Source organism: Camelus bactrianus, chromosome 20 (genome assembly GCF_048773025.1).
Source record: "Camelus bactrianus isolate YW-2024 breed Bactrian camel chromosome 20, ASM4877302v1, whole genome shotgun sequence".
NCBI classification, from domain to species: domain Eukaryota; kingdom Metazoa; phylum Chordata; class Mammalia; order Artiodactyla; family Camelidae; genus Camelus; species Camelus bactrianus.
Window position 1 is genome coordinate 35,223,606 of NC_133558.1, and position 71,777 is coordinate 35,295,382.

Consider the following 71,777-nt stretch of genomic DNA (forward strand, 5'->3'; position numbering starts at 1 on the left):
CTTAACGACTTTCATATACCACACAGCAGGGTTAATTATGTTTACAGGCTGTACATGACATCCCCAGAGGTTATTTTAATCTTATGACTGGAAGTTTGTACTTTTTTGACCACTTTCCTCCAATTCCCCTCCCCCGCCCCCTGCCTCTGGTAACCACAAATCTGATCCCTTTTTCTATGATTTTGTTTGTTTTTGAAGTGTATGGACCTACAACACTACCTTGCTTCCTGATATACAACATCGTGATTTGATATTTCTATACATTTCAAAATGATCGCCAGAGTAAGTCTAGTTACCCATCTGTCACCATATAAAAATATTACATAGTTACTATGTTCTGCAAACTGTGTATTTCATACCTGTGACTCATTTATTTTGTAACTGGAAGTTTCTGCCTCTTAATCTCCCTCTACTATTTCTCTCCTCCTCCCCCACACCCCTACCCTCAGCAACCACTCGTTTGTTCTCTGCATCTATGATTCCGTTTCTGCTTTACTATGTTTGCTCATTTGTCTTGTTTTTAGATTCCACATATAAGTGAAACCATAGAGTGTTTTTCTTTTTCTGTCTGACTTATTTCTCTTAGCATAATACTCTCTAGGTGCTTCCATTTTGTTGCAAATGGCAAGAGTTTATTCTTTTTCATGACTGAGTAATATTCTGTTGTGTATATATACCATTTCTTCTTTATCCATTCATTTATTGATGGACACTTAAGTTGCTTCCATATCTTGGCTATTATGAATATGCAGCAATGAACATAAGGGTGCATGTATCTTTTCTAATTAGTATTTTTGTTTTCTTCAGATAAATATCCAGGAGCAGAATTGCTGGATCATATGGTAGTTCTCTTTTTAAGTTTTTGAGGAACCTCCATACCGTTTTCCATAGTGGTTGCATCAGTTTACTTTCCCACCACTGATGCGGGAGGGTTTCCTGTTCTCCACATCCTGGCCAGCACTTGTTATTTGCTGTCTTGATGATGGCCATTCTGACAGGTATGAGGGGATGTCTCATTGCGCTTTTGATTTGCATTTTCCTGATGATTAGTGATGTTGAGCATCTTTTCATGTTGGTTATCTGTATGTCTTTTCTTCTCTTTTTTTGGTGGGGGGAGTCTCTATTCAGATCCTCTGAATCTATTTTAATCAGGTTTCTTTTTTCTTTTTCTTTTTCTTTTCTTTTTTTTTTTGGTGTTGAATTGTATGAGGTTTGTGTGTGTGTGTGTGTGTGTTCTGGGTATTAACCCCTTACTGGATATATTGTTTGCAAATATCTTCTCCCATTCAGTAGGCAGCCTTGCGGTTTTGTTGATAGTTTGTTTCACTGTGCATAAGCTTTCTAGTTTGATGTAATCTCATTTGTTTATTTTTGCTTTTGTTTCTCTTGCCTGAGGATACATATGCAAAAAAATTTGGTAAAACCAGTGTTGTGGAGGCTACTGCCTATGTTTTCCTCCAGAAGTCTTATGGTTTCAGGTTTTCATTTTTATCTTTAATCCATGTTGAATTTATTTTTGTGCATAGTATGAGGAAGTTTCCTGTTTGATTCTTTTGCATGTAATGATCCAGTTTTCCCAGCACCATTTATTGAAGGGACTGACCGTCAACATCCATTTATGATAAAATTTCTCAACAAAGTAGGTGTGACGGAATGTACCTCAACCTAATAAAGGCCATGCATGACAGGTCCACAGCTAACATGCTCAAAGGTGAAAATCTGAAAGCATTTCCTGCAAGATCAGGAACAAGACAAGTGTGCCCACACTCATCACTTTTATTTAACATAATATTGTCAGTCCTAGCCACAGCAATCAGACAAGAAAAGAAATGAGGAATTCAGATTGGAAAGGAAGAAGTAAAACTGTCGCTGTTTGCAGATGACATGATACTATACATAGACAATTGTAAGGATGCAACCAAAAACTTACTAAAACTCATCAATGAATTTGGTAAAATTGCCAAGTACAAAATTAATATACAGAAATCTCTTGTTTCTATACACTCACAATGAACTATCAAAATGAAATTAAGAAAACAATCTCATTATAATCATATCAAAATACTTAGGAATAAATCTAAGGAAGTAAAAGACCTATACTTGGAAAACTATGACATTGATGGAAGAAATTGAAGACAACAGAAACAGATGGAAAGATATACCATGTTCTGGGATTAGAAGAATTAACATTAAAATGTGCATACTCTCCAAGGCAGTCTACAGATTCAGGGCAACCCCTATCTACATACCAATGGCATTTTTCACAGAACTGGAACAAATAATTCTAAAATTTGTATGGAAACACAAAAGACCCTGAATAACAAAAACAATCCTGGGAAAGAAAAACAAAGCTGGGGGAGCACATGCCCTGACTTCAAACTATATTACAAAGCTACAGTCATCAAAACAGTATGATATCGGCACAAAAACAGACCCATAGATCAATGGGACAGAATAGAGAGCCCAGAAATGAACCTACACTTATATGGGCAACGAAGCCCAATGACAAGGGAGTTTTTTTTTTTTTTTTTTTAAAGGAGTAGTAGATTCTGTTGCCCCACTTTTCTGAAGGGCTTTAAGGAAGCAGCTCTACTGTAGAACTCGGGCATGAATCCAGGGGACCTGGACTGTGAAAGACTCTGAGTCATAAGCCCTGTGTGCGACACTTCTGAGAATGTAGGGTTCTTGCCAGGAGGAGCTGTCTGTCTGGCTCGCTGTGCAGTCCCAGTTCCCCAGTCCCTGGCACTGAGTGGAAACTCAGTAGACATTTGCTGGCTACCAGATGCGCCTTCCCACCACATTGTCAAGGCTTTCTCAGTAACAGGCAGTGAGAACCGAAGTGCATTCCCAGCAGCCCCCAGGCCCGCCAATCTTTTCTGCGGACAGGGCAGGCAGTGCAATGGCCCATCCATAGCGAGGTGCTTTAAAGACACCGTAAAAGCCACTCTAAGAACAACAGTTCCCCCAGTGGTGCCTGGAATTCCATGAAGAGAGGTTTTCTGTTGGTGTATATCCTCATTAACTTCTTTGCAAATGCCATGGGAAGAGGTACCCATACTGGGCCCCTGAACCCTTCATGAAGACGAATTGATCATGTGAAAGTTTTCTATCCAAGACAGGCCACCAGCAGGAGGCGGCAGCTGCCTGGTTAGAAGGTTTAGCCTCATCCCAAGCCACTGTGGCCACGCACGTGGGCTCAAGGGTTCCTCTAGACTTTCCCACTCAATCTTCAATGTTGGCTTCAAATATGGGAGCTCCAGAAACAGGCCTCAGTCATACTGTCCTCAGGCCCATTTTTTTAGGATCCATGACAACCTCCCCACCCCAAGACTTCAAATAGAGAAATTCTACCCCTGGCCAAACAGCCTTTATTATGTATGCTTATATTGTTTTCTTTACAGAAATAACAGCCGTATTTTCTATTAAAAACTCCCAGGGTGGGAGAGGGTAGAGCGTGTGCTTAGCATGCACGAGGTCCTGGGTTCAATCCCCAGTCCCTCCATTAAACAAACAAACCCTAATTACCTCCCTCCTACCTGGAAAAAATAGTATTTTAAAAAGCAAAACAAAACTCCCATGGTGTTTGTGTGACTTGAAGTTGATACCAGCCCCAGGTCCTGCAGGCAAGGCAGGGCAGGGGCTGACGTTTACTGAGCAGCTGCTGTGTGCAGGCACCCAGCCAGATGGGTGCTTCCTGCTGGAAAAGACTTGGGGAGGGAGATATTTACTGAGAACAAAGCTGAGGCTCTTGGGAGAAACAGAGTTGCCACTCACAGGGCGATGAAGCTGAGCTGAATTCCACAGGCCCCGTTCTCCTCTCTAGAAGGAGGGTCACACATGCCTGCAGGGGCCAGGGAAGGAGCAGTACATTCTTCATAATATCCCCACTGGACATGGCGCAGGACCATCTTTCACAGCGGATGCGTGCAACAGAAACCCATTCAAAATAAGCTTAAACAAAAATGTGAGTTTGTTGGGAGGGATATTGGGCACCACCTAGGATCTGAAATAGGTTGAACAAGTGGGGTCTTACCAGTCACAGGCCTCAGGCTCTCACCGGATGCTTCGCCTGGGAGGGGGCTCGGTAACCTGCGTCTCTGTCTCTTGGTCAGAATCCTCAAGAGAGAGAACCTAATTGGCTCCTGACCAGCCAATGGATTGCCTCCTCCAGAGTCAGGTGTTCGCCTCTAGTCCAATCAGATCTTACCAAGAGTCATGATGTCAAGAGGTAGCCTCTGGGAGCGAATTCTGTGAATGAACGGGACAGTTTTTTAAAAAGTTGTCCTGTGCTGGGCAGACAGCCCAAAGGTGTCCATTATATTTGGCTAGAACCCAATAAATGTTTATTGCCCGGTTGTTTTGTTGTTTTTGTTGTTTGAGTTTTTTTGTTTGTTTGTTTGTTCCTGACCAAACACTTTGAGGACCTCAGCCGAATCATTCTTCTGTTTTTCATTTAAGAAAAGTATGTGGCGTTTCTATACATCAGTTGTCCCCTTGTTTACAACCATTGGAGCAAATCGAGAAAGGAGAAATGGGCTATTTATTCTCAGATGTTTGATTTGAAGGGGACAGAGGACATGGGAAAACATCTGTGGCTGACGCTCTTGTGTTTGCTGCTGGAGGCCGACCAGGGCCAGTTACAGAAGGAGTGGGTGGCAACAAGGAGGTGCTTTGTTTTTTCCCCACAGGAAGTTATTTTTCTCTGTTTTGCAAGTTTGTTGAATTTCTTTTGTTTCTGGGGTCAATAACCTGGATGCCTGAAACTTCTTTTTCCCCCTTCGGCTTGCCCTAATTTTGCATTTTACATAACTCCAGAGCTGACGAAAAGCTGACCTGTCACGATGCACTGCTTGTGTTTAGCTAGACACCGAAGGCTGCGCGCTTATGAATTAGTCTTATGATGCCCCCATGAGGGTGTTGCTGGAATCCCAAGGCACTTGGGGTTAAAAGGATTTGTTATCAAATGTCAAGCTTCAGAAAGGGAAAAAGAAGAAGTTTAGAAAAAAAAATCATAAGGGAACAATCCACCTCCAAAAAAAAAAAAAAAAAACAAAAAACTATCTTCTGCAAGGCTTAAAGTGACAGAGAGTGTTGCTAGGCATGACCGAGTTAGGTGGGCGAGAATTTGAGACCCGCCTCACGCCACCCCTGTTAGTGACTGTCCGTGTGTTTACTTTTCTAAGCCGCAAGTGTGAAGGAGCCGTGGACAACCTTTCCACTGGGTTTTGTGTTGCCTAAATGCTGTTGCCTGTGTGGATCTTTAGCACTTGGGTAACGCTCCATAGATGACAGCCACTGTCAGCTGGAATTGTCTGTGCCTGAAAGCAAGGGGAAGCCCTTCTGCAGGACGAGATGAGGAAGAGAGAGGACGGTGGGGGGCGGGCATCAGGAACCCAAATAAAACCGGGTACTCAGCATGCAGCCTGGAGCAAATGTTCAGTGAACACTTGAAGGTTCAGGAAAAGAGGGAAGGTGTGACATCCCTGGAGATGACTCCCACTGTCACAAAGCGGACAGAAAAACAGTCTTTTCTTCTATTCATTTTAGCATCAGGGAATCACACAAGTATAGAATGCTCATGTGGTAAGGATTCTAGAAAGGTACTCCAGTTTTGTTTTTTTTTTTATCCCAAATGGGATAACTTGAGTGGATGAATGACTTTTCCAGTTAAAATATGAATCGGTAGCAGGCTGAGATTAGAACCTGAGATGCAGAGCAAATAACCCAGTGCTCCTTATTTAATGCTGAAGTGTTACTCAAGATTGGCCAAATCAGGACTGCCCTAGATCAAAAAAAGAAAAATTAACTGGGCAAGTTATTTAACCTGACTCTGCTGTGGTTTCCTTTCCTGCAAAGCAGCAATAATACGACCACTGCCCTCCTCCAGAAGGCTGCAGTAAAGATGACATTCTACATAAAAACATCTAGAAATGTGCGGTAAGTGTTAACTGTATGATTACCTGCCACCAGAACTTACGTCTCACGATTCCCAGATGCGACGAATTGGCCTTCGCCGTCTCTACAATCACTGGCTTCCTACCTCGACGTCTGCACGATGATAAACTCTTTAATGGCCAAAGCATTTGTTACCTCTTTATACCTCCTGGTGCCTGGCATAGTCATCCTTTTTGTAATTAAACTTTTTATGTTGAAATGCTTATAGAGTCAGATCCAGTTGAAGGAGGTAATACGGAGAGATCCCCTCTACCTGTCACCTGTTTTCTCCAGTAGAAAGAGTTTGCAGAACTAAAGGACAGAATCGCAGCCAAGACAGATACTGCCCTCTAATTTTATTCACTTTGCCCCAGTTTGACTTGTACGCACGTGTGTATGTGTGTGTGTGTGTGTTTAGTCCTGTACGATTTTTTTTTTTTTTTTTTTACAATCCAGGTCTTTTCTTTACACCCTTTGTGCCATGAATTCATAGGGAACGGGTTCCAACAATTCAGGCTCCTTTCCGTTGGTTCTGACGAAGTGTGCTTCTCTGGGTGGCGCTCCAGCTGAACCCGAGTACCTTTCTCTTTGGCTTCCTTCTTTTTCTGATCCTTTTCCTTCACTTGTTTCTGGAAGCTGTCTTGGCTTTTAGAGGGCTTAATATGCTCAACACGCACCTTAATTCTCTTGGCAAGAATCCTTCCCTTAACTTGTTTGCTTATGACAATGCCAGCAGCGTGCTCAGTAACATTGTAGACTCGTCCGGTTTTGCCATGGTAACATTTGTGGGGCATTCCTTTTTGGACAGTACCCGTTCCCTTGATGTCTACAGTGTCAGCTTTCTTATAGATTCACACGTATGTGGCCAAAGGAACAACTCCATGTTTTCTAAAGGGCCTGGAGAACATATGGAGGGTGCCTCTCCTCTTTCCCTTTTCCTTGTGTTGGTCATTTTGGCGAATTACTGGAAGGTGGCAGTGCCGGCTGAAAGGAATGGTTCTGCACGATTTATCACATGTGCAGGTTCATTATGACAGTCCAGATACAGAACAGGCCCATCGGTCACAAAGACCCCTCGTGCTGGTCTTTCACAACCATACCCCCTTCTCTCCTGCACTCTCAACTCCTAATCTCTGGCCACCACTAATCGGTACTGAGGTTTGTTCACTCGGTATAGCTCACTGGAGATTCGTCCAGATTGTGGCTTGTATCAACAGTGTGTTCCTTTTTCTTGCTGAGTCGTATCTGATGATATAATTGTAGCACCGTTTCTTTAACCATTCACCCCCCTGAAGGACATCTGGGTTGTTCCCTGTGTTTGGCCACTAAGCATAAATAAAGCTGCTGTGAACCTGTAAGTACAGGTTTGGGGGTAAGTATAAGTTTTCACTTCTCTGGGATAAAAGTCCACGAATGCACCTGCTGGGTCGAATGACAATTACATATTTAGTTAAAATATAAAGTCATAGATGGATTGCAAGTAAAAGAAGGAAAATAAGCGGTCATCATAAGAAAGCTGGCTATATTAAAACCAGACAAAGTAAACGTCAAAACAAGGAGAGAAAGGGATCCACTATTACGATACAAAGGTGCATCCATCAAGAAGACACGTCAGTCCTAAATGTGCAAGTATCTACTAACAGACTTTTGAAGCGTATGGGACAAAACTTAGTAGAGAAAGAGACACATCCACAAATGTATTTTGAGATTTCAATGCTCTCCTCTAATGAAGCAGACAAAGGAAGGAGGCAGAAGATTTGAGCAGTGTCCTGAGGAATTCAGCCTAGGAGCGAACACCGCCCACCACGCATGTCAGCACACCTCTGTCCAAGAGCACATGAAACATTCATCAAGAATGACGATAGGCTGAGCTATAAAATGAGTCTCATGTTTAAAGCAGTGACTCGTACAGAATGTTCTTGGACTGCAGTGACATTATGTCAGACATCAATAATAGAAAAAAAAAATCTAGAAAAACCCCACAGGTTTTGAAATGAAGTTACACACTGTTAAATAACCCACGGGTCAAAGACGCTCTCACAAGGGACATTAGAAAACACAACTGGACAACGATGAAACACAACTTAAGAAAACATATAGGACGCAGCTAACACAGCAGTAATGCAGGTGAGACCCACAGCTTTTTTTCCTCCTAATGTCTACTTTTATTTTTAAAAAAACACTCAGTAGGAATAAATTCCAACATGTTTATGTGTTATGTATACATTCTGTCTGCTTTCTCGCAGCTTAGCGTTTGTGCAATAGTTAATCAGGGACGGAGTGGAATTCCAGAGTTTTATAGTGCCCTAAACTTTCAAAAACAATGTGAAAATATTTGCTAGAATAATAAACACAAAATGGAAAGATGTAATTACATATAATAATTTCCAACAATGCAAATATTTCAGCGATTCCCCTTAACCCTTAATTAAATAAGACAGCATCTTTTTCCAAGCATGGAATCCACAGCTGTAACTGGTCATGTTAGGCTGCAAGCTTATTTCCAAGCCTATTTTAAATGAGAGTAGAAATAAAATAGATTTCAATACAGAACTTCATTTTACAGTAACTTTGTTTGGGATTTTTCTCTCTGTGAATTAGGAAATACTTGTAAATCAGTAAAACAAAATAAGAAGGCAATTACAGAATTGAGCCATAGAGGGCACTGTTACTTAAGTCCAGAGGGAAAACCTTTGCTGTGGAAAAGGGAAAAAATACCAGCTCTGGAACAGACCTGAGACAGCATTGAGATTTTATCCCTGATTTTGCAAAGGAGACATTTGAGGTCCAGAGGGAGCAGGTGACTAATGCCACCTCTTGGTTTCGGTTATGCCAGTGGGTCATATCATTTTTTTATTGAAGCCTAGTCAGTTTACAATGTTGTGTCAATTTCTGGTGTACAGCATCATGTTTCAGTCATACATACACATACATAGATTCCTTTTCATATTCTTTTTCATTATAGGTTACTGCAAGATACTGAGTGTAATTCCCTGTGCTGTACAGAAGAAACTTGTTGTTTATTTATTTTATATACAGTAGTTAGCATCTGCAAATCTGGGTCTCCCAATTTATCTCTTCCCACCCCCTTTACCCCCTGGTGACCATAAGTTTTTTCTCTATGTCTGTGAGTCTGTTTGTTTTGTAAATAAGTTTATTTGTGTCTTTGTTTAGATTCCACATATAAGCGATATAATATGGTATTTTTCTTTCTCTTTCTGGCTTACTTCATTTAGAATGATGATCTCCAGGTCCATCCATGTTACTGTAAATTGCATTATTTTATTCTTTTTTATGGCTGAGTAGTACTCCATTGTGTGTGTGTGTGTGTGTGTGTGTGTGTGTGTGTGTGTGTGTGTGTCTTTTTTATCTAGTTATCTGTTGATGGACGTTTTAGGTTGTTTCCATGTCTTGGCTATTGTAAATAGTGCTGCTATGAACACTGGGGTGCATGTGTCTTTTCAAATTAGAATTTTCTGTGAATATATGCCCAGGAGTGGGATTGCTGGATCATAGGGTAAGTCTATTTTTAGTTTTTAAAGGAACCTCCATTCTGTCATCCATAGTGGCTGCATTACCACCGACAGTGTAGGAGGGTTCCTTTTTTCCACACTCTCTCCAGCATTTATTATTGGTAAACTTTTTTAAAAATGTTCTCAAGATTTTGCAATCTTCTAAGGATATAAAAACATAAATAACCACAGTGATTTCTGATTTTTAAATAGCCATTTACACAAAGCGATGTGCTGATAACATGTACCGGTGTTACTGTGCCCCTTAGTAAAATATTAGAATACTTAGCGTGCTCATTTATAGATCTGCTCTGAGCCCTGGCTGCCACAGCTTTGACCCTTCCCTGGAGCTCCCGATGATTCACCAATGAAGCGTTTAATTCCTTATGAAAAGAGGCCCTCAGCTTATTACCAAGCTCAGTGTCCTTTCTGACTGTTGGATGCCCATTTTATTTCAGAAGTTGTTAAATATTTTGGATTTTACTGCTGAACTTATAGTATCATCAATATAATGAAGGGGAAAGTGTATTAGAGCACATGCTTTGGGATCTCTAGACTTTTGAATGATGGCCATTCTAACTGGTATGAGGTGATACTTCATTGTAGTTTTGATTTGCATGTCTCTGATAATTGGTGATGTTGAGTGTCTTTCCATGTGCCTGTTGGCCATCTGGATGTCTTCTTTGGAGAGATGTCTGTTTTGGTCTTCTGCCTATTTTTTGATTAGGTTGCTTGTTTTATTGATATAAAGCTATATGAGCTGTTTGTCTATTTAGGAAATTAGTCCCTTGTCGATCACATCATTTGCAAATATGTAGATTGTCTTTTTGTCTTGTTGATGGTATCCTTAGCTGTGCAAAGGCTTTTAAGTTTAATTAAGTCTCATTTGTTTATTTTTGCTTTCATTTCCATTATTGTAGGAGCTGGTTTGAAAAAAATATTGGCTGTGATTTAGGGTTATTTACATTTTTGTTTTTAAGGCCAATTTCAGACGCTTGCCACCAAGAGTCTGGACTATGACAAACTTCTCTACTTTGCATTAAGGCCAATCATATTCAGAACTCACGGTTTTAGGTTGGAAAAATTTTTAAAAAAACGTTCTAGGGAACTCACCAGGACTGTGTTTTGGGAGGTGACAACTAAGGATAGACAAACATATGAGAACGTGTTCATGTTTCATTTTCTCTGCCCAGAAATTTTAGTTCCTAAGTCATCGATTACAATTGGTTTTTTTCTCTTGATGTCTCCATTGCACTCTCAGAGGGGTAAATTACTTCCAAGGGGACCATTAAGAAAATATAATAGTAGAAAGCAGATGCAGGCTGTGTCACATTTAATACAGTGGTGTCCTCTGACTCTCCAGGGCTGAAGGGCAGGGAGGGACACTGCCTGCCCGAACGGGTCAGCTACGTGCTTTTAAGTGTGCAGTCTCATTTCTGCCCCCAGGGCAGCTCTGCAGAGTAGTCCCACACCTGTCCCTTTCACAGATGAAATATCGAGACAAAGGAGTGATGTCACCCTCTGTCACCCAGCCAGCACGTAGAAATCGTAGGATTTGAACTCAAGTCCACGCTCTTGCTTTTATACTAGAAGTACTCGTATCCCATCCTGACAAATTGCCTAAGGACTTCAGAACACGATACTTTTGACTGAGATGTTAGCTCTTCCACTGCTTTCATGGATGCCATGATGGAAGTATGTTGTATTTGAAAGGTCTAAAAATGCAGTTCTTTCTTTTAGAAGTTTATGGTTTCAGGTCTTACCTTCAAGTCTTTAACCCATTTTGAGTTAATTTTTATGTATTAAGATAGCAGTCTAATTCCATTCTTTCTCACGTGGCTGTCCAGTTTTCCCAGCACCATTTGTGGAAGAGACTGTCCTTTCCCCATTGTATATTCTTGGCTCTTTTGTCGTAAATCAGTTGACCAACTGTGGGTTTATTTCTGGGCTCTCCAGTCTGTCTGCTTTGGTTACCAGTTTTGTAATGTGGCTTGAACACAGACAAAGCTGGAGACACCATTGCTCTCGATGTATCTTCCATATTTTATGTTTTGTTTCATAACACGTTAAGAGTGAAAGGGACCTGAGGGGTTATCCAGCCAATTTCAGCCTCTACTTAACAAGAAAATGCAAAGAGAGTGTATGTTTCTCAGTCAAGGTTGCCCATGCACCCGGGTCTCCTCCCTTCCTGTCCAGACCTCATCAGTTCCCTCCCAGTGCCCACTTTTCTAAGCATCACCTGGCATGTCTGTTCAGGAGTGTTGACAGGGAATGTTAAATATTTACACAAAAGCATAATGGAGAGGCGAGGGCAGCCGGTGGCTTATCTTCAGGGAATGTGGGAGAGACTTAACCTAAACGGATAGTTTATTAGCAATGTCTCTAAGAACTTTGAAGTGAAATAGCCTGTTTACAGTTTGGAAAAGGGCCCCTTCCCCAGCTGAGATCTGATGCCCTGGCATCACAGAGATGTCCCATGTCCTTCTCCCCACGTCAGGCCACCCGCTATTTGAAGGATACTGCCACATTTTCTCTGCAAGGTCCCCAAGAAACCTCCCGAGACACAACCTGCACATCTTAGTTAACGTTTGTGTGGATGGTGGCTTAGGAGGAGGTGGCCAAGGCCAGCTGCCTGCACTGAGGGACAGAAGGGCTGACCAACAACCTCAGGCAGGAGCCAGGTGTCAGGGGCAGAGGCATCCTGGGACCAGGAGGAAATGTCTTATTCATCCAGAACTGATGGGCAGGAAACAAAACTTTGGGTGAGAAGCGGCCACGTGAGGGTTGGAGTGCCTGGTCTCAGCACAGCGATTTCTGAGAAAAAGCCCTCTTTGCTTTATCTCCCTGTTTATATTGTTCTGGTCCCAAAGCCCTGACTCCTCAGCTGTGTTCAGGGGTAAAACTCACGAGAGGCAGTGCTTGCTTTCTGTCTTGGATACAGACTAGGTGCCACTGCCTGGTTTTCAGATCCACACATTAGACTCAAAGACAATTGTCATTTGAGACTTAAAATTGCTTTGTGCAAAACTGAGGTTCAGAAAGTGATCGAAGTCCTTGTTATTCAACGTGGCCCACAGATGGGCAGTGTCAGTATTAAGAGGGGGGCTTCTTAGAAATGCAGAAATGAGGGTCCCCTACCCCAGGCCCCCTGAGCCAGGACAGGCACTTTATAAGACATGTGTACGCTAAGCACTGCCCTAGGATCGTTCAGATAAAGTGGACGAATCAGATGAGTTCTGACAGAAGGGGATGGACCAGATGAACTGGGGATGGGGGCAGGACAGGGATGTTGACCCAACAACAGGGGCTGGAAACGGCTCTCGGCAGAACCTGCTGATTCAGTCTAAGTGCCATGACACTGGTGTGCACACAGCACCCCAGTACCTGGTGATTCACCGTGTGACCACTGACTCAGGGCGGTGACAGTTTAGAGTAAAAGAAACATTCACTTCCAGTGGTCCTTCCCCCCGCCCCGCCCCCCCACCACAGGAGCGGAGGGCTGGAGATGAGGCATCTGTTATCATCTGGGCTAATTAAAAAAAACAAACCCCACCGCCCTCTGTTTAGTTGTAGAATTCACACATTCGAGAGTTTTCACAATGCTAATTCCATTCTTTTATTTCCTCATACCACAAACATTTCACTCCCTTTTTACAACCTGAATTTACACAAGCAAATTGCGAATGGAAAACAGGCATTCGTTTATCTTCCAAAATGCATGTATGAAATTTAGCACAAATCCTAGTATTTATACATTAACAGGCTTAGCTGCAGCTTTATTGCAATTTCCTAAAATTAGCATTAGTTTAAATATTTATGTCTATAAAGTTTGTATAATCTACTATACATAGTTATTTCATAAGCAGTTAAGACTTTTCTTTAATTGGAAAGAAAAACTTCAACAAAAAGCTCTAACAATTGTGTGAAACTTAAGTTATTTACAATTAAACATTTAGGGCCCTGATTCACAAAATTTAGTGCAGATCATGATTTCTTGATGAGTTTTACAGAGAAGGTAAGGAGTATGTAGAATATCCCCCAGGTCAAATCTAGGATGAATGGCTTTTGGAAGAATGTCACGTGCCTACTGGAAATGAGAGCTAAAGTAACGAAAACTTTAGCAACCGCATTTGATTTGAAAATTTGTATGCAGGGGCCACGACAGAAGAGCTGGTGTCATTCTGGACATTCCTCTTGGTATGTACAAGATGAAAAACGATTCTCCTTTTTTCACACACAAAAAAAATAGTATTGCCTCCCATAATCACTAGTGAACTCAGTCTTTCTTCCTACAGAGTTGTCTTCTGACTTAATGCCCAAAGCAGCAAATTTAAACAAAGCAGGACTGTCAGCTCAGTGGGTTCTGTTTAGTGGTGAAGGCTTGAGGGACAGGGTTACCGAGTGGTTAGCTATTATCACAGGGAAGGTGCCCGAAATCCAAGATTTCCCTTGAAACACTTGAGTGGACTCCGTAGTGATTTAACGTGTACGCCAAAGGAAACGACTCAAAGAAAATGAACAGGATTCAAACTGGTTTTAAAGCGAAGTGACAGGTTTCAGTGAATCAGGTCCCAGGTAAAGTCTTTAAAAAAAACAAACAACCTAACAAAAACAAACCCCAAATGTACAGTAAACATTTTAAACTCTGGAATGCAAGTATAGTACAATTAATTACCAGTACATGACATTTACAAAACTGCTTACACAGTAGGCATTCCAGAGTAAGAAGTGAGAAATGTACAAGCCGTTCACGATGACTTTAGATACAGTGTTATTAAAATACATTGTTAATCATAAAAATACTTTACTCTGTACATGTACACTGTATAAACTCTAGGTTTGCCTAGCTGAAGGAAGCTTCTAGACCCATTTCTGGCGAGCGGCCCAGGTCAGCGCTGCACTCCGAGCCGATGTTCACACCAGCCCCGCAAGCAGGGACACGGTGACGCACTTTCCCTGCCGCGGGACGTCTAGTTGGAAGGGTCGGTTTTACTTCCACTATATTTTACTTTCCTAAATGCTGGTCCAAGTAACTCTGGGCATTCACATAATTCGTTTGCAATTTGGTTACACTTTAAAAGAAGGCTATAGTTTATTTTGTCAGTGATGACACTGTCTTGCTTGTAGTCAGGATGCTTTGCGATGAACTCCCTCATCCACCTGGCAACTGTCATTAATTCTCCTGAAAAAAATGTAACAACTTAATAGTACAGTGTTTTTTTTTTTCCTTTAATAAGGTGACATTTCGTGGCCAACATAACACCACCCTGAAGAAAAATCAACCTGGTGTCTTGGTGTCGCTGCCTGGCAGGGGCTGGGAACAAATGTCCTGGAATGCTGGGAGAGTTCCCCCCCTTCAGTGCTGTGGGCAGGCAGCTAGAACACACACCTCCCACTGCCATGGTACCTGTTAGATGCCACCCACCCAGTGACACTGCCAGCTCTTAAGGAACAGGAGCCAACATGCAGCTGAAGGTTCAGACTGGCTGTGCTGGCACCATGAGCCTGCCTCAGGACAGGAGGGTCCCGTGTGCCCAGAGCCATCTCTGATCAAAGAGGCGGAGGGTATATGCACGGAGAAACCAGCAGGTACAGCATCTGAGGTGTAGATCCTGGGTGACTCCAAAGAATTTTACAAAGCCTCGAGTGAAACCCAGATGCCATCACCATCAGGACTCTCCCCTCGGTCACAGCTGACAGCTCCCCGTGCCAGGCACGTGTGCGGCACCGCCACTGTGATTTCCTCCAAGCCAACAACGAAGCAGGTGCCTGGAGCTGGGCCGCGGGGCCCGGCGTCCTAGCCACGTGGCTTAGTTACCCTGCAGCCTGACTGAGACTCGCTGTAAAGAGAGCCCATGGTGACGTCCCCCACACACAACTGGGCACTGATGACAAACAGGCAATTGAGAGACTGGACTTCATTGCCTAAGATGCCATCGGCTAGAAGATGCAACGCTATGTCATGAACCAGTAAGAACAAAAGCACTGCTAATTCAACTGTGACTGTCAAGGATGTAAGGTGGATCCAGCTAACGGGATGTTACAGTGTGGGAACCGCACACTGTAAAAGACTACTTTAAAGACCCAATGTTGTGAGACTGTGAGGTTCTGCCTGTATTAAGAGATGTTTTAAAAATAAAGAAAAGCAAAAGACGCCATACCGGACGCTCTCTTCTTGATCAGCTTCAGGTAGTTGAGAATACTGCATCTGGTGTCCACATCCACCTCCATGTTCTCCAGGTAAGAGTTCAGGATGGGGATCAGCCCAGGGAACACGCCTTCCTATGGGAAGCAGGCTATGAGGTTGGCTGGGTCTTGAGCCCAGGGGTGCAGCGGTAGGGAGGGTGGGGAGGGCGTGGGTGCGGGATGGGGCGCCCGAGGGTGCAGCTGTGCGGGGCAAGGGGGGTGCCTGGCGCAGGAGCGGGGATGGGGGGCGGGGCGCGGCCCTACCTTGCCGTTGATGATGGTGTCGATGGTCATGAGCGCGTACTCCTCGGCCGCAGGCTCCGCGCCCGCCGCCTTGCCGCAGCCGTCCACCACAGCGCTGCCACCTGCCGGAGGGGCGCAGAGGGCGTGAGCGGCTGCCGCGGGCCCGGGTGCCCCCAGAAATGCAAGAGAGCGCAGTACCTTTGCAGATGTCTTTTCTGAAATAAAACCTGCCCCGCAGGACGGCGTCTCGCTTCTGTGCCACTTTCATGTTCTCGTCCACCTACGGGGGAAGGGCAGGCGCGGCCGCGTCAGCACGTCCCAGCCGCGCGGGAGGCCGGGGACTTGCGCCTGGCGAAGCCGACCTCCCCTCCAGGGCTGCGGGAGCCAAGGCCAGGCTTCTCACTTCAGTTCAATGTGGGGCAGGGGCCTCTGCCACAGACCGGGGTATGCTTTTTTAGTAACAAAGGGGGAATTCTAAGAGAAGGTCACCTTAAACATCAAAGAGAAAACGTACGCTCCCCAGGCTGTCCACACTCCGAGGCGCCTTCGGGATGGCCGGGGACGAACGTATGGTGTTGGGAGGGTGGGGGCTGGTTCCCATGGAAACAGCCCCTTATTTCTATCAGGAAATCTTTGGGGAAGCTCCACAGACAGAAACGAGTTGGAGGGTCATGTGGAAGTGGGGTGGACAGTACAAAGTCTTCAGTTACTTAGCTTCGCCCCTCATACTCATTAACTCCTGTTGTTTCAAAACTGGGGGGGGGGGGGGTGGTAAGTCGGTTACTTATTTTTTCAATGGAGGCACTGGGGATTGAACCCTGGACCTCGTGCATGCTAAGAGCGCGCTCTACCACTGAGCTATATACCCTCCCCCGCTGTTGTTCTTTAAAGACATATTAATCCAAAGCTCGTATCTAGATACTTCTAGAAACTTACTCAATAGTCTAAAATTTTATCATGGCTAGGAACAGCTGGTTTCATTTCTAATAGTATTTGCATTTTTCTTAGTCTTGACAAAAATTCATTAAAGTCAATGGTTTTGTTTTGATTTCTGCTTTTATGAATTCCTTTTCTGTTCTTTAGATTCTTAACTTAGCTGCTTAGGTTTATTTCTAATCTTTCTGCTAAAGCATTTAAAGCTACGATTTTCCCTTGGAAACTAGCTTTGCCGGCATCATTTCCCTATACAATCTATAATTCTATATAATCTGTAATCCTAGTTTGGACTTAATCTAAAACCTATCAGAAAAACTAAAAGCTGTTAGAAAAACGATTTAAAATTTCCAGTGGTTAACTGTTGTTGCATTTTGGTGGGGGATGTACCCTGTATGGTGTCTACTTTTGAGAAGTAAAAATCTTCCTTGATTAATTTGTTATTCTTCCTCAGGGCATTTAAAAAAGGTGTGCTGTGGTATGAGATCTCTGATACAGGTGACACAACCACGCTTATTAACCATGTCACTTAACTCTCCTGTGGCCCTTCTCATTCTCTGAGCGTCATGACCTGTCAGTCACGGAGTAACACAGGCAAGGGACTTTGCTAAGTGCTTCACCTCCACGAATCCCACCTGGCCTTGGAACAAATAGCCCCGTGTCTCCCTGTTTTACCTGCAAACTGAGCTGCACGGAGGGTAACTCACTCTGGTTAAAAAGCTGGTAAGTAGTGCAAGTGATTTATGAATTTAGTGCCCACCCCAAACCCATATGTTACCCACCATACTACAGTGTCTTTACATTCTCACCTGTCTGAGAAATGTTAACTATACTTTATGGTAAAACAAACAAATAAATAAATAAGAACCACAGCTTAATGTTATCTTGAAAGAGGATACAAAATTGCTTTCTGTATCTCACTGAAGACTTCCTCACATTTTGCCTGTTGTTACTTTCTTTCTTGCTACCTTCTGTCTTTTTAAAAGGTCATTATGTAGCTCTTTCCCTTGTTTTAGGTATAATCTCATGCAAACAGATCCCACTCCATTACTTTTTTATACCATCTGTTTTAGCTTTGGAAGAGAAGAATTTAGTCTGCTCAGGTTTCTTTTCATTTTATTTAACCACTGCATGTTCTCTGGGCTTTACTGTCTCAGCACGGCCGTAGCCCCAGAACCACTTTTGGGACACTGGTAAGTTTTCTTGGTTCTTTGCCCACCCCCTTTAGCTAGGAGATGAGAAGTGAACAAGTCCTATTTCTATACTATTAGTAGCTTTTCTTACTTTTGTGAAATTCTCTCTCTAGACGTCAAGCATGAAATCTACCGTCCACCTCCTTCCACTGTCCTCCTGCATTAGATAAGATTCCTGGCTTCCTTTCAGCCCTAATTTCATCTGTCATGTTAGAATCACTTGGAATTTAGACTAGTTTGGCTGGCTGCAGAGAAGCCCACAGTCCTAATTCCTTACCCTTCAGGATTCTGTATAGACACCGCTCCGTCTCTTTTAGCATTTAATGTTTCAGATGAGAAATGGTATCAGTCGATTTCTTCCCCCCTTCTTAGGAGAAAGTTAATTTCTTCTCCTGTCTGGATGGTTGATCTTCTCTTTGAGATTCAGAAATCCTTAGGTTTGGTTTCTTCTTTAAAGATTCCTGTCTTCTCCGTAGTGAATTCTTTGACTTAGGGAAAATTCTATTATTTATTTTCCTTGTTGTATCTCTTTTATACAGATCATTCTCTTCTTCTAAATAATTATACAAATGATGCACCTTCCAGAGAAGTTCTCTCATGCTTTTCCTGTAATATCCATTTCTTTGCCATCTTGCTGGGGTGAATCTCAGTTTAGTTCCCTAAATCGCTGACTCTGACCTTCAACAACACCTGCCTACTGGTGAGTGTGCAGTTTTAAAAGTGTGGCTACCATGTCCTTCATTTCTGGGAACTCCTCTTTTCCTTGTTTACTTTAGCTGTGACCCTTCTCTAGAATTTCTTCAAGGGCACTAATGAGAATTTCTTTCAAAATTCTTTCGAGTTTCTTAATTAACTGTGGTTCACTGAGGATAACATACTCCACAGGCTCATGGCCCTTCTCTTTAAGGCTATTAAAAGTTTTCAGTTTTCTACTGACTTTCAGACATCCACGGCTGACCCCTGAACAATGTGGATCCACTTACAATGCACGTGGATGTTTTCCGGTACTCAGTACTACAGTATTACATGATCTGCTGTGGGCTGAATTCCAGGATGTGGAGGATCCTGTGTAGGGAGGGCCAACTATCAGTTATATGCAGTTTTTTGACTGCATGAGGGTTGGGTCGGGTCGGAACCCCTAACCCCCTCATTTCCGAGGGTCACCCGTATTTAGTCATAAGCAAAGGCTTGGACTGGACGCTTAAATGGTCCACCTTACCCGGGCTGATCTCCCAGCGGGGGCACCACAGGGCTAGCCCGGGCCCACAGAATCCTGCAGGTCACCTGGGGCCTGGTGGTGGCGGGCAGGTGTGGTCCCTCCGGGTGTGCAGGGGCGGGGGGCACAGGTGCAGGGAGGAGGCAGTGAGGCACCTGGGGGGCAGTTTTATCCTTCCCTCCATCCTCGCTGAGACTGTGCTGCTCTCTCTCCTCTGCCCAAAAACCTCAGCAGACCCTCACCCTACCCGGCAGCCTGGCCCAGCCACTCTCTGTGCCAAGAGAGCCCACGGCCCAGGAACTACAGACCTCTACCTACTTGGCTACTGCCCCGCAGCCCACAAGCTTTGCTGCCCCGTGGCCTGGAACTGTTCCACGGCTCTGCCAGGAAACTGCTTCCAGAAAGCTCCTTGTTGGTCTCTGCTGGGCTGGGGCTGATTGACTCGGATTTGCTTTTCCGATGGCGGCAGGGCCACCTCCACCTGGGTTCCTCCGAGGTTCCCTGTGCCTTCACTACAGCAGTTACAGGTCCCTCCATCCCAAGTCTAACACCGTGTCCGGGATGGGATTAGAAAGGACGAAGTCCATTTGCGGGACTCCCTCCAGCCATCCTCTTGAATCAAACGCCTCTAGAAATGAGCAGTTATTCAAATGCAACCCTAAAGGTCTTTCAAATGGGCTGAGTAAGGGGGCTACTTGTTTTCCAGGAGTCTCCACCAAAACTACCAAAATCTATAGCATAAGCTTAGGTTTAAAAGGGGAAAGAAAATGTTGGTGGAAGGATGAACATTTCACTCTAAAGGGTGAACAATTCTAAGTGCGGTCGAATGTGAAACAAATCCTGTATAGCAGTGAGCAGCCGACGGTCATCTCCAGATACCCACCCCACCCACCCTATGCTGGAACTCGTCCTTACCTTCGACAGGGGAATGAGGAAGTCCAGTTTGTAGGACAGGATCACCCTGGTAAGCAGCACCACAAACACCACGTATGCAGAGTTCTCAAAGTCTGTCAACTGCACCTGGACGAGGAGCCGGGGGACGTCATGGACCAGCCGTGCAGACGCACTCCTGCCCGACGCGCCCCCTCGGGTCCCCTCACTCCCGGTATCTCCCACCCGACCTGGCCCCAGAAGCCCTCTGCCTACAACGGCTTCTCAGGAAGCAGCCCTCCTGAGCAGCCGGGCTGATCTGTGCTGCCTTCGGTTAAGCTAAGCCTGTGACAGGGCAGGTGGAGGGGGGCGGGCGGCTGGGAATGGACATCTGAGCTGGCTCCCGCCGACGGCCTCGTACCTCCATAGGCCGGAATTCCACTCTCCATCCAATGTCGGAGTTTGGGGGAGGAGGCTTAAATCTCATCGTCTGCCAATTTGTGGACTGAATATTCTGTAATCAAAAGCTGAGAATGAAGCCAATTTCCTGCATGTTCAGGAAGATATTAAGATGATTTGATATTGAATACGTAAAGCAGACATTTTACTGTCTGCACCAAAAGCTCGTCAATTTACAAATACAAAAAGGCACCATTTAAGATTTTCTCAGAGTGTGAGCTGCTAGGAAAACAAAACAGTGAGTGTGGCACATAAGTTAGGAGACACGTCAGCAGCCCTGAAAGAAGGGGTCGTGTTACTTTTTCGGGCAGCATGTTTGAGGAAACAAGAGGAAATATTGATATTAACAAAGAATTCAGAACCGGAGAGTAAGAATCCTAAAAGAAGGGTACTTTCATGGACTTAAAATCTGTCTTCATTCCCTGCTGCACTGGGTCACAAAAGTCACAGGAGGCCCTACTCTCACAGACTCCGCACAGGCCCAGAAGACGCCCCCACCCTGGTGAGCGACGTGAGATGCACTCAAAACAGAGCAGGTACCTCGAAATGGTCAGACTCATTGGCATCGTCCAGGTGTATTTTCTCCTCAAACAGAGTCAGCGGGTCTCTGATGAAGAGGTGAGCCACGTGCTGGGCCAGGAGGTGATCGATGCCTGCAAACAAAAGTCACTGTTCGCTTCCATGCCCGAGACCCCGGGACAGCTCAGGAAGCCTGCGGACGGGGTCTAGAAGCTCAGGAGGTGGCCGGTTTGTGCAGCGTTCTTGCGTTGCCCGAGACTTTATCCTGCGGACCCTGGGGGGGGGGGTGTCGGAGTTTTACTTGCTCCCTCCACCGTGCCTGTGGGGACACTGACGTGGACCCGGGAACAGACCCCCGAAGTAAGCTCCTTTCGCTAGAAGTCAAGAAGGTCTCACAAGTATTTGTAATGTGAAACGTTGGGAACAAGCAGCCTCATTAGAAAAGCTGAGAGACTTTATAATTAAAAATAGAAACCAGACCAGGAGTCAAGCAAAACTAAAGGCTTGCAACCAATCTAGAAGAACGGAGCGGAGGCCCACCTTCCTGCAGCAGATGGCCGTAGATCTCCCTGTCTATGGTCAGGTCGAGGTCATTGTACTTCTCCCCGCACTCGGACAAGTAACTGTCGATGGAGTCGTACCGGGATTTACTAATCCTATAGCTATTGTTCTTCAGCGGCTAATATGTGAAAAAAAAAAAAAAATGAGTGCCGTATAAAACTACCTAGAAGTAAACTAATGCCCCAAATAAGTATATTGAAATGTTATACATTTTACATATAACTACATAAACCTGTCCAACTTAAACACGAGATCCTGCAAAAAAGCTAGTTAACCCTGAAAAGTAAATTATTAAAAAAAAATCTGGAGGCAGTTTAGTCTGGTCTGTTATGATTTAAATATATATATTTTAAAGCAGACCACCTTCATTCTTATTAAGCTAGGAAAATGCCAATGTTAAGAACAAAAATATAAACCTATAATGAAAAACAAAGCTACTGAAGTGATTTCTCCTTTAATGTTTCTTTCTGCTTAGAAAGCACGTTCAACAATTGATGAACGATTACATAAAGACCAGAGCAGCAGTGGTGCAGCCCTGGTTGAGATCCTCAGAATCACCCGTGAGGGCTCGTCTACTAACACCTACGTCGAGGTCCCAGTTCTGGACGTACTTCCTGGGTCTCGGACGGGCCTGGGTGTCTACTGCTAAAGCTCTCTGTAGGTGGCTCTGATGCGCACTCGTGGTCGGAGAGATGTGGGGTCACAGTTCAACATGCAAACAAAAGGCACAAACCTACCCTTATTAGGCAAACCTAACCTTTTATAAGGGGCAAAAGGATCTTGGACAACACATTACACTTTCCACAGCAGAAAGCATCATATACAAAGCACTCACGTAGCGCCAAAAAGCCTTCTGGTAAAACCAGCCATCAGCGCTGACTTCCAAAATACAGTCACCCTGTACTACCGACTTTAGGTGGTGAAACAGATACAGGTTTTAACAGATGATGGAAATTAACTGTCCTCCCCCCAAGACCCAACCAACCACGTTTCCCACATTCTCACCCCAAACACATACTGTGAAGCCAAAGACAGGTTGATAACCTGTAAATTTTTTCCCACGTGTGACAAACCCACTCAAGGTAAAAATTTTAGGGGAGACTTCAAAACTGCGAGTCGTTACCATAACCCCATTTTACCTGTTGGAGTTTAAAAGGCTATTAAGGAAAGTTATTCCCACCTCCAGTCCTCTCTCCTCCCGAGTTCTATCATCTACAGACGCAGAAATCACTCCCCAGCGACAATCAATGTCTGACACATAGCCTCGGTAAAAAGGAGACGCAGCGCTCAAAGCCATCTAAAAACAAACAGAAGTCAGCACCTGCAAGTTCAAAGTGTCACTCACATGCTGAAAAAAGCTCCATGCAGTTACCCCTGGTCAAGAACCGGTTTATGCACCCTTACAGAGTTCCGCTGCAGCTGTCTCTGCCTGCCTTCTCCTTGTGAAATACACCAGAAGTGACTCAAATCCCTGCATCTGATGCATTTAAATCCTCCTCTCAAACTATCACGTAAGGGCTCGGGGGATGGGAGAGGGAAAACGGCTAAGCTCGAACTTGACACTTTGCACACAAACACCCTACTGCTTGGCAACACTAAACTCTACAGTTTAGACTCTCACCCATTAGTTGTAAATCTGCACGTTACTTTTGTTAGTTCAGTTCTAAATAAAGTTTTAACTGGACTTAAATAGCACACAGTCAGCAAATTTTGCACATGCAGTCTTTACTATATATAAAGGAGTATTTAAGATTAGATGTAATTTCTACTTACAACAATTGGGCAGATAGTGGCCAACTGATCATACAGGTAGCGGGCCTCAGATATGCTGCAGGCTTGGAACGTTACCTGTTTAAGAATCGCAAGTTACTCAACCACAACACAAAGTCATTACCATCCTCCCTGAGGAGTCAAGTCTGAAGGAAGGCAGCCGGAGGAGGGAGGGGGGCGGGGTATTGATGACAACCCTGAACACGGGAGTTTTGGTGTAAAAGCTGGCTCGGATGAATTCTGCTAGAAGACGGATTTCATCAGGTTCACATCTAATATGAATAACCGTGTTCCTACGTTAAATAAGATTAAGAAGTCAGGAAAGAAAAATAAGACCTAGATTAATGGTGAGGTTCAGCCTGGCATTTCCTCTCCTACTGGGTTACCTCCCTCTCTAGCTTCCCATCCACGGTGGTTAGCTGAGGGCTGTGTAAATTCTGGTGCAAGGGGGATTTGGAGATGCGAGCGATGGGCTTCAAAGTTCACCGGGAGCACAGCTGGGAAGAGCTTGGAAGGGGCCGTCCAGGAGGAGACTGAGGAGGGCAGGTGGGATGGGGCACACCAGAGCCAAAGCAGGCCTGGTGACCAGGGAACACAGACAGCGAGGAGGGACTTGGGTTTTGGCCTGGACGTTCCTAGGACAGACGGGAAGCAGCAAGGAACAGGACAACAGCCCTGTAAGTGGCTTGGTCTCCGGGGCTGGTGCCAGGAGGGAAAATGTGAACTGGAGGAACAGCTGGGGAGCAGACCCAGGTGATGTACCTGGGACAGATCGCCCAGGAAGCCCGGACAAGAGGGGTAGATAGGACATTTAAGAGCTGGGCAGAGAAAAAGATCACATAATTGATTCATGCAAATCCTCTAAGAACAATTACTCAAAGAAACCAAAAGACAAAAAAAAAAAAAAAAAAAAAAATCCTGCCCTCTGTGGGGTGCAGGGCAGTGGAAGGACAAGGAACACAAATTGTGGCTGTGTTGGCACATGTGTGATAACTGCAGACCGGGGACAGTTCTCACGTCCTGTTATTTGACCACGACAGTCTGAATTCAGTGTTGGCGCAGGAAGTAAGAAAAGTGCTTAATACTTGAAGTAGAAGCGGAGAGAATGTTCACTGTTCCAACCCCAACCTGTCAGGTCCTGCAGTTTTAGCCACGTTTCAGCTCTGCCTTTTCCATTCTGCTCTGACTTTTGTTTAGACAGCGGAGTGCTCCTGCGGGAGACTCGCTGGTCTACCTGCTGGATTTGGGGGGCGTTTCATGTCCGCCTGGTGACTGACGACAGACAACAACTGTTCAGACAACTTAGTGCCCTTAACTTTCCTGTCGTTCCTGTGTGAATTATGAAGTCAGGGCTACATGTTAATTAAAACTTGATGATAGTTAGCCAGCCGTTACAAATTAACTGAACATGGAGAAGGGCTGTGTCACTGACATTAAGGAGCAAGAGTGGCAAAGGTTAAAACAGAGACTGAGAAGGACTGGCCATTAGGTCACCGATAACCAAAACAAGGGTGGTGTCTACAAAGAGGTGGGACTTCAGAAGCAGCTTGTGCGACAGAGACGGGAGGCAAAGTATTAACATACTTACCTGCCGGGACCCCCGCCCTAAAATGTGAGCCCCAGGACGGCTCTGCCTTGTGGCTCTGTCCCCAGTGTGCAGGACAGGGCCTGACGCCCACTTGGTACTTGACATTTATTAAGTGAACAGAGTGTCCTGAAGGAAAGAGCGCTCAAGAGGAGAACCCAGGAGCGGAGACAAGTTTGATTGGTGTACAATGGTGAGTTACTTGAAAAAACTGACCCTACAGTCCAAACATTTATAGACTGAAATTAAAAATACGTAAAAGTTCCCCCAAGGGTTTTGACCACTGAATGCTTTTGAATACACATCTCTTCTTCATTTATTTAGGTCCTTTGTTTTGCATTCCTCTTAAGTATTCTAGAGTGTCTGTTATTTTTAATTTTAAGAAGATGCTGTGCTAAGCATGATTTTTTCTTTTCAGTTTCCTGATTGGCTTCTCTTAGATGGACTAGCATATACTTGACAATTCACAGGCAGATCCTGAAAAAGCCAACCCTAGAGAAATTCCATAGTTGAGTTACAACAGTGATAGGACTCAGTTATTCTAAACATACTGAGTAACTAGTTTCCCTACCCCAGGCCTGACACAGCTCTTGCCAAAGCAAACAGGACATCACTGCAGTAATGGCTTCTGTGGGGTAAGGAAAAGAGTTCTCAATACCTTAAAGAGATACGAATATATGAATGATTTTGGCTTCTGGTAACCTCCTAAAGTACCACATGAAGAGGAGAAGCAATGTCACTAGGAAATTGATGAGGGGAGAAAAAACAAAATATGAAAAATAGATGTTAGAAAACCTGAATACCTAAGATCTGTCTAGAGCCCAGTGTTGAAACCACAGGACTTTCTCAGGGGGGAAAACCTATCACGACATGCATGAGCTGACTAAATGGTTCCTGAGAAGTCCCCCAGAAGAGTCAGGAATTTGAGAATATGGTTAAAATGTGTTTTGTTCTGTACAGAAGTCTCTCATTAACCGTAAAAAAAAATCCTTTGAAGCCTTTTTTGCTGCTTTATTGTAATAAGCAGTTTCTAGTGTTCCATTTAAGAGAGAAAGCAGAAACTTCTGTGGCTAATTGTGGAATTTGTCTCATTTCCCATACATTTACATGCTCTCTACTAATAATTTTTAAGAAGAGTATTGAAAGTGGGGTGCTGGACATGCTACTAAGAAAAAGAAAATCTTCAGCCCACAACAAAACTTCACTTGGATGGAGACCTGTATCTACGGGCAGTAACAATGTTAACTACCTACCACTTGGACATATTTACTTGTATAAATACCCTGTTTCAAGGGAAAGAACATTCCCTTGGAATGAGGCAACTGTCCTGTCTGTGGCAAAACACTCTGGTGGTTTAATATTAAACCAAGGGAAAAAGGCAATCAGTACTCCAACAGCACTGATACAATTTTAAAGCCATGTGCTGTGAGTTCCAGAGCTGAACGGTTCCCTTTAGAAATATTTGTAATTAAGATAGGAAAGCAGATATGCAGTTAAAAGTCAAAAGGTCCCTTTTTTATGAAGTGTGACCATCTGTAAGGAAATTTACTGGCCTAAGTTTGTTTGGAAGACATGTGTTCCACCACCTATGTAAGTCAGGAAGAGCAGGAAAAAATGTTATCCTTGGCCATGGTTATTTAAACACGTTTAGCATGGACAAATCTGACTCTGGTGTTCACTTCTGATTATACATAGTTGTAAGAGTAAACGCATCTGAGACATACGAGCAAGAAGGTGTGTGTCTGGGCTGCAGCTGTTGGAACGCGGGGGTCGCTGGGTCCCTCGGCCGAGGGGAGAACACGGACTAAAGGCTGGGGTGGGGCCCTCGCGTGGGGCCGGCTCTGCGCCTCTAGGCCCCCAAGGACACCGTTTCTCATCAGACAAGTCATCAGAACTGGATAGAACCTCTCCCTGGATAAATAACAGGAGGCCCTCTTATTTAAAATTTGAAATCTTCAATTTGAAACTTTTAACTTGGTGCGACTCCTTCTTCTGTCCTAACATGATCTTAAATAAGTGAAACATTAAAACAATGAAATATTAGCTCAGAGTCAGACCTGGAAGGGGCCTTCGTATAAACACTTCTTTCAACTGATGAGAAAACCACGCCCATTTGGGAGTTGCCCAAATGCCTGACAAGAAACAACACCCGAACACAGGCTCGTGAGCCGGGCCACAACCACTGCCGCGTCGCCAGGAATCTGATCAGATCCAGGGAAAGTTTTAACCAAGGAATTAAGAGAAAGGCTATTCTTATTCTGCTTCCTGTGAAACATAGCCAGGGGCTGCTCAATGTTTATTCTTCTGGCACCACTAGATGCCTTGCAGGAAAATAAAAATTTAAAAGTCCAGGCAATCTCCCCCTTGGATCACAAAGTGCATCCGTTGGGGTTCATTTCAGAAATAAGATCAGAGGGATATTTACAATCTCAAAGCTGGACCATCACTAGATGGCAGCAAAAATCAGGCCCGTGGAAAACAGAGACTGGCCCCAGAATAGCTCACATTTTAAGTTAATCAACAACCACATCTTGGTAGCTCTGAACTGTAAAGTCTGTCAAGAGGTAACTTCCAATGAATTTATTAACATGACTTCATTGGTTTTCAGAAAGATGTACTATTGTCATTCCAATCTGGTTAAAAGGTGGCTTTTTAAAAGGCAACACGCACACAAGGAAGGAAGCCCATCAGTAGGAATGGGTGAGGGCGCCTCCCTCCCTGCATGTGGGAAACGGTACCTGGAGACAGCAATTGCCCATCCCGAAGCCCATGGCATCCATGTAAATGTGGTCCGGCTTAGCCGCCTTCGCTGCCTCGTCATCCTCGGGAAACGTCTCTATAAACGGAGACGGCGTGTTCTTGTCCTTAAATACTGTGTTATTAAAAAAAAAAGAAAAGAGCCGGAAGCAGGTGAGAGTCAAGGATGAACAATGATGGGGGGCGGGGGGCCCTCCCACCCACCACCTCGGCAGACTCACTCGGGACATTGATGACGACTTTCTCTCCCCTCCTGTGCCGGATGTTCCTTGTTAGGGTGCTGAAACAGACAACAGACGTGGTAAGTGCATCACCTAAGAACCACCGTGCAAAAGAATTTGATAATATTCAAGTACATGGACTGAAATCCTCCATCAAACTCATCCTCTAAGACAACCCTACAGAAAATGCACACAGACCAAGAGACTGAGGGAATTCCTTCAAAGAAGGCTTCGCATGGGTACCATGTCCTCTGGCTCTTGCTTGAGAACGTCATTCCCTCCCCTGCCCAAGCCCTGATTTCCGAGTCCGTGGAACTCACCAAAACCAAGTTCATGTGTTCAAGATCTGCCAGGGTCTGGTATCATCGTGTTTCTAACACTTCCCCAGGCATCTCTGGACCAGTACCTCATCACTCCCTCCACTCGGTCTGCAGCCTTAATACTTATCCTGCAGACCACAGCGTCTGATCCAGAAGCCACCAGGCACACGGGGGTGACTGAGCACTTGAAATGTGGCCGGTCCTAACTAAAGCGTGCTGTGAGGGTGCACGCACAGCAGACCATGAAGACCGGGTACAGAAATAGAGTAAAACTTCATATTAATAATTTAAAAATACTGATTACAAATTAAAAATAATATTTTGAACACATAGGGTTAAATAAAATGCTATAAGTTCACCTTTTTACCTTTTTAAATGTGGCTACTAAATTATTATTATTTAAATTATTATTAAAATGATGTTTGTGGCTCATGTTACGTTCCACCCGACAGGGCTGCTGTCAGCGAGGTTGGCCTTGACTCCCTCAGTGAGAAGCACCCTCCTTCCTCCAAGGACAGTCTCTGGTGTTACCAGCAGCTGAGTGTCTCTGTGTTCCCCGGGCACACTGTAACATTTGATGTTGGGGCCTGTGTTAACCTATCCTTCTCTCCCCCGGGAGACTGCAAATAGCAGGTGTGCAGACCTGTGAGAGGAATGAAGTCACAAGGTCCCTAACTCTAGGTCGGGAGCCCGGGTTCAGCATGATGGGTGAGACTCAGAGGTGCAGAGCTGAAATCAGACGGGTGTGGGCCCGAGACTTCAAACTACAGACTAGCAGACCTGGAAGTTAACAGAGCAGAAGGCGGAGCCCCAGTCACGTAACGGGTATTGTCCGTGTCAACCCCACTGTCGGGGCACACGGAGTGCGACAGCAGAACACAGGTGCTGGTGGTAACATGCACAGGGGAGAGGGTAAAAGTAACGACGGGAGAGCTTCCCCAAACAGGTGTGTGCAGAGAATCAGGGCTGGAAACATCCTGTGGCTGAGTTAACAACTTCAGGATGACTTGGAAAATGGGCAGATCCAGCCCGGATAGAGGTGGCACCGACCCAGCAGCCTTGGGGGTGCTGAGGGTGTGAGCAGGCGCAGCCGCGGGTCTGCCGGCTTAGTTACAGAAGGAGCCGGAACCCAGGAGCTGCTGGCTGGGGCTGGGGCTGGGGCTGGGGTGCAGGGGTCTGGTCCCTCGCCTTTCAGCACAAACACACTCACCTGAAGCGCGGGTGCTTGTTGATTGCTTCGTCGGGAAAGAAGAGGGACTTGGAAGCTCCTCCTTCGACCGGGCGGGGCCTGAACTCGGGCAGCGTGAACCCAGGGCAGCCTAATCTACAACAAATTGAAGAACTAAATAGATAGAATCTGTCTCCGGGGATTAGTTCTGTCTCGCTGCTGCTGAACACTGCCTGTGTGACGCTGCCCTTTGCAGAGAGTCTAGTGCGCAGGTGTTCTACAAACACTGTGCCCGCGGCAACCACCCCACTGTGCTCTGTCTTTGCTCACAAGCTCTTCTCTTGCGACTGCAGCCCTGTAGCAACTTCATCAGCGCCTGGGCCCCTCAGGGTCTGCAGGACGCATGCTCTGGCCTGGCCACCCCGGTGGTTCCCCACCGCAGCTTCAGAGGCGGCTGGCTGTCCTTCCCAGCTCTCGGCTCACCTGCTGATCCCTGCACCCCACCACCTCCTAATAAGCCTGCTTCGGATCTGGAGGGGCCTCCTGCTTGTTGCCTCCGCAGGTCACCCCATGGACCCTCCAGATCAGGCGGGCTGTCCGCAGGTGTCCCCATCCGCCCCCAGACCTCCCTCTGGAGTCTGAAACCCAGCTTGCTTACCTCACTTCACCCCAGAAGAGCTTTAATTCCAACACAGACACAAGCTCAGTCTCTAAAGCTCAAATTCCCCATTACCGGCAGTGACGTCACCGGCTCCCCCGAGTTAAGAAATTTAAGGTCACCGCTATGTGTGCCGTGGGGGAGACCCAGACTAACAGAAACCAGAGGAAACAAAACAAGAAAGGCTCTTGTCAGGGCTTAGATCTGTGGTGGGAAACTTCTGGCTGGAGGGCCAAGACTAATGAGCCCGGGCCTTATTTTCAACCCCACTTTTCATAAAGTTGGCTGCCCACGTTTGCCTTGTGAACCATCCAATTTGCCATCCAGTCTTTTCTGAAAAACAGTTCTCAGCTGTGGGGAGGGCTCCTGAGAACTCCTGCAGCTCCGTGCAGGCTTTGCCTCGGAAAGCCCTTGAGGAGAGTGAGGAACTGAGACCTGGGGGAGTCTTCACTAGCCAGAATCGGGCTGGAGGAAGAGAGGCGGCAGTGTCTGTTGGGCAGGAAGCAGGCTTTGGGCCTCAGGCCCTCACCGCCCACAGCACAGCCTCTCTCCTGGACCGGCACTGTCCATCGGACTCTCTGCAGTGATGGGAATGCTCACTGTCTGCACCCGCGGGACCCACAGGGCCGCCACCAGCCATGGGTGGGCACTGAGCACTTGGAATGAGGACAGTGAGCCTGAAGAACTGAGTCTCTCATTTTATGTAAGTCTGGTTAATTTAAATTTAAACACACAACCGCTTCCTGGATTACAGGTCCAAGCTACAATTCTGCCTGTTTACAGAAAGAAAATCACTTCCTTATCATTTAACTATGGATGTAAGGTGAGGCCTCCACAACTAAATAATTATTATTCCTGCTCTGTTTACAAGTCCAAAAAAGTGCCCTCCCCTCATAAAAGATTTGGTTAGACTTTTTAAAAATTAGATTTTTAGAATAAAACTTATTCCTAGCTCAACACTCCTCCCTTAATAACTTAAGACAAAGAAAAAGATACTTCTCTAAGTGTTGGATGAGTTGTTTAAATAAGGTTTCCACTATTCAGAAGTGACCATGGAGATTTAAAAAAAAAAAATTCCCTTTACGTGTCCTTCTCAGACCAGTGGTATGACTGACACTTGTCGGGAAAAAAAGAAGGTATGAGAATAGTTCAAAGTGTTCCAGGCCATGGACACCAACTGCCGAAGCGCCTCTGAACTTTGGGGAGGTCAGCATGCTTCACCCCAACCTGACAGAGATCCAGCACAGATAGGCAGATTGACGACTCGGTGGAGCTGCATTCTTGTGCACGGGCCCTGCGTGTAACTGTACAGGATTTCTCCACCGCATTCTAAGCGAAGGACGCAATTCCACTGTTCATGTTACATTATAGTTACTTTCATGAACTTTTAGCCGTGGCTAGGTTTAATGACAAATCCTAAATTTTCTTTCCAGTACAATATCCAAACCTGACCCAATGACTCCCTGGTTCTTAGTTAACACGTATGGACAGACCCTGGGAGCACTGACGCCAGCCCCGCATCAGGGCCCCCCCGACCTTATCTGGAGGGAGCCGTGGTTACAGCGAGCTAGGAGAAGACACGACCATCTCCTTCTTTCCGGGGTCAGGACTGCTTGGCAGACACTCGCTCCGTCCACTGGCCTGGGGACGCAGTCACGTCGCTAATCAGTCCCAGGGTCCTTCTCATCCAGCCCAGACACGTCCTCCCGGCCACCAGCACCGGCCGAGCCAGGCAGGTGACTCTGCCTGCAGCCCTGGTGTTATAGATTCTACTGGACGCAGCGTGGAAAGTGTGAACTGTCCGCAAAGCTCGACGGTCATCAGGGCCAGTGCCTGGGTCGTGATTTGCTCTCTTTATCACCTGCCGGGCACGCTGACACGGGAACTAACCTGGGAAATGAGGTTATCGTGCAGACAGCCTGGTTGTCTCCCAGCAGAGACGTCGCCTCCTGGCGGCGCTTCCTCATGTTGTCCTCCACGGTGTTGAACTCGGACATGGTCCCCCCGTACGGCTGGCCCGGTGTCCCTTCGATCATGTAGCTCCCGTACTCTGGTCTCCAAAGGGTAGGGTGGCTGTAGGGGAGAAAAAGTTTTGTTCCATCTGATTCTTGTGCCACAGTCTCCTCCATTTCTAGATCTTAAAAAGTTGCTTCAAAAAATTCAGAAACCACTGGGTATCAGTGATGCCAAGAACTCCGTTACAATTCCCAAAGGCTAATTTCCCAAAACTCTTCAGCTATGTAAGAGTTAAAAGTACTACGGGGTTCAAAATATTTATAAATAACTGGGGTGCACGCAGGGCACTCACTGTCCAAGACAAGCACGCCAGTCTACTTTTCAGGACAGGAGGCAGGGACTTACAGGCTCGTTCAGTTTGATGCTGGGCCCCAAACTCAAATGCAGCCCCCCTCGAAGTCTAGTGAGCAGGAAAACGAACCTGGGAGTGCATGCCCCCGTCACCTCTGTCTACTCAAAGAAGTATTTTTAAAAAACATTCTGCCAGCCAAACAAAACCCATCTGCAAGTTTTATCTGGCACCACAGTTTCATCTCGGTAACGCTCTGGCATTTTCTTTTTTTTTTTTTAATGTTTAAATAGTAAAGAGCTTTGTACTGAGTTCACCCTTCTAAGTGCTTACTTGTGTGTTTAAAATGTCAACACCCTAAGAGGTAGGTATCATTGTTATTACTCAGACTTTACAGATTTGGAAACTGAAGCACAGAGAAGTTAAGTAACCTGCCTAAGGTCAGCCAACTGTTAAGTAGAGGAAGCAGGATTGGAACCTAGGCAACTGGGAACCAGAGGCTGGGCTCTCAACGGCTGCACACTCCTGCTTCCTGTCCATTAGAAGAAAGATGCTATTTGAGTGGTTCTACCAGTTCAGAAACTCTAAAACAAGCCTTCAGTGCATCAGCTTACTTTGGGTTTGTCCTTTCCCCTTTTTCTTGCAGAGTTTCAAGAACCTCCTCTCCAGACAGGACCAATTGGACTTTTTTGTTTTCATGATCGAAAGACACCAACATGTACTCCACCTATTGAAAATAAAGGAGAGAAAGATTGAACCTCCTCTAGATGCATGCTTGGTGTGACCTTTAGGAAAAGAAGGAGGGAAGTGTAAAGGTTGGAGAGGTTCACAGTAACCTGAGAACTCACATTTGCTTACACCATGGTGCTTAGGGAGCGAGTGTTTGCATAACATGGAAACCTGTTAGAGAGAATGACCAACAGTGCCCTTGCTGAAAAGAACTTTCCTCAATTGCTTCTTTCCCCTCTTCTAGGGATCACCTTACGGCAAGGTCTGGGTGCCCACTTTAACAAACTGTACTTCAAAAGACAAGTATTTCAAAGCTAGGATTCTGTAAACTGCAGCTCCAAGAAGTAGTCGCATTTTGCAGTGCACTTCCTCCGTGGGCTTACTTTCCGTTTAGGAAAGTGGTCACCTGGGCATTCTAATCAAGGTATTTCACCCTCCCTCACTGGTAGGTTATTTAATCATCTCACTATTCAGTCCCACCATTGGACAGTTAAATCATAATCAAACACACCGATGTGGAGAAGTTAGTTTAGGAGTTTTAACAATTTCGTTTTGGTTGTGCAAGAATAATTTATGACAACATCCCCACCCTGAACTCATACAAAATTTAAAGTGCAAGGTGCACCAATTCTGCTAAAAATCACGAGTTATTAAAAAAAAATCACGAGTTAAATACCAAAGGAAGGCTTTGCTGGGCAGAGTACAAACAGAACCTGCTTTTGTTTTCCCTAAAACCGCATGCTTTAAAAACTCATGAGAGTTGGTGTAAACAGTGAAGACTGTGAATCATGGTTTACGGTAAAATAAGACACATTATCCGCATGTAAGGAAAAGGCTTGAACTGGACCATTCAGACAAACACTTGAGCACGCTTTGCATGAGACACCAAGATGGAGAAGGGACGGCAAACTGGTGCTACAAGGCAGACAGGTCCGGTCTGCACTGGTACTTTGCTTGGCTTGTAGTAATTTAAAAAGGCAAGCAACAATACCTCCACTATCTACCTTTTCTACCTGGCATTTCACATGTCAATCCGGATCCCCAGCCTGAAAAACAAAGCCAAGCAGGAGGTCCAGTGGCAGGCTGGGTCCAGAGGGGCAGGGGCTGGGCTGCCCTCCTCTGAGGGGGGCGCTGGTCCGCGGTGGACCGTCCCCTTATTTAAAGGTACCCACCCTCCCGGTCTCGGGACGGTGTTTGAGTCAGCCATCCCCATCAGAGAAAGGCTACTGTTAAGACTGCTCTGCCCTTCAGCCAAGAAATATAAAAGGAAAAAAGTGTTAGTAACCATAGGAAATAGCCTGGCAGGTTTAAAGGACAACAAACAACAAACTTTCTTTTTTTCTTTTTTAATTCTTATTTTTTATTGAAGTGTAGTCGATTTACAGTGTTAGTTTCAGGTGTACAGCAAAGTGATTCAGTTATAGTTACATACATACGAACCTTTATACTTTTTCAGTTTCTTTGCCATTACGGCTCATTACAAGAAATTGAATATAGTTCCCTGTGCTATACAGTAGGTCCTTGTTGCTTACCTAGTTCATATATAGTAATGTGTATCTGATAAAGTTTCGATTAACTTTTGTTAGTTGTTGCTGTGGACTGAATGCTATCCCTCCCACCCCATTAGAAGGGAGGCCTGGGCAGAGAGCGAGATGGCAATTAGGTCAGGAGAGATCTGTACCCTTTAAAGAAGAGAGGAAAAAGGTCTCTCTCCACCATGCAAGAACACAGGAGAAGGCAGTCATTTGTAAACCAGGAAGAGGGCCCTCACCTGGAACTGGATACACCAGCACCTTAGATCTTGAACTTCCCAGCCTCTGGAACTGTGAGAAATAATTGTCTGTTCTTCAAGCCACCCACCCTGTGGTATTTGTTACAGCAGCCTGAACTGACCAAGACATTGTCTTACTGATAAGTTCAAGTTCCCATTCATGCTTCTCTACTAGACTCTTTTAGTTCAAAAAATGGGTAGGGGCTTGATTTAGGTAACACAAACCAGAAATGTGGTATCTCTACCTGTACAATCACTCAATGTCAAATGCCTGAAAGCTGTGGGCTGCAGAATCTGGAACTGCTCCCAACGTTAGGTACAGGTGTTCAGGTAACATCTACAGATCCCGGACTCCGGGACAGCTAAACCTGATGGAACAGGAAACTTCGTTAAGCCTCTGGATGGATATCTGAAAACATCCAAAGTATGAGACGTGGGGTTTACCTTTAAATAAGCAGCATGAGGAGTGGTGTGCCATGAACTTGCCACTCACGCATCCTAATCTTCAAACTCATCATGCAAAGTCGGCTCGATCACCCATTTTACAGGTGGGCAGGGCTGCCCAAGGCCACAAGTGGCAGAGCAGGGATTTCAAGGCCCAGCACACCTTGCTGCTAGGACCACAGAGGATGCCAACCTTGGTTAGTGACAAGCTTTTTAAAAAGCTGTTGTAAGCTTTGAGGCAGGGATATGTTATAATACTGGCCGAAAATCTTTCAAACCGATTATGCCTCCGTTTTACACAGTGGGCCTGATAGTGAATGACAGCAGCTCAGCTGTAGCAGTTACAGATTTAAATGGATGGGTCACACTGTAAACCGACTAAACTTCAATTAAAAAAAAAAAGGCAATAAATAAATAAACCAATCGATGGATGAGCCTGTCTCCTGTCTGCTCTGTGTAGCACCTTACACCCTCCCAGGTAGGAAAAAAAACCTTCCTCCTTCATCACTGGCTCCAACACATCTGCCTGGTATCAACTGTCACGGGGTGACGCTATCTTTTTAGCTGGATGACATGCTTCCGGAAAGAAAGATGAAGAGATACTTCCTTGCTGACTGGGTTCCCACCACTTATCTATTATCAAAATGAACCAGAACTGTGGTACCAACTATATAACCTAGATTGCAATCACTTTTGTTAGTTTCCTAGTTTTGAAATGACTGAAATCCCCAGTTTTCAGAATCATGCTCAGCCCAGAGGCTGAAGGCCTTGGGTGGGACAAGAGAACAGAAAACCCAAACTCAGGTTGTAAATATCAGCCCAGTGGATGACATTTAAAATGCTAACAAACCAAACTCTCCTTAATTAAAAAAAGAATCACCCATGATCTCATTAAGCAGATGAAACAGAAAAACATCAGAATATTTACCTCATGAGAAAGAGAAACTCACTTCTGGATAACATCTGAGTTCAGAATTGCCCAAACACCTTCCAAACTCAATTTAAGGCTTTCTGAAATAATTGTCCCCTACAGCCGAAGCCTCGATCTTTTTGCATCAGGGTTCAAAAGGGCTCTCTGACCGCTCACCTTTTGGTTACCTTAACCCTCCCCCCACCTCAATATTTCACATTTATTTCCAATTCTAGTCCACGCAAGCACTCAAAGAGTTAACTCGATCCTTAGGAGCCAGACCGGAGCTGTAAAGGAGTTTGGTTCGGTAATTGGCTGTTCAGGAATAATAAAAACTGATACATTAAAACAACGTTTCCCCAAACACCTAAAGCCACCATGATTTATTTTATTATCTCTGGGTTTTTATTTCCATTCTACCCTTTCTGTTTGCGTAAAAAGGATGAGAGGAAAAGGCAAAATCAAAGAAAAAAAAAAAATAACGAAGCAGGACATAGAGGCCCTTTTGTATACAACACAGATTCTGAGGACTAGTTTCTGCTTCCGAACTTCAAACATCTGGGCTGCACACCCAGGTACAGTGACACCTCGCTGTGCATAACAAGACGCCGACAGCTGTACCCGAGGAGCGATAAAAATGGGTGCAGCGTGACTAATTCAAATTCGAGTAATTGGCCTACCATTTGGAAGCAGCAAAGATACCCACCCGGCTCCATTCTCCCCAGACGTAATTCAGAGAGGGCACTGCTATTTGGCACTGCTATTTTTAAACGGAAGAACAGGCCCGATAAAAAAGCCCCACCACTTTGAGACATATTTTAAGTGTGTGCTTTTTCTACAAATTAAAATTAAAATTCCTTAGCTGTCTATTGCTAAAAGGCTAAATGTTATCCCACTAGAATGAAAGTCTCTAATATCTCTGAGCTGTTGAATCAAAGACAAAGGCACATTCAAAAGATTATTACGTGGTTTACTTGTGATACGGGGTTGCTAGGAGGCAACAGCCCTCCAGCCTTTTAGCGCAGGTCCGCACAGGCGTGAGGTGCTGGGTGTTCATCTGAAATGAGGCCAATAAAAATAAAGAATTTTAATTGACAGAGATGTCAGTCAGTGGTGACCATATATAGTAGACAGTGAGATACCTGTGGCATTAAAGTTCGAGATAATAGTCCATATCAACTATGAACACAAATCTTAAAAATCTCAACATTTTAATATTAAGTCTTTAAATGGTATTTACCAGTAGTTTAAAGTAATTTTTAAAAAAAAAAAAAGCATTTGGATATTCTACTATGAGGGTAAGGGTTTCAGGAAGTTTAGTATTTGAACAAAGGCTAGACATTTAATAAAATACTCATTTTTAAATTTCTACTCCCTGGAGGTGAAAATCAATTACCTATTTAGGAAACAATCTAGTTCTACCAAGCCTCAGAAGCAGCTGGAGGCAGTTCCCTCTTCAGGGAGGTTAGACTTTGAGGAAGTTCTTCTGTCAATTTCTGTGTAAATTAGAACAAAGGAATTTTCCCAGAGAAACAATGTTATACAAAGGTAAGGTTGGGGGGTGTGCCTCTCAAAGGTATTTAACCCATCCTGTGCCTGACCTCTAGAGAGCAACCCCATCACCAAGGTCCCTGAGGGACAGTGAGCCTTGAGAGCTTACATTTCCTCCCAGGCAGTGGGATAAGGACGAGGACTCGGCCTCCTTGCACCCTGGAGAAGGGCTGTAGCCAGGGGGTCGGGTCCAGGAGGGCAAGGGGCTGATGGGGGAAGGGTCGGATCTTGGCCCAGGAAGAGGGGGCAGCAGGGCAGGGTCTGCAGCCACCCCACCGAAATTCAGCACTCCGGATTCAGGGCCAGCTCCCCCACTCCACTGGCCCACGCAGTAGTCTTGACGCCCGCTGGAACCACCTGTTGCTTCTAGGAGACCCAGTTTTCTCCGACACTAACCCCTACAGAAGCCCGCAGCCTTTCTGTGACAGGGCTCTAATTAGCTGGGGACCGTTACTGCCTAAACACACTGCTTGCTGCCCCTGCCCTCACTGTCCTTTCACCCACCCAAAGTCCTGTGCCGGGAAAGCCCTACAGAGCCAGGCGGATGTGGCTCCTGCTCTCATGGGGACATGTGGCTGGAATAACAGCCAGTAACTCAACAGAGCCACGTGATCTGGATATGAACTCCACATGACCATCTGAGCTGTGCATGTGGGACTCGAGGGTCTGGTCCCGTCCAAGGCTTCCTAGGGAAAGGGACTGGCCAGGCAAAGGAGGGGGTCCTCACAAATACGGTCCCCCCAGAGCCCTGATCTGACCGCAGCACAGTCACCTGTCTGGCTGGCCAGAGATGCAGGCAAACTGAGCCCGCCCCCAGGGACCTGGCCAGTCATCCCTCTCTGGGTTACAAACTGTTCCAAAGCTGGTACCTTCTGTCCAGAAGACTGTTTCCTCACACGGCAAAATATTAACGACCAGTATTTTTGAGCACTTTTCACCATCTAGTCAGATGGGACCCATTTCTGCATCTAGCATGAGACCCAGACTTGGAGCACCCAAATGGGTGCCTGCCACAGTGATGCTACCCCTTTAAATCACCCATGGTGAAACAGGGAGGACCTGCACACAAGACCAAAGGGCAGCAGGGCCTGAAACAAGGGATGAACTTGTGCTGACCACAAGTCCAGGGACCATCTGTACATATTGCCATTTTAGGCTGTAACTGTGGTATGTTCCCCAAAAGGAAAGGTTTTAGTAGCTTAAAGTTACATCAAATTCTTATAATACCTACTATATTTTGACCTTCCCCCCACTATGAAATGCCATTTCACAGCACAGACTTTACATGGGGTGCAATGCAGGGAAGTTTATACTTGTAACACAAAATAAATGTGGCCTCACTCTGCCCTGGTCCTCTGTTGGCATCCTAGATCAGGACTTTCCAGAGCAGGGGGCTTTTTATTTATGCTAATCTCAACTTTAACATAAACGATGCACAAATGCATACAATGCATGAAATGATGAATTTCCAACATGATTAGGTAAAGTAACTTCCTTGAATGATTATCAAAATAAATTCTTCATGTGCCAGATTAGTGATATGAGGCCTAAGTGGGGGGAAAAAAATCTTAAGATTTAAGAAAGAGAAAGAAAATCAAACCAGGGAAAATTGTGGTGAATCTCATATGGCGGACAATGACACAAAAAGAAAGGGAAAAAAAAAATCACACTCTCCATTACGGTACATGAGTGTGACTTTTTAAGAGTTAAAATAAAAAAACTCAGTTCCCAGGTTCCTAACTGGACATTGCAAACAATCCTATTGCTGTAGGAAGTTGTACTGGACAGCACTGGACTCGAACACAAGAGAAGCCACACCCTGGAACTGACCTGGACACAGGACTTCTGGTACAAGGGAAACCCTTAAACGTAGACCTGCTCTTTCACGCCCTACAAACGGTAGGGGACATTTATTTTCTGGGCCTCTGAAATTGACACTGGCTTTTTTTTTTTTTAACCATGCCACTATACTTCAGGAATATGTCAGTTTTAATTTTCTGATGGTTAAAAGACCAGGTTTAACTCACTCCTACCTTATTTCTGAACCAGACTAGCAGAACTCAAAGAGTCTTCTCAGAAAAGACAGCACATCAAGTTAAGTTACCCACAGGGAGGTTTGCTGCGGCCACCCACCCGGCACTCCACAATTTAGAAACCTAAACCAGAAGACACTTCCTCCTGAAACAAGTTGTCAATGTAAGTAGTTCTTGTTTCCCTCAGCACACCTGCAGGTTAGTGAGCATAAGTGAATTCCTTGGCTCTTTCCTGAGAGCAGAGTCCTGGTCACCACATGGCTGACCAGTGAGGGTGTCTTGGACCACGTGCTCTGCAGAGGGGGCGGGAGGGAGTGAGGGATCAGGGCCACCCAGGGCCCCTGAAAGGACTCTGACAAGGCACAAGAGAGCTCAGGGCTTCAGCAGGGGCCAGGCAGTCCTGGGGAGGACACCCTTCCTCCGTGGCGGGGCTGGCTCAGAGCAGGCAAGCCACAAAGCCAGCTTGGTCTTGGGTGAGTGTGTTTATGAAGTTGACCCAAATTCTGGGACCAACAAGACATGAGAAATTCAGGGCTTGAGTTCTTAGGAGTTGGTGGTCAATTAACTCACTCAACAAATGGGGGGCAGTGGGGGACTGCTTTCTAGAGAGACTGAGAGAGGTCTGGTGCTGAAATACAGGGATGCCAGTTAAATGCCTACAATCTCAAACCGATGAGTCGGGGCTCTGGCTTTGGCCCACTACCTGCTGCCCGGATGAGGGCCGCTGGGCTGGCGGCATAACTGTCAAGTGAGGTCAGCCGGATCCCCATAGAGGCTCATCCATTTCACAGGGCTGCTCTGCCAGCAGCAGATTAGCTGGGAAGGCAGCGGCCACGTCACTAAGCCTGTGGCATCTGTCCTGCAGACCCAGAAACTGACCACACATACTCAGTACTTTGGGTTTGAAAGCATGCTGGCCTTTAACTGGGCAGGAATCGGGGGCCTGCACTTGGGGCGCTAAGGCGTTCATCGCAGCAGCTGCCTTCGTTCCCACCACCCCTCACCCCACTCCCTTCTGGTCCACCGCCAGCCTCACGGCAGGATGGAGCCCCCAGACACCATCCCAGAGCTCTCAACCTCCTACCCGGGAGGGAGGTGGTCACGGGGAGCTCTGGAGTCGACCAGTTTGAATCTGAAACTTCTGTGTCTGTTCTTTTGTAAAATGGGAGTAATGCCTACCTCAGGGGGGCACTGGGGAGGATCACAAAAAATAATGCATGTAAGCGCCTAAAACAGTAGTGAGGACACGCATCAGTCCATGTCAATGGTGACTGCTTTCTAGCCCTTGGACAGCGACACACTCATTGAGGCAAAACAGGATCTTGTTAAGTGTTCTTCAAAATGCTGGTTATAACCCCTTCGGGGGCCGTGGTGCCTTATAATCAACACTACAAAATAAATCTTGAAGTAGAGTAGAATAAAATATCAGAATATGTCACTCGCGGGAAGCCTGTTACTGTTTCACCCAGAGTTTCACACGGGGTGTTTGTTTCAGGTACTCTTGGTTTCAGTAAAAGTGAAAGCCCCAGTGCAGAACACCCCAAGCTCTGCCGCAGCCAAACTGGTTCTTTCTCCGCCGCGGGTCAAGTCGCTTCCCTCCGCTCCTCGACATTTTCAAAGGGCTCACACGCGGCACAACGTCCAACATCCCCCTCCACCTCCCGGTGCACAGGCCCATCTCCGGCCCCGCCCCCCACGCCGGCGGCCCCGCCCCCCACGCCGGCGGCCCCGCCCCCCACGCCGGCCCCGCCCCCGGCCTTCTCTTTGCTGCTCCACCCGCCCACCACTTCGAGTCTGAGACAGCACTCCTCTACTTGGCAAGCTTTCAAGGCAGCCCTTCAAAGAGCTGGCTCTTGCAGGGATCAAGTCAAGTGCCCCCTCTTCACAGGAACCTTTGCAGGCCCCCGACACTAGGTAGGACCCCCTTCTTGTTCGCACCTACTCTAGTGCCTGCTGGAGTTGCGGGAAGTGGCTATCCTGGCCGGAGCAGTCTTAATTTTCCCTCCCTCCTCACACATATTACAATTATTTAGAGTGTTTTTTTTTTTTTCTCCCTTCTCCAGAGATGAAAACAGTGTTCCTTCCAATTCTAAACTATCATTTCTGTAAACTCTTCCAGAAATTCTCAGTACAGGACCATCCATTTTCCTTTCCTTCTCAAATACAAGACATGACACACACGACAATGCCAGGAAGGTAATTTTTTTTTCAAACGCACCGTCTCGTCACCCAAAGCTTTACCTTTTTTTTAGCATATGATCTCTTAAATTGTATGCACGTTACCAGTGGAAATCTAAAACTGATTACGTCCTCTTCTGCTACAACAGGAAGATAGTAAACACATTTCCATTTTTTATTAAGGCTTCAGACTTCGTGGGCAATTTCATTTCTTTCAACTAGAGTCATAACAGAGCGAGGCCCTGAGAGGCGCACGGGCTGCCGCGTCTAGACCTGCTTTTCCAAGCTGCTCTCTGACTTGGTCTCTCATTTCTGCCTCGACTGATTGTTCTACAGTTCATACTGAGCTGAGGAACAAGACTGCAGAAACTGTGTATAAACTGAGTGATCTCCGGGTAAGGGCTTGAGACACACTTCTAGGAGTAAAGTGCATGCACTCTGTACGCAGAGGACTTTTGCTTACTTCCTAGTTCTTGCTGTTTGTGCATTGGGGCCGGATCCTGACCCCTGGGTACCACTCCCACAGCAACGGCGGCTTTGGGGCGGAGGGGAGGACCATGGGCAGGGCTGCTGCAGCCTGTGAAGGACGACACGCCTTACAGGTACCCGACTTGCGTAAACACGTGAACGCTCCCAGCGGGAGATGAAGGGCACGCTCCCAGATAACCTCTGTAGGTTCCCGAGGCTTCCAGTTCTCAGCGCATCCTTCCAAACAACTTTCGTAATTAAAAAAAAAAAGTTCACTTTCCAGTGTTTAAGGTTACTAACATTCAGAGAAATGCCAGCAAGCTTTCACAGGTACTTGGAGATCTTCACTCTTTCTCTGGAGCATTAAAGTATGGGGAGCCCTGTGCACCCTGATCCTGGTGGGTAACCCGAATGGGGCACTCACGTCTCAGATCCTTACGAGCTTCCAGGAAAGGGGTCGTGGAGGCTCTCACCTTAAAGCTTTGCTTTAACTCTGTTAAATCAGCATCCAGTTCAAAAACAGAGGAGTTAACTGAATCCAAAGGACTGAAAAAGGACCTGGGGGATGGGAGACAAGACAGTGTGTTTGTGTGAACATTTACGTAATTAGGAACATCTGATCTGGGGGTTCTTTGCAATCTTGTTGTGGAAACAAGTTTAATTACTAAATCGTGAACATCTCAGAACACAGAAAGCTCTCCAAACAGCATCCCAGAGAACTGTAGCCCATATGAACTCTCTAAAAATACACCAACCTGTACACCTGAGTTTTCCAGATACCTATAAAAGATGTGCTCTTTTGGCGAGAAGTCTGAGGCTTATTTATGTTTCCCTACCTTTCTAAACAATGTTTGAGAAACCCAGCCTCTAAGTGGAGATTCAGGGTCAGCATTCTAAAATACTCAACAGGTTACCATCAGTTTCAATACACAATGGAGTTAAGTTGTATTTCCGTGGCTACTAACTTAAGTGACCCAAATGCATACACTTTCCCAGTTCAATTCTTTTTCTTTCTGAAAATCACAAGATTTCAAGGACCCTACAAGCTGTGAAAACATTCATGGGCTCTGTGCCGTTTATTTTGGCCAGTAACCCATTTTTGCTCCTTTCCCAAGTTCTTGATTCGTCACAGATAGGTTGCTGCCAAAGCCTTGGGTCCCTGCCTAACTGGCCAACCCCATGGCTTCCTTTCCATCCCCATCCTTGCACACCTCTCGAAAGCCTGCCGCCCTTGGTGCCCCCACGGCAGGCCCACTGCCCCACTGTTCCTTCTCAGCTTCTCACACTGCATCCCTGCCCTCAGTTCCTCACTGGCTTATCTTGCTCTCCACCTTGGTTTTAGGCCTGGGGCTGCCTAGCCACACACACAGTCTCAGGTGTCGCTCCGGCTCCTCTCCTCACTGTCTCCAGGCATCTCTACTGGATGAGCAGAGGGTTCCGAACCTGAACCTTGAAAGCATTTCCCCAGGAACTATCCCAGCAGGGACCCTTAGTCACTTGGTCATCAGAGTTAGGAACCTGGGAGAGATGCCACCACTAACGTGCGGGTCCCTCAGACGCCTCCTCCAGAGTATCTCTAACACTCACAAAGCTTTATCTCTAGAACCCCAGGCTAACTCTCTTCTGTCTCCCAGGAAGGACACGACCTCTGCAGTGTGAGCGCCCTGTCCCTAGTTACCCCTCCCAACCCATTTTTCACACTACCACCAGTGGGATCCAAGATCAGTCTCCCTGTACCATTCCTGGACTCAAGGCTCCTGCTGTGGCCCAGGACCAAGGACAGCCTCAGCCTCCAGCCACTCCCTGTGCCCTGCTCTGGTCTCACATCATGGCGGTAACCCTCAACTACAGGCATCTTCACAGTCGCACATCTGTACATCCCTTCTCCACCTCCCTCAGAGGTCCTTCTAGAAGGCCCCCTCCCCCATCTATACGACTCCCAGGATCTCCAGGTCTGGAGCAAACTCCTCTCCCTCCTGCCCGCCGCTACTGCCTGGCACTGGGGTTCTTCAAGGGCAGAGAGCTTCTCCCTTTTCTTGGTTTTTCTCTTCAACCCCACGACCTGCCTTGATAAGGGACTGCACAGGAAGGGCTTGATAAACAGGAGTCTCTCAGTGAGTACTTAAAAGTCATCTATTGTGGAAATAAAGCTTTTAGTGTTTGGCCACATGTAAGTGAAGCTCAAGTCTCAGCTTTTCTGAAGGAAACATTCTGGCTTTTCTACAGAGAAGCTGTGAAGCTCAAACAGGTTTACTCAGGAGTTAAAGAAAATGTTTCTAAAAATCTAATATCTATGGGTTTGTAATTAGATTCCTTTTTCAGTAGCCAGTAAAATACGTTCTCTTTGAAAAATGCTAAAACTCAAAAGGCGACAGGATAAGGAAATGGAGTCTACCTTTTCTTGTACACATTTCCTGATTTTCACAAGTTGTGTGGCGTGTAAAGCATTCTGAAACAGTTAAACTGTTAACAGATACAATTAGGAACTTCATCTACATATGGAAGCACATAATTCAAAACCAAATGATAGAATATTTTCTGATTAGGCTTACAGATGAGGAGACTGTGGCCCAAAGAATTTACGTTCTGTATCTAAGATCGCACAACTATTTCGGGGAAGACTTGGGGCCACATGCCCATCTTCAAATTAGTCCATTCATAAAATGTATGCAAATTTTTAAATAACTCTGTTTTCACCAAACACCCAGTCATAAGATGGTAACAGTGATACTCAGTGATGAAAATTATAGTGTAAAGACAAAGAAAATCCTGACTTGGCTAAAAATTTGTCTAAATCTTACTTGCCGGAGGTACCTTATAACCACAAGGGTAGCCAGCCTTTGGGCAAAGTCTATAGACAAAGGAGAGCAGAGATGGAAGAATAATAGAAAACAATAGATCCACTTCTGATCAAGATGGAGTAACGGTGATCAGCTTTGCCTTTCTATTGGAAACAAGTGAAAGAGAGAGAAAAAAATATGTGAAAGAATCTTCCAGACACTGTGCCCATCCCCATCCCCCCAACCCCGCCAAGACACTGAACATCACATAACAAAGGGCAGAGAGCCCTGTGATACGGGGGCAAACGTCTACCTAGGTCAGCCCCACAACTGCCCCAGCTGCCTGCCTGGAGACAGGCACCAGGTCACGGGCAGGGAGGCGAAGCGGAGTCCCGAGGACTCCCTGAATTGAAGACACGGAGCTGAAGGTCTGAGGAAACCAAGTCAATGGGAGTTCACAGGACCAAGTACCAATGAGAAGAGAGCTGCACAGACAACCCTGGGGACCTGCAGAGGCTCCCCGGGAAGGATTCGGCAGTGCATCGACCCACACGTGTGAGGTGAGGACCCAACGCTGGGACAAGGTGTGTTCCCACTGACCAGAACGGAGTGACTCCTAGTTCAGCGGCACTGGGGAAGTACTCCTGAAGGTCTTGCCTCAGAAGGGAGTAATTTGCCCAAAACTGAGACTTCTTGGATCTGCCAAACAAATTGCAAAAGCAAGACCTAAAAGGATCAAACTATTTCCAAATAACTACAGTCCAGAACAAAGCTTACGAACAGTTTCAGGAACATACAGTATCAAGCGCCCAGCGAGATAAAATTCGTAATGTCTGGCACCCAATCAGATTACCAGGCTTGCAAAGCAGCAGAGGAATATAGTCAAATGAAGAGGAAAAAACTCAATTAAACCTGACCTTAAATAGCAAAGATGACAGAATTAGCAAAGATATTAAAACAGAAAGAAAGAAAATACTACAAGAATTTTATAGGGAATTTTGTATTCCCTACGTTCAAAAACTGAGTTTAGTAAGGGTGCAGGATACAAGATAAATATACAAAAGCAATTTTAATATATCAGCAACGAACAATCAGAAATTGTAACTTAAAGAGTAAATACCACTTAAAATAAAATTAAAAAATTACAACACTCAATGATAAACCTGACAAAAGACATGAATGACTTAACCACTGAAAACTACAAAACACTGATAAGAGAAATTAAATGCAAGTGGACAGAGGTGCTTATTCATGTGTTGGGAGCATCTCCCCAAAACTGATCCATAGGTTCAATGCAATCCTAGCAGGGTTTATTTTGTTTGTTTTTGGTAGAAACTGCCAAGCTGTTCTGTGATTCATGTGGAAATTCAAAGGAACTAAAAGAGTCAAAATGAGTTGAAAAGAGCAAGGTTGGAGAGCTGACAGCACCTGATCTCACGACTTATTATAAACCACAGCAGTAAGCAGTAAGAAGAGCGTGGTATAGGCATAAAGGCAAAGAGATCAATGGAACAGTACAGAGTCCAGAAATGAAACCACACACACACAGACAACTGATACTAGATAAAAGTGCAAAGGCAGTGGAGAAAGGAGTCTTTTCAGCAAAGGGTGCCGGGGTACTGTGCAAAAGCAACCAAAACCAAAAAACCTTACATCATTGACAAAAATTAACTCAAAATGGATCATAGACCTAAATGTAAAACCTAAGACTATAAAACTTCTAGAAGAAAATACAGGAGAAAATCTTTGTGACCTCAGATTAAGGAAAGATTTCTTAAGATACCAGACCAAAAGCATGATCCATTTAAAAAAAAGGGGGGGGAACAAACTGAATTTCATCAAAATGAACAATTTCTGTTCTTCAAAAGAGTTGAGACAGTTCAAATTTCAAAAGAGGTGAAACAGAAAACATACTGGGAGCATATATGTGCAAAGCATGTATCTGGTAAGACTTAGGTCCAGAACACAAAGAACTCTCAAAACTCAATAAGAAAACAACTCAAACAATTTATTTCACCATAACGTCACAAAAAAGACATATGCGTGGCAAATTAGCACATGAAAAGAAACTCAACCTCAGTGGTCTTTAGGGGAAGTGCCAATTAAAAATACAATGAAATACCACCACACACCAATTAGAATGGCTAAAAATTAAAGAGACTGACTAATATCAAGTGCTGGCAACGCTGTGGATGAACCAGAACTAGACGGTGAGAATGCAGAATGGTATGATCACTTTGGAGATGTCTGGTAGTCTCCTTGAAGAGTTACAGCACAACACTCCCAGAATCAAGATAGATGAAACCCTAAGTCCACAGAGAGACATACTTTTCATAGTTTTGTCTGTAATAGCTAAAAATTGGATACGATTCAAATAGTGAATGAACAAACCGTAGTGAGATACACGCAATGGGATACAACTCAGTAATTAAAAGGCATGAGCCACTGATACATGCAATAACCTGAAGGGGGTCTCAAATTACATGTGCAGAGTTTAAAGAGCCAGACCAAAAAAGTACAAGCTGCAAGATTTCCTCGATATAGGAAATGCAAACTAAGCTGTAGAGACAGAAAGCAGATGGGTGGTCGCCGGAGGAAGTGGGAGGGAAGGGGAAATTACCAAGAGGCACAAGGACATTTTTGGAGATGATGAATGTACTCATTATTCTGATCGTGGTCACTGTTTCACAGATGTATCCATATATCAAAACTTATCAAACTGTACATTTTTAAATATGTGCAGTTTATTGTATGCCAATTATATCTAAATATAGCTGTGAAAATACACCCAAGTTGATTAAATGACAAGTGTATAAACAGAGAATATTAATTAGCAACCTCATTAGGAGACAGTCCACTCATTAATGCCAGCAACCTCAGTAATGGCCCACATATATAGTTTCCTACCTTTAACAAGACACTCAGATGCCCTGAGTATCTAAAAACGTCTAGAAATAAATTCTATGTTAGAGGCTCAGTAAGTATTCTGACATCTTTTCTCAGGATACAGGGTCTTACACTGAACTTTTACCCAGGTTTCTCTTTCAAAATCAAGCTACACACAGATTCTAGAGTAAGTACATTTGCTAATTCCAAATCAGCAATTAATTCTTCACAGAGGAATTCAGCAGTGATACAGTGGGGTCAGAGTAACTCATTCAGAAGTCCAGAAACATCTTCGAGGGGAGCCAGGTGCACACAAGTAATAAACCTTTTCCTTCCATTGTATTTTCCTCATGTCTTTATTTAAAGTACAGCAAAACCTCTACTAACCCAAAGGCCTCCACAAGCGAATCCTACCCGCTCACTGCACTTATAGCCCCCAAGTGCACAGAACCCGCACCTACCAGTGCTCTCTCTCACCTTTCTGCCTTTATCACTCTGTTCACCTCCCTTCTCTTCATCAGAATAATGGCCTGGAATTCTTCAGGGCGGCTTCCCAAAGATAGTGCCCCAAGCGATCAGAATCACCTGAAGTGTCATGTCTCTCTTACATGTCTACAAAGGGCACAAGGAAACTTCTAGAGGTGATGGAAGCGTTAGACACACACAAATGTTTTCTATGTTCTATTTTGACTGTGGTGGCAGATACCTGGTTGTAGAGACTTGTTAGAAGTCACTGTGCTGTATGTTTAAAATGAGTGAGTATTATTATAAGATATGTAAATTATAAATCAATGGAATTGGTTTAAAAAGAAAGCCGACATAAAACTATACAGCACAAAATGAACAGGAAAAAAAAAAAAAAAGAAACACCCAAACTGAGATGTACGCCAGAAGCAGTAGTCAAGCTCACATTTAAGCCAAGCTTAAATTTTTAGCCTCAATTCCTAACACACAGTTGACCCTTGAATAATGAGAGGGTTAGGGATGGCAAGTCTCCTCGCAGCAAAACATCTGCACGTCAACTTTATGGTCTGGCTCATGCAGTACGTGTTTACTGAAAAAAAAAATCCACATATAAGTGGACCAGTGCAGTTCAAACCCATCCTATTTACAGGTCTATTATACATAAAGCACGAGTTACCAGGTTCCCTAACCTTCAAAAATGAACCTCTTGGTTTAAAAAGGTAATTTTTGGGGGGGAGGGTGAAATCAACAGAAGGTTCCAACCATGTTTCACTTTTTCCTGGTTGTCACCCTTGTGCTTTAGGCATGTCAATAAATGCTGTTAAACTGACATCCACAGTGACAACAAGAGAGAGATCCAACACCTGTGTGTCACATGCCACAATGAGCTACGTAGGAAATCTGAATCCTCATGATTTGCAGAGTAATCTGTGCTCAATACCTTATTCTAAGAAATCAGTGTCAAATAATGCATTTTAAAAACACAGTTTAGATTTTGAAATGCAGTTTAGAAATACCATAAAAATTACCTAGCTAATGGAATATCATTGTATCTGAATGGGCAAATCTCAGTTAAAAACCCACAAAGATGGAATGTCTTATTCCCCAATGACCACGGCTATTTAAATGAGATGTTTTAAATGAGATACACTGGGTATTTTAAAATTTCCAAGTAAACATCTTAAGCTACTATTTGTGAGTCTTACTTAAAAGACTAGGCACTTACTTGTAAGCTATTTCACCAACATTATCTCACTCTTAATAACTCTATAAGGAATGTATTACTGTGCCCAATCTACAGATGGCAAAACTGAGGTTAAGAGAGATTACACAATTTGTCTGAAGCTACATGGAACCTTCAATTAGACTCAGATAACTGTGCTTTTGTCCAGTCTAGATTTATAGTTTGGGATGTCATTCTTGTTAAAAGATTATAAGCTTATTTATTAACAAGCTATGCATTCTCAAAATAGTTACTTAACCTACATTCTTACATTCTTAACCTACACAGGTAATGTGTAGTTCAAACAATGAAGGCTATACCAGCCCTTTAAAAATTCCATCTCAGTTTTATTGGTTTTATGTACGATAAGAACACACTCACAAATATTAAAGTATTCTATTTTCCTCTCAAAGTTCACATGGACTTATCTGCTAATTGGACAACTGACCTTCTTGTCTTTGAAAGCCACTATATACTGGGTTAAAAAATTAGAAAAAAATTGTTTCCTTTAAAATGTTTTCTGACACCCATGTAACTTGGAGAGTTTGAACTCTGTAAAAGGAGATTTGATGAAATCTCATACACTGTAAATAATCCAAAACCTGGTGTAATGTGTTTCAGAAACAGACTTGGAGTCAGACAGCTTTCAATTCTGATAATGCCTCTGCCACTAAGTAACCAAAAAGGCTGGCAGGTAGCTGACATTAGAGGCATTACTGGGAAGAGTCGTTATTTACTGCCACATTTGCAGCGTTTATAAACTTTCTGGTTGTGTCTTTTGATGTGCATGCTCCAAGTTAGAAACAAAATCTGTCCCTGAAAAGTTGTGTGAGCTGTGCTTACTTTTCTTGCATAAAAGAAGGCTTAGCAGGTGGCGGAGTCCCCAGGAACACCCACCTCCCCTCCCTCCAGCCCCCATCCTGGGGCCACTCCAAGGGTCTTCCCGGTACCTGGGAGTTAGAGCTCGGATCTCCCACAGAAACAGCCTGATCAACGGTGGCCAGGGTTGCGACCAGCCACACTATGGGTGGAACACGCATCTGTAAGCGGATCTGGAATCCGCTTCCTAAAGGTTCTCACAGGAAAACACTTCTGAGCTCCCCAAAGCCAGCATACACACACTTTTGTAACATAACCGTTTATCTCACGGTGATTGCTGGCAGCCTTCTCTTGACTCGGCAGTCTAAAGATGATCTGTCCCCAGGTGAGTTTCAAAGAGGAACCACCCTCTCATTTTCCAAAGGAGAAAACTGAGGCTCACAGCCACTAGGCAGTTTGGCAGACCCTGGAATACAACACAAGCGCAACCCCAAATCCAGGGTTCTCCCTGGTAAGTAAGTACCACCCGGGATAAATACAGTCCTTGTGACCAGCGCAGAGCTAAGGCAGCAGATCTCCTTCCAACCAGATCTACGACCATGGCTTTAGGCTCCTTTTTGCTTTTTCAATCCAAGTCCATGGTCCTAGAAACCCAACACCAAAACTTTCCACAAAGAGCGGTTTTGGCATCATGCTGACACAGCCCAATGTATCACATCCCAAACATCCCTCTGTACAGCGGGGCGTCCTTCATCTCAGGACTGCACCCCGCGCCACACCCTTCTCCACTTTTTATCCGCCCAGCCCGTTTCCCTCGGCCTCTGCACACAATCAAGCTAACTTCTGTCTGCTCCTCTGATCAAGGACGCCGCCACCATAAACGTGAAACTCTCACTTTTAAACTCCTTTAACTGCAACCATAGTAAGAAATAACTTACAAGCACCCAATATACCAACCCACAATACCCCCAAATAACTCAAAACTATGACACAGTATTCTCACTACGTATGATAAACTGATACTCTCCATTCATCCTACCCCACTTTTAAAGTCTTGGAGAGAAAAATATCTACGGGGAGAGGACAGACCATAAAATACAATACACAAATGAATACATAGCCATCCCTTGCTATTTGTGACAGACTGGTTCCAGGGCCCGCCAGAGACACCAGAATCCACAGATGCTCAGATCCCATAGGTGGCCTTCCTTTTGGTATCTGTGGATTCAACCAACCTCAGATTGGGTAGTACTGTATTTAGTATCAAGAAAAAATTGGTATAAGTAAATCCAAGCAGTTCAGACCCTCTTGTCTTTTCAGGGGTCAACTGTATAATATGTCAGGTGTTGTAAAGACACAATGAACTTTAGCCATCTAAAATCTACTCAGTTTACTTCTCAACCCACCAACAGATCATGACCTACAGTTTAACAAATAATGCTCCACAGAAAGAGTGATTACCTTTACAGGATGCTGGAGGAACAGAAGCATCAGCAAACACTTAGGTGCGAGATCCACGCCCTCCCTCTCATCACACCTCCTCTCTGCCCAGAGATGGAGCGATACCAAGCTGGAGAATTAGTACCTGCACGCCACAGGTCAAGGACAGGAGAGAGAACCCACCTGGGGTAGGGGTGGGGAGAACCAAGATTTCACTGAAATGTCAGCCCAGGAGTAAGAAAGAACAGTTTTGTGTGTGTGTGTGTATGTGTATGTGTGTGTGTTTTTTTTTGTTTTGTTTTGTTTTGTTTTTGCCTTAACCACCTGGGCAGTCTTCACAATCTCAATTCTTCCTCTTGGGTCAGGCTGCCTATTTCCAAGAGGACTGTCAATACTTGCAAACAGGAATTTTATTCTTTCTGAAAACCCTACACTCTACCCAGACATGACTGAAGCTAAATGTAAAATAATAATAAACGAGCAGCGGGTTACTTTTTAAATCTAAGATAAACTTTTCTACTTCATGGATTCTATTAAACAGTAAACTCCCCATTCCAATGGACCCTGGCTTGTTAGTAGAAAAAAAGGGAGTTGTGGGAGAGGGAAAAAAAATCTAGAAGGAATAGAAAATAGATCATGAAATAACACATATACACAAATGAATATATAAAATGTCAGATGCTGTAAAAAAAAATGAGCTTTAGACTAAAAACGATATACAAAATACATACTGTACCCCTTTTTCTGTCCAATAAAGTACAGCAAACCAGTTAAAATGTGAATTACTAGTCATTATACTTTTCTAGCTTAAAAACAGCACAATTCCTTCAACTGTAAGACGCAGAATCATTTTCCAATCCTAGAAAAACTAACTTTTTGCAAGGAGGTTCAGAACTGGTGTAGCAGCACTGACTAGAAGATAAATTATTGACACCCGGGCAAGCCATGGACAGCAAACAGTAAAAAGTATAGACAGGCTTTTTGAGAAGTCATTTAATTATCTGAACTGTATATACGTGTGGTTTTTAGAAACAGGAAGGGAAGGCACAAAAAGCTTTGACAGAAAAGGCTTGAAATCAAATAAGAGGCAATGCTTTCCAGATCATTCTAATAAACAATGGGTCAACATATTGAGAATTTAGAGACCCTTCACCTGGAAGCTGCATGCATGTTGAAGCACGGATTCGTAGTCTATGTGCTAGATCTAGGCCATGGAAAGGCACAAACAAATCCGAATTTTGAAGGTGTGAGAGTTCCCATTTAGAATTAAGGAGGACCAGGAAAGTTCTTCTCTTTTAGGAAAACTGAGCCATAATTAGCTTCAATTTATACTTATAAAGTGAGGCTGTGGGGTGTGATGAGAAGAAGAAGTTAGAGGTTTAAAAGATGCCTGGATGAGGTGGGGAGGAAGCGAAATCCTGAAACCTGATTCCTAACAGCACCGGCCTTCTAGGACAACTCAGCCCCTTTCATATTAATCACAAAGCACACACAGAGACGGGACGGAGGGCTGACAGGCGGCCGGCACACACCCCAGCCTGAAAACTCCAAGCACCCAGTGTCACACTTTTCCACACGCTCACATCCTCCCAGCGCCTACTCCGCCTTTGCTGAATGGGGAGGAAACCCTGGATGAATGAATGGGGGAGAGAGGTCCGGCCAGAAGGCTGGGAGCAGGGTCCCACTCCCAGACAGCCCCGGGCAGCGCCGGACGCTCGGGGGCGCAGCGGGGACCCCCGGGGGCCAGGGCCCGGCCTCCCCGAACAAAGGCGGCGCGGGGCGGCCGGGGCCGGGGCTCTCACCTCGTCGCCCCACTTAAGCACGTCCTTGTGCCGGTCCTTGACGGCGTGGTAGATGTGCAAGAACTGGAGGATCCCGTGCCGCCGCACGTGGTCGGCGTGGCGCTGGGTCTCCTCCCAGCTCAGCGGTGAGCCTTGGGACAGCAGCCCCATGGCCGCCCCCTCTCCTCGTCCTCGGGGCCGGCGGCGGCCGCTCGGGGCTCCAGGCGTGGGGCGCGGGGCCGGACACTCAGCGGCCCGCAGAAAGCGGCAGCGGCGGCGGCTCGGCCCTGGGGGGGCGCCCTCGGGCCGCAGCTAGCGGAGGTGGAGTTCGGTCCGCTCCGGCTCCCCGGCGCGGGGTCCTCGCCACCCAGGTGACCGACCCGGGGGTCGGCGCACCGCGCGGACAGAGGCGGCGGGAAGGTGGGCAGGCTGGGCGGCCCTCTGCCCGAAGGCTTGGCCCCTCGCCCGCTCCGGCTGCCGCCCCGCTCCTGCTCCGAGGCGGCGGCGGCGGCGGCCCCCACAGCCGCGGCGCGGCAGCGGCTCCCACTCCTCTTTGCCGGTGTCGTGCACTAGCTTCTTCCTACTTGTGACCAAAACCTGCGCCGCCGCCGAGCATGCCCAGTCACCTCAGCTCGCTCACCACTCCGGGACAAGATCCGCCGCTCCGGATTTTATAGACTACGGGCGGGGGCGTGGCCAGGAGGCGGTACAGGGGAGGAGGCGTGGCCGAGTGCCCCCGGAGACTCTGGAGGGCTCCGGGGGTGTGGAAAGTACGCAGGCGTGGCTAGGGCGGAGCCAAAGGGGAGGAGCTCGGCGCGGGTTACCGGGTAAGGTCGGCCTCGCTTTAAGCAAACGCGCTACGCAAAAGTCCGTTTTATCTAATGAAAGAAATCAGCTCTGGGTTGAGGAAGAAAGCTGATTATTTGAATTAATGAAGAATCCACCAGACTATCTTTTAGGTGAAAAGGGTCTCACACTTATAAAAACCAGGGTGATAGCAGCAGCATATGGCAAGAAAATCTGTCTACAACTTTTGAGATATGAACATATTACAAATATTTGTGTAGACTCTAAATGAACTATTTGATGACATGTGTTCTTTGGATGGCACAGACACCATTCATTGTAACAGAGGGGCTTTGTCAACATCCCCAGAAGGATCATTAGATTGAATCATCCCCCAAAGTATCTCACCTCCAAACCTAAGATTCGTCCACTAAGTGATTAAAATGATGCTCACATGAGCTTACCATGGGCGTAGAAGATATTAGAAATAACCGGGGTTGGCCTTGTCCTGGCAGGAAAGGGAAAGAAAGAGGTACCTCGCCCCTAAGTAATTGTTCGGTAAATGTGTCAACAGAGCGATGAAATAACAGGTCAGGGGGAAAGTGACAGCAACTAGATCATACATGTACTGAGGTCAGGAAGTGTGTATTTACTGTGCCCGAATCCCTCACCTGACAAAGTTAACATTTAGTAAGCACGTATTGACTGCCGAATGGATTATGATCGTAGGAGTCTCTTCTCCCACACCCTTCATATTGGATGTGCCCCCCTCTTAGGGCTTGGGGACACAGATACCCAAGTCTGGCTGTAATTTCCACAGGAGTGTGTGTGTGTCTGGAGTGTGGGTGGGGTATGACTGAAGCTCAGGAGATGTTTCAATCATCTGTTTCAACAGCCAGGATAAAAACCAAGCCTCCTTCTCTTCCTTCTGTCCACAGCCCACTCTTTCTTCCTTGTACCCTCCCCGCCAACCTCACTAGACCTGCGCAGTCCTAGCTTAGTGCTGTTTTTTCTGCTTGGGATTCTCCATCCGACACATTCCTGTTCATTCCTTGAGTCCCAGTACTCCTCTCTGTATTTTGATTGCATTTGTAAATGTCTCTATATCTACATTATGATAAAATCACATATATATACACACACATATATATGTGTGTGTATATATATGTATATATATATGTGTGTGTGTGTGTCTCAACACTAGATAGTGACTTCGTCTCGGGTAGAGATGATTTATGCCATTTTTGTCTTTAACTCTAGAAAAGTGCTTCGTATAAATGTTAGCTTCTTATGGAAGTCCAGCAGTGAGGGGGAGGGGTGGCGTGTAGTGTTGGTCATTGTCTTGGGGAGGCATCCAAAAAATCACTTTGTAATCCTCATAATCTCATCTCACATATGCATGATTGCATGTTGCTGTAACAGTATTTTGGATATGTTGTTATAGTATACTAAATTAATGACCTGTTCTTTTTAGTTTTTAAGGTGGCTAATGGAAAATATGAGATACATATGTGACTCGAATGCTACTTAATTGAAACACCACAGGTGTAGATATTCAAACTTTGCAAAGCACACTTTCCCCCTACACCTGCTGCATTTCTTCCCACCACCTTGAAGCTGGTCTCTTTGGAGAGTGTCAGTTTCGCCTTAATGAGGAAACAGGGACGGGGCTGTTCAGTAGGAGCCTAAGTTCTCATCTAGCCAAAGCTCTACGTTATACTGAGTATAGTGAGAATGAACACTGTAGTTTTAGTCCCTCAGCCCTAGATTCCTAGCTGACACTCATGGAAAGGGGCCTCTCCCACCCTACCACCTAATGCTCAACCAGTACCCAAGAAAGAGCCCCTGGGCTTTGGACAATCCCAAATCAGATGTAGCGTGGTGGCACCACCTGGCAGTTAGGTCAAATTTAACAGTGACTTCCACGCTGCCTTTACTAATTGCCGTTACAAGGGGAAAAAAAAAACACTACAGATCAACGGAAGTCATTCTCTATTTGACAGAGGTCTGCATTTTTAGATTGACTTCTCGATTCCATTCTGTAGATCGCACCCAGGACTGACTTTCGACTTCCGGGAGTGCAAGTTCAGCGGACAGCCTTGCCCAGAACGTTTAGGGCTTTAACGATGGCTAAAGCGAAAAGAAGGCCACCGTATCTTGCAGAATCAGCCTCGACCAAAGGCGAATTCCAGGTCACTTCTTCCGCAGAAAAAAAACTAGAGCCGCGGAGCCAGAACCCACCGGCTGTGCAAACACCGCATCTTACGCTCCCAGGGCCCCAGCCGCCGAAAGCCCCGCCCCCAGGGCGGCCCGGAAAACCCGGCGGGTGGAGTTGCAGGCCGGGAGCGGGCGCGCCGCGCCGCCGCGCTGAGCATGCTCGGAGAGCCGGTGGGTCGCGGGAGGAAGCGGCGCGGCCGCGGCCGCTGCACGCCGCGCCGTTGTTGTGATCCGGCCCCCGACACGTGACTGCGCTGGGCCCGCCCCGCCGCGCGCGGCGCCGCCTCCCCGTGACTCAGCACTTTGTGCGGGCTCCGTGCTGGAGGTCAATCCCGGAGAGGCTGCTCGGGGCCAAAGTCTCAGTCCACCACTCCTGCCTCGGAAGCTGCTGCTGATGATGTTGCGACAGCCATTTCAGACTGGCCGGTTTTCGGGCCTCCCGGCAAGAAGGAAAAGCAAATCGTTTCCCTGTGGTCCAGCGGCTCCCAGTTTCCCCTGAGTCAGCGGCTCCGCACAGAGTCGGGAGTTGGCCTCACAGAGAGCAAATGAGGAAAGCCCCAGGGTCTGTGCCTGGCCCGGGGGTGGGGTGGGGGGGTCTCAGCTTCAGGCCACTTGCGGTCACCTGCCCCAGCCCTGAGCATCCCCTAAGTGTTATGGATAACTTATTTTTATGGCGCACCTGCTTTATGCCAAGCTCTTTGATCTGGAATCAATAGAACAGTCCTGGTTGTTGCCACGTTTTATGGATGAGGCAACTGAGATACAGTAAAAAGTAAATAAGGGCAGTGGCTACGCAGGGCTTTGAACTCCGGTGTGATTTCAAAGCCCGTGCACTTCCGCTGCACCTCACATCCTGGGTAAAGCTGCAGGCGTCCTTCCGTGGGACTCTTCCTGGGCCCCACCTCCACTAAAGCCCTCCTCCTTTCATACATCCTTACTCCAAAAGACCTCTGGTCTGCCAGATGAGTTGCTTAAGATTTTTTTTTTCTTTTTCTTTTAATTAATTGGTAGAAACAGATACACAGTTATTTCTTCCGAAAGATGTGGGAAAGATTTTCTCCCTACAATTGCATTCTACTTGGAATTTGAATTAATCATATTGAAGAAGGTCCCCAGGGCCTTGAAACAGAAAAGCAGTAGCCAGAAGACTGGGGTCTTGGCCCCAGTTCAGAGGGTAACCTGCTGGATGGGTCTAAGCAAAGTTATGTTTATCATCAGAGAACCCCCCCCCTTCATCTGTTCAAATAAGAATCTGGAGGAAATGAAGTTTCCCTTCCAACCTAAACATTCTCTAGTGTCTAAATTAGTTGAAAAAGTTATTACAAGCTACTGAATATAGTTCCCTGTACTATGCATTAGAACCTTATTGTTTATCTATTTTATATATAGTAGTTTGTATCTGCTAATCCCAAACTCCTAGTTTATCCCCCGCTTCCTCTTTGATAGCCATGTTTGTGTCATATGTTTTTAGATTCCACATATAAGTGATATCATATAGTATTTGTCTTTCTCTATCTGACTTACTTCACTTAGCATGATAATCTCCAGATCCATCCATGTTGCTGCAGACAGCATTATTTCATTCTTTTTTATGACTGAGTAGTATTCCTCTGTGTGTGTGTGTGTGTGTGTGTGTGTGTGTGTGTGTGTGTGTGTGTATCTCACAAATTCTTTATCCAGTCATCTGTTGATGGACATTTAGGTGGCTTCCATTTCTTGGCTGTTGTAATACTGCTGCTATGAACATTGGGGTGCACATATTTTTTCAAATTAGATTTATCTATGGACATATGCCCAGGAGTGGGATTGCTGGATCATATGGTAACTCTATTTTTAGTTTTTAAAGGAATCACCATACTGTTTTCCATAGTGGATGCAACAAATCACGTTCCCGCCAACAGTGTAGGAAGGTTCCCTTTTCTTCATCATGTAGTATTTCTAACACATGATGCTGAGATGTGCAATTGTCATTTTAAGTAAAAAAACCAACCAGCCAATCACAGGACCTCTTTAACTTGGTTTTTAAAAACCCGTGTTTAGTTCATATGGATTTAAAAATATTTAAACATGTTCATTTTCATGGAGAGTTACAAAAGATCCGCTCAGTAAAGTGAAGGCCTTTATTAAGCTGGAGAAGCTTAGGTGTGTAAGGAAGATGGGTAGGAGTCAGTAGCGGGTGAGATTAAATATGTGAGAGTGAAAAAGGATGCCTTTAGAAGCAAGATCTCTCAGGATACATGACTTGATGGGATCCAGAGCACATGTAAAGTGGTGAGATTTTTTTTTTTCTTTTTTCATAACAGTCTGGTTGTCTTTCTGTGAGACACTAGGGATGAAGATGTACTGGGATGGGAAAGGTAGTAGCTGAATTCAGTAGGCTCACTCTTCACTGGAGTACAGTCAAAAAACACAACTTTGTATTATGGACATTTCCAAACCAGCACACAAGTAGGGAGAACATAGTGTGATATTCCTATTACCCATCTGCGGTATTGCCACATAGCTAGTCTTATTTTGGGTATTCACCCTCCTCTCATTAGTTTAGAGCAAATCTTGCTGAGTGTGATCTCAAGTAGTGAGCTCTAAGTGAGCACTGAAGACAGAAAGAGGAACATAAAAGATGATTTTGGCACAGGGATGATGGATGGTCCAGGCAGATGGGAAGGAATGAGCAGCAGACTAAGCCCTTCCTGGAAATCACTTTCCTTCGTGCAGAAATTGGAGACAGCTGACGTCATCCAGTGGTTTTCATTCCAGATTTTCTGGCTATTGTTATAAATTATGGGACCTTGCCTTTAAAAGCAAAGCCAGAAACAAACTCAAAAAACCATGCTTGTCACATGTAGTGTAAACTGTTTCACAATAGCTGGCAGGATAATTATTACGGTCAAAGGAGGCCCTGTCAAAAGGACAGTAAGGACTTTAAAGCATGTATTTACCCTTTTAAAGCTTCCTAATCTTGGGGGGAGGGTATAGCTCAGTGGTAGAGTGCATGGTTAGCATGCATGAGGTCCTGGGTTCAATCCCCAGACCCTCTGTTGAAAAATAAGTAAAATAAATAAAGACTCCTAATCTTAGTCAACTCCCTTTTCCTCCCATTTCACTTACCTTGGTCCACATACATTTTCATAAACTTTATTCTGGATTAGATAACATCAAATAATTCACTTTTGGCCCACAGCAACCCAGTACGTGTGGACCATGAGATGTGAAAAAGTGCTAAGCATAATTGCAGATATGTAGAAAGGCAATTGTCCTGGATATTGAGCAATTATGCTTTCACAAGACCAGTTCCTAAAGGAAAAAAAAAAAAGAAAAGAAAAGGAGTCACTTAAGTTTACTTCCTGAAGGCATTTTCCCACACACAATACCCTCTGCCATTTATTTCAGTACTTACACTAAAATATAATAGGTACCTTTGGGACGAAAAAAAAAATCAGCTCATTTGAAAAACAGCTTGTCCTGCAGTTCACAGGACAGCCCCATGCCAAGAATCATCCATTTCAAAATGCCAACAGGACCAAGGGTGGGTGAGAAAAGTTGGTCTACATGTATCTGAGTATTACATGGGTGCGGGTGCCTTTCCTTAAATATTTGCAACGGTTTCTGAGGTCATCAGAATGATTGCTTGAGAAGAACTGAACCTATACAATGGTTTGTATCATTTTATTTGTGGTTACCATAAACAGAAATATATACAGCCATCTAGTGTACGCCTAGACTCTGGTGCACTGATGGATCTTACAGGAGGGAGAGCATATGTCATCTTCTTTATCCTCTTTCTTTTTCCCTCCTGGCCTCTTACTGACCCAGCCCTGGTCTGCTCTCCATAGTGTCTTATTTCCTGTCCATGAGAGACTAGATATATACTTGTATCAACATTAATATTAAATGGCAGAGCTCTTAGTCCCCTGTCTACATTTCTTAAAAATACAGTTTTAAAACATGAAAGCTCATTAGGTCTCTTAGAAGCTCTGTTACTGCCAGATAGGAAGGATGGCATACTGGAAGAAGATCTGGCCTGAGTGTTGGAACTGAGTTAGAATCCCAGCTCTGCCCACCTCCAATTCTGTAACCTTGGGCGATACTTGGTTCAGTGGTCATCAAGGTTGAAAATAACACATGGAGCATCTGGCACATATTGGGGGCTGATTAAATAGTGCTTCCTGGGCATCCATCAAGGCAAGGTAGGAATTTCAGGAGGAGCAACGCAATGACCCTCAAGCAGCAGGAAGCTCAGAAGGCGGTTTTCAGCCAAGGATGCTTCTGCTGCCGGAATGGTAAGAAGTTTTAGACTTTTCTGGAAAGACATACCCTTTGAGCCCTTGTTACTCCAAAGTCCAGCACTGTAAAAGCTGGCACTAAAAGCTCTGTCCTGGCCACGAAAAGCTGCCTCTCTGGCACTGCCATTTTTAAGGTTTTATGACTCCCGCCAGTGTCTTTGCTGGAAATATCCATCTGGGAAAACCTCCACTGGCCCTTCTACCTTATTTCTCCCCCCCCCCCACCAGTAAAACCTGGACAAAGTAGAGAACAGCTTGCTACCCACCCAGGTAGTGGCCTTAGGTAGCGGTGCTGTGGAATGATGCTTCAAGGAGGGCAGGCCACAGCTCCCATGGCAGCGTGGGCCAGTGAGGTCACCAAAGAGAGTTGCCCCAAAGCACGACTTGGGGTGGGCGGCTCTGCCCTGGTACAACCCAACCGGCGCCCTGCAGATGAGGATTTGGCCAGGGAGATGGGCACCAGCTAAGTAGGTTGCTCTGTCTGTCCTTGATCTAGGGAAGGAAGGCACCTAAGAAATCACTCCACATCTATTCTGAGGTTCACATTTATTCCTCCCCACAAACCAAATAAGGTAGAGCTTCCCAAAGACTGTGCCCCAGAATGCTAGTGTGCCCTGAAGAGTAACTGAGCTCCAAAGCGCTCATTCCCCTTCGCCCTCGCGTTGACCAAGCAGGACCCCATCTGGGTGATCAGAGCCTCCTGGGCTGGTTACATCTCACTGTGGGTGGCAACATCCTTTGCAGTCAAAATATTCTTGTTTTCAAGGTGTGTAATGTTATGAAAGAGGTTGGGAAAGACTTCTGTGAGGTGTTAGCCCATTTTACAAAAGAGGAAGCTGAGGTTCACAGCTTAGTCCGTACTCAAAGGCCACACTTAGAAACAGCAAGGGAGAAGGGGAGGGTACAGCTCAGTGGTCGAGTGCATGCTTAGCATGCATGCGGTCATGGGTTTGATCCGTTAAATAAAAAATAATAAATAAATAAACCTAATTACCGGGGGGAGGGTATAGCTCAAAGTGGTAGAGCACATGCTTAGCACACACGAGGTCCTGGGTTCAATCCCCAGTACCTCTTCTAAAAAGTAAATAAATAAATAAACTTAAGTGCATCCCTCCCCCCCCAAACAAAGTAAATTAAAATAAAAAAAAAAAAACCTAATTACCTCCCCCCCAAAAACACACAAATAAAAAATAAATTGATTTTTAAAAAATTTTTTAAAAATTAATAAAGAAAAGAAACAGCAAGAGAACAGTAGAACCAGGATCTGATACCAGGTCTGTTTGCCTACAGAGTCCAAGTTCATTCCATCCTCCTCACACTGCTAAAAACCAAACCAAACCATATAAAGAGTAATTCCTAGATTTTGAATAGGCCTTTATGGCTTACGAAGTGCTTTGACAGAAGAAAGGGGGAATTCAGGGGTGAGGGAATAAGCCTGTCTCATACACCTACACCCCATCTGGTGCTTTTTCCATCAACAGCCTTAATCTCCTTAACAGTGTGACTTTCTGATCCACAAACTTACAGTAGACGGCCTGGGTATGTTTTCCAGATGTTAAGTTGCCCTTTGATAATTTTCCCCCTATACCTCATTAGTTCTAAAGAACAAGCCTGGACTCAAAGAACAAGCACACTAGTAACTCAGATTTGTATATGATGGTGTAGCTCTCACATCTTTTATCTCACTTGATTCTTACAGCACATCTTGAAGTAAGGCAGTTTTACAGGGAGGAAACTGAGGCTGAGCGCTTACCTGTCTTGCTCCGACAGTCGCACGCCTTGCATAAGGCCAAGCTGAGGCTGGAACACATCATGATTGCCCCAACCCTGCCAGCACTTGGCAGTGGACATTGATTCATGAGTATTTCATCACCAACCCAGTTCTTCAAGAGCTGAAGTTTATAGGTCATTTCAAAGAGGGCTAATGGGACCAAATCCAGGTGCACTTAATGCTGTGACCAAAGATTGCGTTCTCCTTAGGACGTTAACAGTCGCTCCATAGTCCTATGTTTTCCTGATAGAGATACAAGATTTAGCCACTCGGTATCCATGACTGGTGATGGGGGAAAGGAAAAACAAATGTAAATGTTGGTTCCAAGTTAAAAAAAAAAAAAGAGTTGAAGTTTAGCAGATGGTTTCAGTACCCTCCCCCCTTTATCAAAATAGCCTCAATCAACTGTCTTTTAAGAACTAATATAAAAAAGAAGGCTGGCCCAGAAAATGGCTTTCTTCTCTGGGTAGTGGAGCTGCTGGCCTGGGGCAGGGGAGAAGTCAGTGTCTCTCCTAATTAGGGTGATGGCTTGACCACCCAGGTTCACCCCATCTCCTCCCATAAGGTCTTTCCTGATAGTACCCTCACTTGCCCTCCTGCCTGCAGACCATCTTAACATGTAGGCTGCCTTAATATAATACATAATAGGCTGCCTTCATACATATGCCCCCTTCTCACAATTGGATGAAATGATCTTGTAGAATTTTAATACGACTTCATTTTAGAGATGGGGGAAACTGAGCTGGAGAAAAATTGAACAGAACCTGCACTTAAACCTAGGTATTTTGACTGCAAACTCAGGACCTACCTTGCCCCAAGAGGGATGGATGGTCTAATTTCATTCGGTAGAGACTTTCAAAATAAGATAATCATCTTTACTGGCTCAAGATGATACAAAAGAAACTCTTAAACTGGACGATATTTTTAGTTTTTATGCATTTCAGTTTCCCTTGTTATGCCCTTTAATTTCCTTGTCCATAACTTCTTTTGGGTTTTAGAAGAATACCTAAGTCATGTGGTGATGGAGGAAAAGGCAGGAAAGACTGAAAGGCAGATCAGAGGTTGAATCTCTAATCACTAGATGGGCTGGAGAGATAAGAGTACTTGGGAGCTGCAGTAGCTAGAAAACCCTCAAGAAATAATTTCTTTTTAAAGGAAAATCTTCGCTAAGTATGCACCTTAAAGTAAGCCCATGGAAGTTAAACAGGCCACTCTTCAGTATTGGTAGGTAGTTAGGTAAGTGGGGGCACCGGACGGATGTGGAGGGGAGGGAGGGAGGTCCAGAAGATGGTGTTATGCCCGCCTCCGACATAAAGGGGCTTTACTTCCTCTAAGTGGATATCAGCAAGAAACCGGTTAGAACCTGTTGGCTGCAACTGTGTGGTAGTGACAAGGACCTAATGGGACATGAGCCAGTGCTCCTTGTAATATGATCAGCATCGCAGTTTAGGCTCCCCCCTCCCACCATGGGTTTCTCTGTGTGCATCATAGGTAAGGACATGGGCAAAGGGGACAAAGATGACTCAGCACTCCAGGGACAAGAGCCATCAATAAAGAGACCACCTATAAGCAAGGGTATAAGAGGAGGGACAAAGACCACGGCTTTTCCGCCCTTGGATCAGCCCACTTCCCCTTCTTGCAGGTGTACTTTCCCTTTGCTAAATAAAACCTTTAAAATCTTTTGCTACACAGCGCTTCCATCTCCTGTGTGAATTCTCCTTTGGGTAAGACAAGAAATGGGGTCTTTTCCCTTCTCCTTTTGGGGTAATATTACCATTCATGAAAACTCACAGTATTGAAAATAAAATTCTCTGCGCAGAGATGTCCCTCAGGCACATAGCGCCCTTTTTTCCTATCCAGGAAAACCAGATGTAACTTCGGTGAGATCATGAACCACTTTCACGTACAGGGAACTATCTCTGTTCACCCCGCCCTTGGGAAGGTCAGGGACATGGTCCCATAGTGGCAGGCATGTGTGTAGGGGAAATTCAGTAGGTGTTCCGAGTCATAATTAAATTGCAAAGGATAGCGAGAGCTAAATCCTTGGATGTGAGTCTGTCCTTGAAGGTAAGATTATTACTGAAGTTAGATGTAGGCACTATCTTCTTGTTTTCACTATGCAAAACAATAACTAAGAAATCTTTTATACATGCCTTTTAATCTTTAATAACATGGATTAAATATACCCGTGAACTAGTTTTGAAATTAGCACCAGTGTTGATCTGGGCTGCAAAGAACTTTTGGAAGTTGAGATAATATATAAAGTTCCATGATTATGTAACGAAGGCAGCTCTCTGCCTGGCGTATTAAGGTTGTGCTTGTTTATTTAATAAATATTTACTACATACCCACTCTATATGGGTCCTGCTCTTGGTACTGGGGACTTTGGGTGAATGGGAAGGACAGCATTTCTGTTCTCATGAGCTCCTTCCAGAGGGACAAGATGGACAATGAACAAGAGAATAAACTTGATGGTTTTAGGTGCCATTTTGAAGAAAGTAATAACACTCAATTATAACTGTTATGACTTGATTTATGTATGTTAGACCTTCTTCTGGTTAATTTTTGCTAATGACTTTAATGACCAGTGCTGTGATTTTTCAGGCCAAAAAAGCTACCAGCTTTACAGAACTTTCCTCTGCTCCTGCTGGGGATAAAATCTGCTGATTGAAGTAGAGAGTTTTTTCCCCCTTTTTCCTTGGGTAGGGCATATAGCTTCCTTCTTAAATTCCTTCAAAATGAGGTAATTGTTGTTAACTGTTATTGAAAGACAGATGCTTTTGTTACCTTCGATAGTTTAGTATGAATTTATCGGCCTTAGAAACATAATATTCAGACAATGTCTAAAGCCCGAAGTGTTCACGAAAGATTTGGGAATTTATTTGGTAAGCCAAAATAGTGTCAAAATGTCAAAGGATATTTGATTCGATGTTCATTCAATTGACTCAACGTATCATGTGGTTCAGGTTTGTTTTGTTTTTTTTTAACAAAATTTACTTGTGTTGAGAACGATAATTAATGGTATTGCCTTTGCTAACATTAGACTCTACTCTTCTGCAGGGACACCATATTGATACAAAGTTCCCAGCACAGGGTGGTGGAAGACAGCTAGAGTGTAAAACCAGAGGGAAAACAGTCCCATTTTTCAGACATTTGGTCCATCTGATGATGTGAAATTTGTAAGAGATAAATAATTTAATCCAGATTCTATTACACTCAAGGTTGTTTATAAATCCTGTTTTTCTTTAAATTTTAATAAGAAAACAACATAAATTCTGCTTCAAGATGGAATCCCCAGCAAGAGTTTTCTTTTTTATCCATTTTTGTGTTTACTCATAAGAAGTAGATTAAGGTCAACACCATTTTAACTAGAGTAATATGTTCTGAGGTTTCTGAGTTTTCATTTTCAAGTTATGTCTAGCTTATACAGTTTTAGGGCTTTTTATATTCAGATGATTATACGGTCGTTTATTTAACAGGCAAACAGAAATGCCGACGTAAGCCTGCAAATATTTATTTCGATGTTTAAAGTCTGTTAATGGCTCAATTCAGCGAACATGTTGTTGCATGACTAATGAAAGCTGCATTTCTTTTAGCTGTACTTAGAAAGAATACTGTTGGAATAATAATAATAATAAAAAAACAGCTATTATAGTTTGTTCCCTCTGAGGCTTGTAGTTTAGTAATTGCATTAGTATTGCATTCCAGAATCCCAGAGCAAGGACATAAAAACTGGTGTAGACTGTGAGAAGTTGCCAGGAAAAGGGAGAGAGGAGGAAAGAATTGAGGGGGAAAATGAAAGAAAGAAGAAAGGGAAGAAAAGGAAAGAGGGAAAGCTTGGATCAGTGCCTTCGATTCCTTACTGAGCAGCTCCCTAATGAACTGGCTCTCTCCTTCCTTCAGATACTGGTGTGCCAGAACCAGGGCTCCGGGCACATAAATCAGCTTGTTAGTCTGGGTTTTGGGGGGAAAAAAAGATTAAGGAAAAAAAGTAAGAAAAGAAACTGGAAATGATCATTCTGGCCTGCTGTTACTGTGAGGCTTAAACAACCTAATAGATACGAAAATGCTTTGAAAAAATTCTCTACAGAAGAAAATTCTCTAGAGACAGATGGCCAGTTCAGTTCCAGAACATGACAATAACGCAAGTATAAATAAAGCAAGTCCCACAAATTTTTTGATTTCCTAATACATGTAAAAGTTCTGTGTAAGACTCACGGACATAGAGAACAAACTTATGTTACCTATATATTTACGTATGGTAAGTAGTATTTACTTACGGTAAAGGGGATGGGAAGGGATAAGTTGGGAATTTGAAATTTGCACCTCTTGGGGAGTGATGGAAATGTGAGCTGTCTTGATTGTGGTGGTGGTTTCATGAGTGTATACATCTATCAAAATTCATCAAATTTTATATCTGAAACGTGTAATTTACTGTACAGGAATCATACTACAATAAAGGTGTTAAAAAAAGTTCTGTTTACATCATACTATAGTCTATTAAGTGCAACAGTATTATGTCTAAAAAAGTAATTTTTTATTAAAAAATGCTTTATTGATAAAAAAAATTAACCATCATCTGAGCCTTTAGTGAGTCATAGTAATAACATCAAAGGTCACTGATCACAGATCACCGTAATAAAGACAGTAATAACGAAAAAGTGTAAAATTTTGAGTGAATTACCAAAACGTGACACAGAGACACGAAGTGATCTGATGCTGTTGGAAAAATGGCAAGAATGGGCTTGCTCGATGCAGGCTGGCCACATACCTTCAATTTGTAAAAAATGCAGTGTCTGCGAAGTGCAATAAAACGAGGTGTGCCTGTATTAATAAAAGGCACAGGCCCCTTGACCGCTTTTTTTTTTTTTTTTTCTAAAACTGTATCTGAGGTTATTTCAGGTGGCCTCCAGCGGGGCTCCAGCCCAGGGAGTGAGATAAACAGCCTTCTTCTTGTGAGGAAGCTTGCCGAGTGTCTCAGCGCTCAAGTCAGGAGCAGAACAGTAGCCCTTTGATCAGTGCCTATTGTGAAAAAACAAAAAAACAAACAAAAAACTATAGTTGTGCGTATTTAAGATATGCTATCTCATTGCTTGGGCTGATGCTGAGGGGGTGATTCATTCTACAAGAGAGGAAAAGATCAAGGAGGCTGATTCATCTAATTCAAGGCCAGGATCAAATAATAATAGAGGTTGCATTACATTCATTGAGGCCACAGTGTGTGTCCATCACCATCAAACTCTTAAGCATCCTCTTATTTAATTCTCATAACCACCATACGAGGCAAGCAATGATATCTCCAACGTGGCAGTTGAGAAAAGCAACCTTTAAGGGTTTAAGCCTGTTTTTAAGGTGACAGATCTAGTAAATGGCGGAATAGGAATTCAAGTCCAGGTGGTCACCGTATTACTTCTCCACCTCAGCTCTCCAGGCATCCCTCTGATTCCTGCTTTTCCGCAGTGCTAGGGGGTCAAGGGCAAGGGGCCAGGGCTCTCCTGCAACGTCAGCTGTCAGCCCTGTAGACGTTGGGGTGAGTGACCTTCCTTTCCCCACCACGTCCCCATTTCCTGTAGCATTTCTGGAGTGTCTGCTCCTTCTCACCTCTTGTGGTAGTGGCACCATCCTGGAGGGCACCTCTCTGTCTAGTTCCATCAGTTCATCGCCTGCTTCTCAGTGACGTGCCCCCTGGTTTCAGCAGTTGGTGAATACCTTGCAGGGGTTAATGGAGGGGCTGGGAAGTGTAGTGGTTCAATAAAGGGAAAGTGGCAGGAAAAGGAGTAAAGTAAAGGTACCAAGGAAATATGAATGGACCCAATGAATAGTTATTAAGTGCCTACTAGGTGCCAGGTACTGTGCTAGGTGCTGGGACAAAAAAGTGAACAAAAAGTAGGGTAGTCCTCTCACAGTTTACAGCCAGGTTGGGTAGGAAGAGGTGTTAAATTAAAAATGTATGAATTAATGTGTAACTTTAAATTATGATGTCTTATGACACTAAAACTGTGCTATGCAGCAAAGAATAAGGAGAGATGGATATTGTTTGGATGGGAAATGTTTGCAGAAAATGCCTCTCTGAGAAAGTGATGATTAAAACAACGTTTATAACCTGACACTGAAATACTTGCATATTGATGATTCTAGAATAATACAACTATTCACCTTTGATGGAAGTTTGTGGGTAATAGTAGGAAATGCATTTATTTTTATTACATAGGCATACTATAGTTTTTAAAAGTAAACTGCAGGATGACTGGATAAAGAAGTGGTATATTCACACAATGGAATACTACTCAGCCATAAAAAGAATAAAATAATGCCATTTGCAGCAATGTGGATGGACATAGAGATCGTCATTCTAAATGAGGTAAATCAGAAAGAGAAAGAAAAATACTATATGATATCACTTATATGTGGGTCTAAAAAAAAAAGAAGAAAAAAAAGGACACTGAACTCATCTACAAAACAGAAACAGACTCACATAGTAAACAATCTTATGGTTACTGGGGAAAAGGGGTGGGAAGGGATAAATTTGGGAGTTTGAGATTTACAAATGTTAGCCACTATATATAAAAACAGATTTAAAAAGTTTCTGCTATATAGCACAGGGAACTATGTTCAATATCTTGTAATAGCCTTTAATGAAAAAGAATATGAAAGCAAATATATGTATGTATATGTATGATTGGGATATTGTACTGTACACCAGAAATTGACACATTGTAACTGTAGTTCAATTTAAAAAAAGTAAATTGCAGCTATAAGTGATTATTTCTACATCTGCTTTAGTTATAAATTTTCAGGAACTATTATTTCATTATATTCATATTACCTGGAGTAAGTCATAATAACCACTGGTTTTTACAGATAAAATATCAATTGTTTTGTGAAGATATTTCTCTTTTCCTCATATCCTCTATTAAACAACTCCTACACACATAATAGAAATTATCTTCTCACTATTTAATATGTTTTAATATTAATATTATACAGTATGTGGGCAACACCTCATTTTTAAGTCTTATTTGTGTAACCACATAGTGTTCTCTTTCCAGTAAAATGTTACTTAAATATTTGGTTTAGGATACATCTACATTTTCATTGAGAATAAATTGATAAAATTTTAGCAACACTTAGTGGCCAAATAAAACACTTAAAAATCTTTTCTAAAAAAATAAAATATATAAACCTTCCCCTTACCTTTTGAATATAAATTATCACCTTATTTTCTATTGAACGTTACTCCTTACTTTACATTAAAATTAGTTATCTTAGAGGGAAGAAATAGTGATCAAGATCTTCTATATTCCATTGTTACCTCTGAGCAAAACCTTTATGTAAAACTGTACACATGTATCTCACAGTGTAAAAGTAATGTGTGTAAGGAACTTCACAATTATTAAAGTATTCACTGCAGCATTAATTTTTTTTTTTTTTTTGCTGAATTTCTTAAAATAGTAGAAATATATTTCCTCGATTCTGATTGTTCTTTGTCACAGTGTATGCTATCTGAATTCAGGATTTGTTTTACGATAATTAATTTATGATTAACGTTATGGGTAGAGTAAAATAATTTTTTTTCCCCAAAAAACCTTCTTATTTAAATTGATGGTGCAGCTTACAACTGCAGTTGACCCTTGGACAACAAGCGGTTTAACTGCCGGATCCACTTATGCGAATTTTTTTGAACAGTAAACACTTCAGTAACACAAAAGTCTTCGCAGGCTGACTCCTGGGTTATGGAGGGCCACCGTTAAGTTTACACGGATTTTCAACTATGAGGAGGGTCAGCACCCCTAACCCCTTCCTTAATCAAGGGTCAAATGTAACGGCAGCTTAGAATTGGCAGAACACGGCATGATGTACATACTGATGTCAGCAGCAAGTCTTGATTTCATCCATCTGCAGTATAAAATGAAATACCAGTTATTTTTAATATCCAACTTACCCTGGTTCTCCCCAGAATGTGATTGTGTGACCTCAGCCCGTGCCCCTGTCCCCCGCTTTTCTGCAGATCTCACCTACTAGGTACTCCTGGGACTCCTGGGAGAGGGTGCCTTACACCTGGATTTCAAGGGGCTCCTCTCGGGTCACCACGCTGGACCCACATGCTCTCTGTCTGGGCCACGCCTACTGCACGTCCAGCGGCCTCCGGGACGATCTCGCGAGACTTCCCAGTCCAAGCAGCCGGCGAGGTCCCGGATGTTTCTCCGGCAGGTATTCAGTCATCGGAGCCTGAATGGCATCCGCGTGCGGGAGCGAGACGTCCGGGACGCGGAACTGCGATTGCTCGCTTTGTTCTGGAAGCTGCTCCGCTCAAAGCCAGGTGTTCTCCAAGCCTCTGGGGGAGGTTTCTGCTGCGCCTCCTTACTTATTGCCGGCCTGGGCCTCTCAACCCTCCTTTTGGCCCGCCTTCGTTCCCGAGACGGGTCTGCGCAGAATGTCCAGGCGGTGCCAGCTCTTAACAGGAAAGTTCTGCAGTGGCCTCCTCTCCCCGCCAAAGGCATCAAGGCATTTAAAAGAAAACTGAGAAAAGGTAGTCAGCAGTAACAGTGGGGACCATACTAGCCGTCACCCCATTTTAAAGTTAGTAAAGGCAACAGAGAAAACCGGAGCTTGAATGACTTGCCCAAGGTCACAGACCTAGGAGAACCACACATAGGATTAGAACTCAGAATGGTCTGCGCCACCTCCCATAAAAAGGCTCTTGGGTTTTCTTTGTCCCCCTGGCTGTCTCTGCCGCTTGCTGAGCCTGTCAGGTGAGGGAAGTAGAGTAATGAGTGGGAGGCACCCCTCTCCTCCAAGTGCACTGGGTTGAAACGCCCCCTGCCATGTTGCT

General features: G+C 44.7%; 1 protein-coding gene, 1 long non-coding RNA gene and 1 pseudogene across 3 annotated transcripts in view; 1 reads left to right on the plus strand and 2 right to left on the minus strand.

Moving 5' to 3' along the window:
- Positions 1–6,399: 6,399 nt before the first annotated feature.
- LOC123613948 (large ribosomal subunit protein eL21-like) lies at positions 6,400–6,895 on the minus strand (annotated as a pseudogene).
- Positions 6,896–13,037: 6,142 nt separating this feature from the next.
- Positions 13,038–54,539, minus strand: GCLC (glutamate-cysteine ligase catalytic subunit). Of its 2 annotated transcripts, XM_074348917.1 has the most exons (16): positions 53,909–54,538; positions 33,025–33,137; positions 31,996–32,178; positions 29,490–29,603; positions 27,960–28,018; positions 27,720–27,853; positions 23,400–23,474; positions 22,807–22,923; positions 21,606–21,744; positions 21,087–21,199; positions 20,509–20,601; positions 20,133–20,237; positions 16,074–16,155; positions 15,897–15,997; positions 15,608–15,728; positions 13,038–14,628 (listed from the first exon to the last, which is right to left on the minus strand). In XM_074348917.1, exons 1-16 carry the CDS (start codon positions 54,056–54,058, stop codon positions 14,417–14,419), a joined length of 1,911 nt encoding a protein of 636 aa, XP_074205018.1. In that variant the 5' UTR covers positions 54,059–54,538; the 3' UTR covers positions 13,038–14,416. The 2 variants fall into 2 exon arrangements, with proteins under 2 accessions (XP_074205018.1, XP_074205019.1); XM_074348918.1 differs by lacking the exon at positions 22,807–22,923 and having other exon boundaries at positions 53,909–54,539.
- A 16,602-nt stretch (positions 54,540–71,141) lies between these two features.
- Positions 71,142–71,777, plus strand: part of LOC141574154 (uncharacterized) — a 13,884-nt gene continuing 13,248 nt past the window's right edge. Inside the window, exon 1 of the long non-coding RNA XR_012500829.1 lies at positions 71,142–71,474. This is a non-coding gene — a long non-coding RNA (uncharacterized LOC141574154). The remainder of the gene's footprint in view (positions 71,475–71,777) is intronic.

Bases quoted from the DNA above. Each gene is read 5' to 3' on its own strand.
- GCLC (XM_074348917.1), bottom strand. From the start codon at position 54,058: ATGGGGCTGCTGTCCCAAGGCTCACCGCTGAGCTGGGAGGAGACCCAG. The intron at 22,924-23,399 runs GTAAGTAGAAAT...GTTTGTTTTTAG, and splicing joins CCACTATCTGCCCAATTGTT to ATGGCTTTGAGCGCTGCGTC. The intron at 21,200-21,605 runs GTGGGCCTCCGC...TTTTGTTTGCAG, and splicing joins CGGCCATCTGCTGCAGGAAG to GCATCGATCACCTCCTGGCC.